Below are 61,644 nucleotides of genomic sequence, written 5' to 3' on the forward strand. Positions count from 1 at the left end.
CCCCCAAGGACACATTAGTCCAGTGACTGTCTCAATCGATAGCTTTACTATCCTGGATTTCACAGACAGAAAAACTTTAACAAAACAAAACCTAACAACAGCAACGTAAAACATTTTTGAAAACCCAAATGTGTGTGTGGGGGGGTGAGAAACAGGCAATATATACAAATTTAAAATGGGTCAAAAGGAAGAAAAGGACACTTTCCAAGGCAGATCGAAAGGTGTGAAATTTTAACCTAACTGCATCTGCAGTAGCCCACTTTCCCCATGCTAAAATCCACGCATTTTTTCCAGCTGTCCAGGGGACGGCCAGCCCTGTAGAGAGGAGCTGTGCGATCTGAGCTCCTTCAGCCGTGGCCCCGAGACCCCCCTGGGAAGTAAGTGAACCAGAGCCTGGAAGACAGGTGCTCCCGTTTCCTCGGCGGGAGGGCAGGTTGGTACTTCTTATCTAGCTGGTCAGCTGGCAGCATGGGCATTTTGCTGTTCAGCCCCAGCAGTCTCCTCCTAGTGGTGTAGCCAATGCAACTGCCCCTAGAAGTGGGCAAGGGCACAAGGGCTTTACACAAGCTGTTAGTGACAGTGGTCATTGTCATGAGCAGCCACACCAGCGCGCTAAGCAAGCTGTGGCAACCGCTTATCAGAAGTCAGCATGGCGGTCACCAGATAGCCAGCAACAGGATGCACAGCTAGCGTGCCGTCCAGACACACAGCAGCCTGGCCTCAAGCCGGCAGAGTGTGCCGCTGCACGCCCTCCCTCTGACCTCTGCTTCCCACGTGGGAGCCCGGACAGCAGCAGCCCCCGTCCCACTCGGCATCCCCTCAGTCCGCGTTAGAGGGGCACCGGAGGAGGTGCCGGGACCCATGCTCAGCTACTAACTGAGAGGCTGTAAGTTCAAGTCCACCCACAGGCACTGGGAAGAAAGGCCTGGCAGGCTAGTAATGAAAAATCTGCCATCGACAGCCCAGTGGAGTCCTGTCCTGCTGTGGCACACGAGGGGTGCACTGAGCCAGCGCTGACTTGGCGGCAGCTGGACCGGGCAGTCGGACGGACGTGGCCTGGCCTTCAGTGAGTTTACAGTCCAAACGGTGGCAAGCTTCAAAGCAGAGCAGCCTCCACACCCCACCTCCCCACACCCACTCATTCGTTAGAGGTGCACAGGAGGGAGGGTTACGGTCGGCCACCCCTGACCCTGTGACTCTGAGCCTCTCTCGGTGCCTTCAACCATAAACGCAGGGGAATGGGAGAGGATTAAGTGAAGCCAGTGCTGTAAGGTGCACAGAACAGGATCTAGCACACGAGGAGCACTTTACCATGTTTCCCAAGCGCACAGTAAGTCAGTAGCATGGCGCTGTGGGGTTAGACGTTGGCCTGCTAACCATGGAGTTGGCTGTTCAAACCCACCCTCCCCTCCGGCTGTTCTGTGAAGAGTTACGGTCTTAGATAGCTTCTCTGAGGTTCCTGTGAGTTGTGCTTAGCGGGGTGGCAGTAGCGGGTTTTGATTATAAGCAAGGAAAATGAAAGCCAGTCCATGCTGTTTCTGAGTTTGATGGACTCCAAGGAATTTAAAGGTGTGCGATCAGCATGCCCTGGGAGTGGGGCTGCAACCAGAGAGAGTTGACAGGGAAGGGCACATGCTAAGTGTGGTGCCCCCTCAGCTGAGGACGGTCCCTGGTGTTTGAGGCCTTGGCCACTACCAGGCTTCCTGGCCCTGGGAGTGGGGCTGCAACCAGAGAGAGTTGACAGGGAAGGGCACATGCTAAGTGTGGTGCCCTCTCAGCTGAGGACGGTCCCTGGTGTTTGAGGCCTTGGCCACTACCAGGCTTCCTGGCCCTGGGCCCAGCTGTCCCTCTTCAGAGAAGGGGCTAGAGTTTATCGCTGAGGCTCAGCCTGTCTGCCCCCACCCCCACCCTGCCTTCTCTGACATGGCTGCCCCGTTTGTGTGTCCCAGGTGTCTAAGTAGCTAGGGAACGAGTGGGTGGGGAAGCTTGGGATTAATAGCTTGCTTTCTGGAGCCTTGATAGCCTAAGCAGCGGCTCTCAACCTGTGGGTGATGACGCCTTTGGGGGTCGAACGACCCTTTCACAGGGGTCGCCGGATCCATAACATTAAAAAAAGGACAGTGACGAACTTTTCATAACATGAGGAACTGTATGAAAGGGTCGTGGCATTAGGAAGGTTGAGAACCAGTGGGTTACGAGTTGGGTTGGGAGCCACAAGTTCAAAACCACCAGCTGCTCCTCAAGAGACAGACGAGGCTGTCGCCTGGAAAGATTAGCAGCCTTGGAGACCCACAGGGGCACCTGACAGCAGTTCAGCTTTTGGTTCTGGACACTGTTCTACTAACGCGGCACTCTGTGATGCCCACCTTCCCGACACGATCGCTGACGACAAAATGGGTGCATAAGCAAATGTGGTGAAGAAAGCTGATGGTGATCAGCTTCAAATGATAGAGCATCTGGGGTCTTAAAGGACTGAAGATAAATAAGCGGCCACCTGGCTGAGAAGAAACAAAGCCCACAGGGAAGAAACACACCAGCCTGTGTGATCACGGGGTATCAATGGGGTCAGGTATCAGGCATCAAAGACCCAAAACACAGCAAAACAAAAATCATATCAATGGGAATGAGGGTGAGAGCAGAGTGGAGACCCAAAGTCCATCCGTAGTCAAGTGGACAGCCCCTGTCAGAAGGGTCACAAGGAAGAGATGAGCCATTCAGGGTGCAGTACAGCACCAACAAAACACACTACCTTCCTCCAGTTCTTTAATGCTTCCTCTCGCCCCCACTATCAGGACCCCAATTCTATCTTATAAATCTGACAAACCAGAACATGTACACGGGTACAGATAAGAGCTCGCAACACAGCATGTAGGACAGATAAACCCTCAGGACCAATAAGGGGAGCAACGATACTAGGAGGGTAAGGGAAGGTGGGGGGAATAAGGGAAAACTGATCACAGTAATCGTGTGGCCCCTCTCTCCCAGGGGGATGGAGGGCAGAAAAGTGGGTGAAGGGAGACAGTGGTTGGTGTAAGACATGGAAAAAAAAAAAAAGAAGAATTTACAAATTATCAAGGGGACTTGGGGGAGGGAAGAGGGAAATGAGCTGATACCAAGGGCTCAAGTAGAAAGAAAATGTTTTGGAAAAGATGGTGGCAACATATGTATAGATGTGTTTGACGCAATGTATGGATTGTGATAAGAGCTGTAAGAGCCCAAGAAAATAAAATTTGAAAAAAAGAAAGCGTGGGGTTCTGGAGCAGCGTTCCCAGGCTAGACCACACAAACTACCGTTGCTCATCCCCGTCCCAGCTCCTTCACCCCGTCCTTCCCCTCCCTGCCTGCACTTCCACCCCGTGCTGCCGGGAGCCATGCGGGGGCGGTGAGTGGGTGGGAGCATCCACGTCCACCGGAGTTGCCCTTGGGTAGAGAAGGGCACACTGGACATGGTGCCATGCATCTCTTCAGCTGTGTGATCTTGGGATAGTCGCTTAGCCTCTCTGGGCTTACCATCCGTCTGTGAAGTGAGTCTGCCTGCCTCACCAGCCCTGATGGCCTTACTGAGATCATGAATGTGAAGATGTTTTATACTCTGAAATGGTGGCCACCAACAAAGGCTGCAGGTCATTGGGACTTACTGTGACTGACATGTCCCGTAACCCAGACATGACACCATCATATCAGTGTATTTATTTAAACATATATTAAATATCTAATGTAACACATACATGTAGTAAACATATATATATATCGATGTCTGTTTACTGCAACATCAAATAAAATTAGTCGAAACCAGTGTTTCTCCTGACTTTAATTCTCGTGGAATCATTCCACTGAACTGTCACCTCTAGTTCCAACAACGTCTCACTCACTGACGTGGCGGCGACTCTGACTCACGGCAGCCCCTACAGGACCGGGTGGAACTGCCCCTGTGGGTTTCGGAGACTGTAACTCTTGATGGGAGTAGAAAGCCTCCTCTTTCTCCTGGGGAGGGGCTGGTGTTTTCGAACTGCTGACCTTGTGGTTAGCAGCCCAATAAGTAACCTGTTACACCACCGAAGCACCTGTCCAACAACTGAGAACATTATTTAAAATTTAAAAAACATGTTTTTTTAAACCAGCAAGCATTCTGGCTTCTAACGCATCTGACTTTGTGTCTCACCTATAAGGATGACTGTTACAGTTATGCTCTGTAACAAACACCCCCCCCCCCCTAAACTCTGGTTTAAAACAGCCAGTGCTTGCAGGTTCACCAGGGGCGGTAGACCTACACTGGGCTCGGCTTCAGGCTGTAGGTGACTGGCGCTTGCCTCACTTGTCTCGGGTCCAAACAGAAGGGGCAGCTATCTGGGGTATGACAATAAGTGGGGCACCAAAGCCTCAGGCGTGGCCACTCACATGCCACGGACCCCAGCAAGTCATGTGAGTACACCCAGCGTCCGTGGAAGCGAGGTGGCCCACTCCACCCACCCTCTGCAGTGGGTGGGAAAAGTTCCTTGTCAGGCCCTGGAAGTCCGATTCTTTTAGAGAAGAACAGGAATCGAATCCACCATGATGTTCCAGCGCTGCCAACTGCCACCTCCCGTGCCATCCTCACGATGGGTACCTTTGAGCGCATTGTCTCGGCCGCTGTGTCGGGCCATCTCAGTGAGCATCTGCCTCCTTTTGTTTTGCTACCTTCTCCTCTGCCCTGCATGGTGTCTGCCTTTACAGCAGCAGTTCTCAACCTGTGGGTCTCGACTCCTTGAGGGGTTGAACGACCCTTTCACAGGGTCACCCAATTCATAACAGTAGCAACATGACAGTGATGCAATACCAAGGACAATAATGTTAGGGTTGGGGGTCACCACCCCATGAGGAACTGTATGAAAGGGTCTCAGCATCAGGAAGGTTGAGAACCACCACTTTAGAGATCTGAACACAGAAGACCCTTGGGTGCAGGGGCCCAGGTTGCTTGAGAAGGACTAACCCTGTGTGGGTTTGTTGGTTTTTTAATCTCAGGACTTTGTCAACGTTTGTGTTCCCTGTCATAATGTAGTCTGTAGAGACGTTACGATGCTGGTATCCCCATCACGGAACACGGACCCACCACAGCTGATGAGGTCGTGCTGTACATAGTGAGCGGGAACCCCAAACATCCATCGGACTCACAGCCACCCCACAGGGCAGAGCGGAACTGCTCCTGAAGTCTTACAAAACCCTAACTCCTTCTGCAAGCAGACAGCTTCATCTGCCGCCCAAAGAGCAGCCCATCGCCGAATCCACCACGCTACCAGTGCTGCTTGATGACATCGTCAGATGCTTGCTGAGTTGGTTCCGACCCCTAGCACCCGATGGACGTGAACCTCACCCTGCCTGGTCCTTGGCCAACCTCACAGTGGTTGTTGGAGGCCATGGTTGCAGCGACCCTGGCAGTCCATCTCCTGGAGGGTGTCCCTCCTGTTTCCTGACCCTCTGTGGGATCAAGCGGTGATGTCCTTCTCCAGGGACGGGTCTCTGCTGATAACACAACCAACACGTGAGGGCTCTCGCCATCGCTGCTTCTCAGGAGCATCTTCCACGACAGATCTGTGTGTTCTTCTGCCAGACGGGGCCCTTTCAATAGTCCTCTCTAGACCCACCATGCAAATGCTCCTTCGTGAGCAGGAAGGAGCCAGGAATCCACATGCTTTAGTCAGACCCAGGAAATTGCCAAGAATACCCAGGCAATTCAGAGGCCTGGTTGTCATTGAAGCTTCTAGAGACCCAGGCGTCCAGACTATGTCAAGATATCCCCGCTCCCCAAGTGAGAGACAAGTGGCTGATCCTTCCTTACAAAGAAGGCATAACACTAGCTGAACCTCTGGCCTCAGGAGGCATCTTGTTTCCATCGGCATGGGCTGCGCCCACTCGTTGACCGAGTCACTCATAAGGATGCCGGTTTTCAGTGCCTCCCAAAGTGGACTCAGGCTGCGGTGCAAGATACTTACTTGTAGGCAAACCTAGGACCCAGGAGCGTTTACAATGCGCATGAGCTAAGGATGCTATAAGGAGCCTCTAACAACTTTGAGGACTTGAAACAAAGTCATGTCCTCTCCCACAAATAACAGTTGTCCTTCTGAGAATCAGCTCCTGGCTTGCTACCAGGTCTGATAGAGACCGGATGTCTGACCATGCGACACTAAGCCACGAGGCAACCTGAGCTGCCCATCGTGGACTGGATGTCCTCTGATCTTTTAAGCCACAAAGATAGTCACGCACAACAGTATTCGATCATTACGTGACATTTTCTATTGTCTATTCCTGCTGCAGGGCTGCCTCTTCTCCAACCAACACCGAAGACCTCAGGGCGAGTACCCTGGGATCTGCTGTGCAGGAACAGAAGACACAGACCTGGCACCCACTGGAAGCAGAGGGTTGCAAAGGATAGGAATAGCCCGGAAAGACCTTGGGAAAGAGGAGGGATGCTTTCAGGGAGCAGAATTTCAAGCACTACATAGGGTTTTCCACTGCATCTGGGGTCGGCACACTGTTGGGGGGTAGCCAGCCCCCCGCAACTAATCACGGGTTCGGTAGGCGCAATTGTATGGTTAAGATATCAAGATTATGGTAAAGTCGAAGAAAAATAGGAGAGATGGAGAGTGTCCTATAGAGGTGTGAGACAGTTTTTTTTGTCGTGTTCTCCTCTGCTCTTCTTTTTGTTGTACGTGTGGGTGTGGGAGACGAGGGCAGGAGAGAGCTCTCGTGAGGTTTTATTTCTATCCAAAGCTTGTATACCCTTGCGGGCATGCAAGCCTCCTGATTACAGATGACCAATATCATAGGAAGGGGTTGTAACAGGCAATACAAGCAATAGGAGGGGGATGACCTAGGGGTGTATGCGCAACAGTAAAGGGAGGGAATGGGGGTACATATATGGCAAGATGGGCGGATCCTAGACCCTATAGTAGCCTACACTTAGTCATCCTTGAGTGGTCCCCAGCTTGCCTTCGGGCTCTCCTTCAAGGGAACTTATCAGAAGGGAGTGGGCCCTCCTAAGGGCGAGTCAGACTCTACAGTCGGGTTGCTCTAGAGGGCTGACCTCTAGAATAACCTCTGACCTACTTTCCTTGACCTAGTGTACAGTCATTTACCAGGTGTAGCAAGCAGCATCTTGGGTGTGGCATCTATCTGGGGGAGACAACTTGGGAGAGATCTTACTGTATCCCACACACTGTGGCTCTCGGACCATGTGTGTTTCTTTCGATATGTAAATGTGGCTCTGAAGTAAAACTGGGGAAAAGTGAATGGCTGGTATTCAGATCATGGTGTTTTCATTGTTTGTAAAAATATATTCATGGCTCTTGAATCATTTTTAAATTTTGTGAGGGGCAGGATTGGCTCTTCTGTCTCCAAAGTTTGCTGACCCCAGCTCTAGAGCTGTTTAAGTTTCCAGACTTATTTGGCCTTCTGTCCCAGTTCCCTTATTTGGCCTTTGCTCCCTGAGAAAAAATTACTCAGCACCCCTGGCAATGAAAAACGTTTGTACTATAATCCAGGATAAAGTAACTGTTTATAGGCCACCCTGACCGCAAAGTCAGAAACAACCAGATGGCAGAGTTAGGGTTGGCTGGTTTGGATCGTTCCAGCAGCAGCACCACCCCCCACCCACCACCCACCCCCTGGGGATGGGAAACACGGAGGCTGAAGTCTGGAACTGGAGGCTGAAGTCCGGAACTGGAGGCTGAAGTCCGGAACTGGAGGCTGAAGTCCGGAACTATGAAACTATGTGTACTCCTGGGTGGACGGTTTGCCCGGATGATGGGGAACATGGAAAGAACAAGACTGGAAGGCGAGTCATGAGGTGTGAAGGAGCAGGTCCACCATGGATGGACCCTTAATAGGCACAGGATGAGAACATTCGTGTTCTGCATGAATGTTTCCCCCAAGGGGCACTGCAGGGAGGACGGCTCTCAACAACCCGATGGCCAAGATGACCTCTTCTGCAGATGTCAGCCTTTCCCTGCCACCTTCATCCTAGCTCACTAAGCTCGTGCTCAAAATGGCCATGATCATTGGGAGGGTGGTTGTAATCCACTTAGCAACATGGACTTCCAGGCTTGAAGAGGGATCTAGCCGATGTCACTGTTGGGTGTCTAACCTGTGCAGAGTTCCTGAGATGGCACGGTTGCCCATGGGGGCTAGTCACTGAGTAGCAGGATGATGAGGCCAAACCCCCTTTCCATCATGGGTACCTTTCACCTTCTCTGACCACCACACCTCCATGGACTTGTGAACACCATGGTGCCTGTGGGGTGCTCCATCCAGCATGGCTTCTGAGCTGATAGTGCAGCGAGGCAAATGCGGGGGTGTGATTATGCCCGTGGAAATGTCCTGGCTTCACCATGGGCTCTACGGCTTAGAAGCAGTGGGACTTTTGGGACCTTGAGATAGCCCATTTCAGAATGCTCACAGTACCAGCTGGAGGACACTGCAGTGGGAGCGTCCGGTCCTCCAGCACGCACTGCATGCTTGGCACGCATCACTGACAAGCAGTGTGGTTTCTTCTACAGCCAGAAAGTGGGTCCAGTGACACAAGCTCACTGTGACACCCAACACTACCCCAGTTGTGAAAATGTTGCTCCCCGCCCTTGAGACCTTGTACTTTGATGGTTTAAAAGCTGTTCCCGAGGGAGGGAGGTTTCTATCAGGGAGTGCATCAACAGTTCCGTTGCATTAAACATGGAGGCTGTCCACCCCACCATGGCCAGCTCCTCCTATCACTGGCCACCCAAAGAACTGGATTACTGGACAGACGAGTGGTTGACCCTGGTCACTGAGGAAGGTGGAGTTCCTGCCACACAATGGCCATGTGGACGACTCTGTGAGGAAGCCAGGGTACTTCGTGAGGTGCCTCCCAGTACTTCCTCGTCCAAGTTCAACAGAAGAGCACAACAGCCCAAGGACCATCCCTGTTTAAGTCCCGTCCACGACTAACCCATCCCAACCACCTGAGATGCCGACGGAGGGCAAAGAGCAAGACTCATTAGTCGGGGGTGGGGGGAAAGAAAAGAAACTGAAACTATCAACCACAGATTTGCAATCAACTACAGACATGGAGACGGTAGCAGCGGTGACCATCTTCCTCCTTGCCCACGCCCACACGGACATTCACATTATGGAATGCTGGTGACGGCTAAGGGTACGGTGTGATCTGTACTTCACGTACACTCGGGTCTGCGGGTGACTTCCAGAACTAGGAACCCAGGTCATCCAGCATGATGGCACTACCGGGTGGAGATCTGTGGGGATTCCTGAGGGCAGATCCATCTTCTTGAATGGGAAGCTAATGATGAGTGGAAGGGCGTTACGGGTGTTTGTGTAGCCAAAGAGGTGGACAGTGCCTGATGGTCTGTGGTCTCCAAAGCCTGCTCTTGGCCTGTTTTCTTGTCATCTTGATGGGAAACACACACACACACACACACACCACACGTGAATTCTTACACCTTTTTAATCCCCCTGAAAAATATAACTTTACCTTACATTTCACTAATCATACTTCGAAGGATTTCATGTCCTTTGGGTATTTGTAACCCATGTCCCCTTTGAGAAACTTCTGTGGGCACGAGCCCTTGCAGGTCTGTGTGCGCGTGAGTGAATGATTGAGGATGTCCTCTGTAGACTGTGAGGCAGGGCGCCAAGAGAGGTGGGTTTATGTCAAGGTCAGGGCTCTGAGAAACCAATCCGGAGCCATCCTCAGACCCAGCCCTGAACTCAACTCTGTGTACTCCTGTGGAAGAACTCGGGCCGAAGCCTCCTGTCTTCTTCTGTGGGTTCCACCCTTTGGAAAAGAGAGCTCGATGGACAACAGAGGTTTAGAAATGAAAAGCGACTGCTCCCCCCGGATGCTTTATTGGGGCGTTCAGTGGTTTGTTTCTAAGCAGTGAGCGGCAGTGCCTACCCCCTAGACCCTTTCTCAACATGCAAAAGGCACAGGAAAGTGAGACATGACCCAGGTGGGCAAGGTGAATACCGAGACCCCCTCCTAACGTGGTCTGGTGGGGCTCGGGGGGGAGCCCCGTGAGTGGTGAGAAAGGTGGGTTTTGAAAGGAGATGGCTTTGGCCGAGGTTGGGACAGGGGTCTGAGGCTCTTCTACCTCTGGGCCCATGCCTGCACTTGGGCCGGGGCTGACCTTCTGGGAAAAGGCCAACATACATGGCTTTAAGTGGAAGTCCCATCTCCCGAGGTGGGAACACTAAGCCCCGGGTAGGCGATGATGGGTACTGCCTTCGGGATCGGTCTGTGTCAAACCACCCCCCACCCCACCCCAGGAAACAAGAGCGGGGTGAGAAGGGCTAATGGTGTCAGCCCCAACCACGGCCCAGTTTGGGGGTGCCACTTCCTTGGCTCGCTACAGTGCTGTCTCAGTCCAGGTCCAAGGGAGAAGTGACGCTCCTTCTGGTCTTCAGGGGGTGCCCACAGGGTCTCTAGGTTTGCAGCCCCAGCCGGAGGTGCTGGTTAGAAGAGTGGAGTCTTGTTGGCTTTGTCCTGTGGAAGAGTGCCCGGGCAAGAGGGCAGGGGAGGCGTAGGGTCAGGCCTTCTCAGCCCCCAGCCCCTCCCAGAGTCTAGGGCCTGGGCGGGTGAGACAGCCGGGGGCTCACCTCAGACCCTAACCAGTCCCCACCGTTCCATCTGGACACCTTGAATCAAAAGGAAAGGCATCGAGCTCTGTGTGTCTCCTCTTCTTTAGCAGCGCCGTGGCCTCCACGCACGGCACTGGCAACGTCTACTTCTAAACTATGGAATGTGTTCACGCTGACGCTAAAATTACTCAGAACAAGGGGCGGGGGGAGTGGGGGGCTGTCCACGTGTGGGCAAAACGTTGTTACTGAGAACTCGGGGATCACACAGCACAGACACCGGCAGTCACACACCAGGCCCCAGGCCCGGCTCTAGATGTATTTTTTCTTGAGGTACCAGTAGGCAAAGTAGCCCATCCCACCCAGGGAGCCCATGAGGAAGGACGCCCCGAAGAAAGAGGGGGGTTTCCGTTTGACCAGCCGGAAAGCGTTGGGGATGACGGCGGAGAGCAGGGTGGTGTGGATGTCGCCCAGCACTTTCCGGAAGGCAAAGCGTCTCTGGACCTTCTCAAAGAAGGACTGCAGGTTGGGCCGGCTGCCGTCTTCCCAGTATTTCTTGGATAGTCCCAGGAACTTGAGGCGGTGCAGGGTGGCCCCCAGGAGGACGTCCGCGAGGGTGAAGGCACAGCCGCAGAGCCACAGCTCGCATTTCTGCCCTGGAGCGGAAGAGAGAGGGATGCCAGGAGGGCAAAGGAGGACACGAGGCGCGCGCGCGCATCTCTGCCCTCCATGGCATAGCGATGCTGGTCTCAGTCCCCTCAAGATCATCCATTCATTCTTGACCCATAGAGATGGTTGGCCATGTCCAATGCTATCTCTCCTCCCGCTTGGTGACGTAGAGGGTCGGTGACAAAGAGAAAGACCCCCAACAAGATGGGCTGACACAGTGGCTGGGTCAATGGACGCAGGTATAACCACTGGGAGGATGGCCAGGGCTGGGCAGCGCTTGATTCTGCTGCATGTAGGGCGCTCTGAGCCAGGATCAGCTTGATGGCACCTAACAACAATACTGTCGGGGTACCAGTCCCCCAACAGTCGATCAGGGCCTTAGGAGCGGCTTTGCAATGACAGAAAATAATATAGTCAAAGGGAGGCACAGGGGCTCCTGTCCCCATGTCAGGACCAAGAGAGCAAATGTAGTTTTCACTGGGCATATGTATTCATGGGGTACACAGATCTTTCAACAGGCATGCACGCGATATGGTGAACATGTGAGAGAGCAAATGGGTCGTAGAATATGTGCGAAATCAAATGAGTCAGCAGCCTAACCTTAAGTGCCCTTGCGGCCTCCCCAGGGTAGCAATCTATGACTCGTGTCGGGCGGGAGGAGACCTCCGAAGGGAGGTGGCTGCTCTTTAGTGGGGGCGGGCAGTAGAGCCTGATTGCTCTTAACTGCAGATAACCTCCAGGCGTACAGCAAACAGCCAGGCACATCTTGTATAACAGCTCCTGTATGGAGGGCAATGGTGGGGCTCTTTGCGGCCGGAGAATGTGTATTTGAGGACGACGCCTATATCTTGGAACAATGGAGGTTTTCCTTGAAGTAAGCTGGTCTTCAGGGCCCGTGGTTGTGAGCCCAGGAGTAAGGCCAGATACACTCTTCCACATCCTCAGTTTTCCATAGCCTCCTCTAGGGGACCTGGTGCCACTGTCAGGTAAGTGATGACAGCTAACCAGGAGGTCGGGGGTTCAAACCCACCAGCCACTCGATGGGAGAAAGCAGAGACTGTGTGCTCCCCTCAGGAGCCCCACCTAGATCATAGGGTTGTTGTGAGTCAGAATTGATTCAGTGGCAATGCGAATACTATGTCTCCTTGTCTTGACTTTTTTCCTTCTTTACATCAACTGACTTTTAAAAGGGAAAGGCATGTATTTAAACTTTAGACTCAATGGCCCATTTGGCTGTTTCCCTTGGGTGTCCGCTGTCCATTTCAAACTCAACACATCCAAGCTGGATGTGTGATGGGCCTGCCCAAGCTGGACACTTGGGTGTCACTCCCACCCCACCCCCACCCCCCTACTCATTTCAGTGACGTCACCCCCATCCTTCCAGCTCCTTAGACCAGAAGTCTTCAACCAGCCCTCTCTGATTGACCTTCATGTCATCCTCTCTCACACCCGACATACAGCCTGTCAGCAATCCCCATCAGCTCTTCCTTCAAAACATCCAGAATCTGATGTCTTTTATTGCCCCCCCCCCTCCACCACCACCTGGGAGAAACCACAGCTACCCCCTCCCTGGTTTAACGCAGAGCAAACAGACAAAACCAGCAGCTGTCTGTGGGTCCCGACACCTGGTGGCCCCATGTGCGTCAATGTAGAGCTGGGCTCTGCGGGGCTCTCAGTGTTGGATCTCCTCCAGGCAGGCTGCCAGGTCTCTCTTACAAGGCACCTCTTGTGGACCTGAACCTCCAACCTTCCTGTTAGCAGCCTAGTGTGTTAACAGTCTGCCTATGCAGGGACCCCAAATTAGCAGGGACCCCGTAAACAGTCCCCCTGCTTCTGCCCTTGCCCCCTCGAGTAAAGCAGCCAGAGGGTTACCATTAACATTTAAATCACTTCTCTATGCTCAAAACCCTCTCCTGCTCATTAGTGAAAGCTGAGGCTAAGAGGCCTTGCATGATGACCCCTGGGTGCCTTTCAGACTTGGACTCCCACTCCTCTCCCCTGGTCGATTTTCCTCCAGCACACTGGCCTCCTTGTCCTTCAACCTCGGGCCCTTTGCACACGATGCTCCCTCGGTCTGAAACACTCTTGCCTTCAGGCCTCACTCCCTGCCTTTCCTCCTCCGGTCTTGGCTCAAATTGCCAGCCTCTCGACTGGGTTTCCTTGAGCACCTACCAAAGGGTTTCAGGACGTTCCTGGAGAAATGCCACGGTCAGTCAAGTCCCCTCGTCCGTGGACTTTTTGAAGCCTTCCTCATGTTGACAACAGAAAGCCACAGCACAGCAATCACCACCCTCTCTCCTGCTTCAATGCCCCCTAGAAGGTCCCGCCATCACGGCATCGCGTGCGCCTGCTCTCTGTCTGCTGTCTTCCTCCTACTAGGATGGAAGCCCCATCTTCCTCTTGCTCAGTGGCTGGTGGTTTCGAACTGCTTACCTTGTGGTTAGCGGCCTAATGCATAACCACTATGCTAGCAAGGCTCCTCTAAGGGGTTAAATCCCGGCATCACACCGAGTTTTTTTCTTGGTATAATTGAGATCATTGGAGAAAACTAAACTTCCGTGATTTTGTATTGTTTCTTGTCACACTCACACGCCACCCAAAATTAGTCTACATAGTTGGGAACATACATGTTTCTCCCAATCATCTTGAATTGAAACACTGAAGTTCTTTTGCCTCCGATATCAAGCACTTTCGGGGGGGCCCCCCATCAAAATCCCTGATTCCCTCCCACTTACCCCAGGTGACCATCCAAATCCCTTTGCCCAGTGTTCAAGATCTCCCAGTAGCCTAGCACCAACAGACTCCTCGAATCCAGTCTTCTCCTGAATCCCCCATCTGCCCACTGTCTCCCCACAAGCGAGCCAGGCCCCTTCTAACCTCTGCGTCTTCACCCCCTGCTGCTGGCTCCCACGCCTGGGACACGCTTTCCTCCTGCGTTTGCATCTTGCACCAGCCACTCCTTTCAGCCGGGCAATCCTGTGACTCTCACACCCTAGCCGGCTCTCCCTCCACCATCAGCGGAGGGAGCCCTGGTGGCGGTGCCCTGTGAAGCCCTCAGCTGGTAACCCCGCATCTCTGCGGGGAGGAAGGTGGGGGTGGGATAGAGCCAGGCAATCTGCTGCCCTGAAGGTTACCGCCGAGAAGCCCAGGGGGACAGTGCCACCTGCCTGCGGGGCCGCTCTGAGTCGGAACCAGGTCAACGGCCACCCTTTCACTCTGTCCCTCCTTATTCATTCAGTAAAGGTGTACACCTTCCTTGGGCATCGAGACACAAGACACAATGTCTTCCTTGTCCGGGTCGGGGGGTGGGGTGCGGAGTAGGGGGAGTAAACGTAAGGAAGGCTTTGGTCAGAAGTTTGTAACCTTCCCGTAATGGTTAGGCACACCCAAGGGCGGTCAGGAGCCCTAAGTTAGAGATACAGGGCCCGACCTAGCTCAGGGGAGCATTTCTCCAGGTTCTTGTTGCTCGGGGCCGCCGCATAGCAACCCCATGTACAACAGGACCAAGCACCACCTGGTCCTGCGTCATCCTCACACCTGGCCTTAGGGTCGAGCCCATCGCTGCAGCCACTGTGTCCACCCATCTTCCCACGGAGGCCCCGGGGCCGGATGGCGTCAGTGAGGAAGCTTGGAGCAGGCTCAGGGCTAGGCCTGGGGCCCTCGGAGATTTAGCGATTGGCCAACGACGACGAGAAAGGAGTGCAGGAGCGTGAGAAGGGGCAGCCTGCGGGGCAAGAGGCGAACAGGGAAGAGTGTAGGGTCCTGGAGTCATTCCCAAGATGGGAATGCGTCTCCAAGAGGAGGGAGTGCTCAACTGGGCTTAAAGGCTGCTGAGAAGTCGCTGAAGCCGAGGCCTGAGACTCCATGGCTGCGTTAGACTCCCAGGGGCCCCGTCAAGAGCGGCTGCTGATGGCCGTCCACCTGGAGCGAGGGCAAAGAGGGTGTGAGAGGAACGGGAGCCGATCAGCCAAGACCTCTTTTCAAAGAGTGTTGTTCAGACAGGAAGCGGGGCCGCCGTGGGAGGCGAGTAGGAAGCGATTTTCAGTTGGGATGGACAGGAGCCTGCTGACGGGCAGGGTCCCCCAGAGAGGAGGGGACTCATCTGGCAGCGAAGAGCAGAGAGGATCGCTGCTGAGATGTGCGGGAGGGGATGAGCGTGGTTCGGATCCATGGATCCAGCACTTGGGGAGGCGATTGGTCCAGGCTACGGCAGAGACCGTTCATCCACAGTCATCAGGGGAAGCGCCCGGTGCCATCCGCCCTCAAATCTCAGTTGCCACCCTAAGGTAAGACACACACCCTCTGCCCCCCCTCCCCCCCCGCCCCCCAAGAGAACAAGGGATTCAACCAAACTCTCAAGTGCAAGAAACGTCACCATGTCAGATGACAGGGCGAGATTTGCCAAGGATGCAGGGTCGGGGCTGAGGACAAGACGCAGGGCCGGGGGTGAGGCTGGAAAGTGGGTCGTTGTGGTCGGGTGGGAGCCCTGAGGATGGCTCCTCGGTGACTAAGAAAGGTTTCAGCAGGGAGCAAGACAGGGAGAGGAGGGAGGGAGGGTCTTGAAGAAAGAAGAAGGTGTGAAGTAGTCATCGCGGGAGGGGTCGGAGCCCTCGGCAGCAGAAAGGGCCACCTGAGGTCGGTGTCCATGGGTTGGGGAGGCTGGCCAGCACCACGGAGCGGGCCCTGAGTAGGAAGACAGAAAGTGAGACAGAGAGTGGCCCTGAACCACTTCCGAGGTTTGCCAAGCGAGATGCTGAAGCCAGGGAAGGGCGGGCAAGTTGAAGGTGGAGGCCCCCCGGGAGGTGCTCAGCGAGCTGGGTCGAGGGGGGCACCTGGGTGCAGAGGGCAGGGAGCTCAGGATGGGAGTGAAGCCCAGGGGAGGGACGAAGGACCAAGGCGGTGGTCCCAGCAGGCAGGAGGACTATGGGCGCTGTGTCTCTAGAGGGAGTAAGCTGAAAAATAGCAGGTGGTGCGATAAGAAGTTGAGATTCTGGAGTGTTCTCAGTTCGTGGGGATGTGTTGGTGTCAAGTATGAGTTGCAGAAGGTGCCACAGACAGAGGTCAGAGAACTGAGGGAGCAAGCTCTACGAATGACCGCCAACCATTATGACAGGAGTGGTGCTGGGTGAGCAGAGGGCCACAGGGGACTGCCGGTGGTGGGAGGGGACAGAGTGGTGTGGTTCATAACCAGATTAAAATTTGGAGGTCGTGGGGGACATTTAGGGAGGAGAGAGTGGGGTGGGGAGAGAGTTGGGAAATGGCAATGAGGATTCAGGAGGACCACCTACTCCCCACCCCATGGGTGAGAAAGGATTGCAGGGGAGGCTGGCTGGTGAGGGGAGCTCAGGGCTTAGCTCAGAAGATCTGGAGAATTAGGGTGGGGACTCTGGGGAGCTTATGGGCGGGGCGGGGGGGGGGCGGCAGGGGAGAAAACCACATGGCGTAGAAAAACACAAGAAAGGGCTTGAACTTGATCCAGGGATGAATAAGGAGGCTGGTCCAGCAGTCAAGGGAGAGCTGAGGGAACAGAAGCAGACGAGGTTGAGATGTTTAGGGGCCTTTGTGCCCACGTGGAGAGGAGGCCGTGCAGTGCCTCAGACGATGGCCCAGGAAGAAAAGTAGATTGAGGAGAGAGGTGAGGTTTGGCTTCCAGACACGGAGAGCTGGAGGAGTCCCCTGGAGTGACTCATCCCAGCATCCCCCGGGCGTGACCAGTCCCCAGCTTAACCCTTGCCACACTCTTGGGAAGGTCATTTCGAGGGTGAACGTCGCTGCTCTTCACTGGACGCCCCGTCCTTATGCACACGGTCTGTTGTGTTCGCTGCACGGAGTCGGCCCCTGCTCCTGACAGCCTCACGCCCAAGGCAACAGCACACTGCCCGGTCCTGCACCAGCCGCACGATGGGTTGTAGATCTGCCCGTTGGGACCATGAGGTTTGCTGGGGCTGGTCTTCGACTGTGGGATATTGGGCCATTCTTCGCCCATCTTTGTCTGGAAGCACTGCGGAAGCCTGTTCAGGACCGCAGCCACAACCTACATCATGATGACGATGACGAGATGCTTAAGCTCGTATTGGACTTACTCGGTGCCAGTTGGCTTAGAGCACTGGACACAATGACCTCCTTTCATCTTCACAACTACTCTACAAACCAGAAACCAAACCCGCAGTCACCAAGCTCGCCGACACACAGCATTTCCAAGACTGCACATCTGGACGGGAGGCAACAGCCTCATCTTTCTCCCTTGGAGAAGCTGGTGGGTTTTGAACAGCCAGCCTTACTGTTAGTAGTCCAACGTTTACCCCGCAGCACCGCCAGGGCTTCTTAATCCTCTGAAGTGGATGCGATTATTTTCCCAATTTGGCAGATGATAGTATCAAGGGACAGAGAGGTAACTGTGAGGTGATGTCGAGAGGCAAGAATGAGTCACTGTGCCAAAGCTACGCAGCAGGTGGCAACGTCTGGATTCGAACCCCGGTCATCTAGTCCCAACGTCTTCTCATAACTACTCCCTTCCCCTGTGTCTTTCCAGCCTCAGTGAGCACGTGCACCCGGGCGCCTTCCCACAGGCACGGCCTGCCCTGCGTCTGTGTCCAGGCTGTCCGCTTCTTCGACACACACAGTCAGTGTGTTCACTGTAGTGTGCCTGCACAACCCCCTGCGGCCAACGGTGTGTGTGTACGCGCACATCCCCGTGCTTATAGCAACCCTACATGTCCTGGTGTATCCACCTGTGTCCACGGAGGTGTGTGCGGGAGGGGAGGGCATGCCCACCACTACCTAGCTGTCTGCCTGCTGAAGTACGTCCATGGCTGAGTACTTGGGACATGTGGTCAGGGGAGCCCAGTGCCTGGAGGAGGACATCATGCTTGGTAAGGTGGATTGGCACCGAGGCTGTGTCCATGGGCTCAGGCATGGGAACAATGGTGAGCAGGGCAAGGGTGGGACTGGGCAGTGTTTCTTTTCCCTGGCCACGGCAGCACTGGGGGTGGGACTGACCCGAGGACACCAACCAGCAGCAACCACGACAACAGCCGCAACATGTCTGGGTTCGTCTTGGGCAAATTCAGACACGTGACATCTCGGGGTGCAGGCGGCCAGCAGGGCTCACCACTCGCGCCACAAAGCCCAGGGGGGGCACTCAGCACACCTGGGGCCCGGTTCTGGTGCATGCTCATGCTCTCATCCCCTGGCCCAGAGGAGGAGTCAATGTCTCAGCGGTTCTCAACCTGTGGGTCGAGACCCCTTTGGGGGTCGAATAACCCTTTCACAGGGGTTGCTTAAGACCATCAGAAAACACATAAATATTTAATGATATATAATTACATGTTACTTGGTGATTAATCACTATACTTTAATTATGTTGAGGTAGTTAGTTTATTGTGCCAACCTGGCCGATAAACGCATGTGGGGTTAATTGAAGGGCGGAGGGATAAATGGCTGAGTGAGCCTCACCTTTCGAGTTCTTGGGTCTCTTGCTTTGTGATAGTGGTACCAGGGTGCAGCTGCCTTAGCAGTTCCCTGCTTCAGCTTGCAAGGCTGACTTCCTGCAAGACATCCCCAAGGAGAAGCCACATGGACCTACCCCGATGCAGCCCTGGGTGCTGGAGCAGCCGTTTGGAGATCCCTGCCAGCGCTGAGATGCTTACCCGTTTACTGATTTGACTTTCCTCCTGAAGTCGGCATCACTGCGCGTGTTTTGTGAGATGGAGGAGGACTTTCTGGATTGGTGTCGAATATATGGGTTAATGGGTTAATATTGGACTTGTGGGTTTGGACAGCACTGGGTTGGGATGTTTTCTTGATGCACACTTAATCATTATATAAAACTCTCTCTTATACATGAGTTTCTGTGGATTTGTTTCTCTAAAGTACCCAGACTAACACATATGTTCAATTTGTAACCATGAAAATACATCCTGCATTATCAGATATTTACATGACGATTCATAACATTAGCAAAATGACAGTTATGAAGTAGAGACAAAAATAATGTTACGGTTGGGGGGTCATCACCACAGGAGGAACTGTATGAAAGGGTCGCAGCATGAGGAATGTTGAGAAGCACTGCAATATCTGATCTCTTCCACCTGGCTCCTCTCCCTCTCACCTCTCACAGCCCTTCCCCCAGGCCTGCATCAGCTGATGACCTTGCCTCATACTTCATTCAGAAAACAGAAGCCTTCTCCCAGGAAGGGTCACTTCCCACGGGTGCCCCCACTCACCTTCTGCCACCCTGGGCTGGGCAGGCAGCATCCTGCTCCTCCCTAGACTAGCCCAGGGATGCACCCTGACCCTTCCTCCTCTGTCGGCCTCTCCAGGACTGCCCTCCTCCCTCCTGCAGCTGTTCGGTGCCCTGGGAGCCTGACCGCAGCTACCTCCCACCCCCCAGGGCTCCAGGCCCTCTGGCAGCCAGCAGGGCCCAGCTAGTGGGAACAGAGGCAGCAGATGTGGGGGGTAGGGGGATGAAGGGAGGACTGAGTGAGTATTCCCCACTCTCTGGGGGTAACTATTGTCTCTTTACTGAAAGGCACAGCTCCTGCCAAGTCTCTTCTCCACAGCCTCTCTGTCCAGCTTCCTGAGACCCCTCCCCCCACCTCACCCCCTGCCCCATGCCCGGTTCAGCCCGGGCACTACCCCTTTCCTGGTGGCTCCCTGTATCCTGCCTACACCTCTGTAAACCATCCCTCAGCTGCACCGCTTCTGTTTACCCAGGGAGCCCTGGTGGGGCCACGGTGGGGCCCTCAGCCGCTGGTTCAAGCTCTCCCGGGGCCTGTGGGCGAAAGGCCTGGTCACCTGCCCCCCAGGATGACTGCTCTGAAAGCTCGAGGGGCAGTCTTACTCCATCACGGGGGTCGGCAGCGGCCCCCACCACCAACACTCCGCCCAGGTTCAGCGTGCCACCTGTCCGTAACGGAGACCCTGTCCACACGACGCTCCTTCCCACAGCTCCAGAACGTGGCAAAGGCCTGCAGCATTCATTCCCCTCTCCACGGGGCCACTTCTGTCCGCGTGAAACATACTCTCATGCCTACTGTCTGTCTTACACACACACACACACACACACACACACACACACACACACAAATGCGCCTCCCTTGACTTCACACGCCCACCTTGAACCACCGCCCCATTTCCTCATTGCTTTTTACAGCTAGACTTCCCCGAAGGCTTGTCAGTTGTCATTGTCATTGCTCACCTGGGACACACTCACAAGCCCTCTGCAGCCCAGGCCAGGCTGGCGTTTGCCTCGCACGTTAATGGAACGGCTCTGTCAAGGTCACCCACAGCATCCAGGGGACAGCACCCAGGGACTTCTTCTTATCCTTGGTTTACTCAGTCTCCTAGCAGCATGGGACACCATCCGCCCTGACGTCCTGTGACACAGGCTCCTCCTCCCCCCCTCCTTCCCTGCCAGCTGTGCCAGCTCCTCTGCCTCACCTGCCTCTCGATGTGGGTGAACCTCAGGACGAGTGTGGTAGTTTGAAAACACACCCACGACGTGTGTGACATCCCTCCCTTTAGGGAATCCCAATTCTACTCCCCTTGGATGTGGGTTGTATAGTTCCTTACTCCTGTCTCACGACTGTAAATGTGGTAGAAATGACAGCGTGACTCTCAATAGTCAGGCATTAGAGACATCGTGGAGTCTGCCTTTTCCTCTCTTTCTTTCTGGGATCACTTGTTTTGGGGGGAGCCAGCTGCCCTGTCGGCAAGAGAAGACATACATGTCGCCCCACGGAGAGGCCTGCGTAGGGAGGAGCTCTAGTCAATGGCCATGAGAAATGAACCACCGTGCGTGGAAGTGGAGTCTCCAATTCTAGTGAGGCCAAACAGCCCAGCCATGGCCAGTGGAAACAAGGTCAGGGCACAGGGTGCATAGCAACCAAATATCCTGGGTGTCAGGTTTTTACCCCAGTGGGAAACGGGCAACAGAGCCCCATTAAAAAATGGTGGCCAAGGACATTACTTTGAAAGTGCACCAGCCACCATCTTTGAGCAGGGCTCTGCTGCCTGTGTCCTACTTGGTTCGGGAGATCTGGTTGCTGTGAAGTATGTACACTGCCCTTGTTTCCGTCGGCCACGAGAGAACTGTTCTGAACCGGTTCAAAGTGCTGGCTGACAGCTTGATTACAACCTCATGATAACCCTACATTACCAGTGGCGCTGCTCCAGAATTCCTGATCCACAGAAAATGCATGACACGATCAATGCTTTAAATAACGGAAGACATACATAGCAGATGACAAACTAGACCTACAGCCTAACTTCCTAAAAATTAAACACGGAGGGGCGTCAACTATTTCACCAGAAGAGTAAAGAGAGAATCCACAGATCAGGAAAAACAAACAAACAGAAAACCCCTTTGGTACGACATATTGGACAAGGGGCTAGCCTGGAACATTTAAAGAAAGCTCGAATACCTCAGCAAGAGGTAGATGACCCAATGGGGAGAAATGGGCAGCAGACTTAAAACAGACACTTCACCCAAGAAGACATCCAGGCGGCCAGCAAGCACTGGGCGAGGGGCTAACAACCATGAGTCGTTCGGGAAGCACCAATCCAAATAACAATGGGCTGTCACCACACGCAGCATTGACAGCAACGTTCAAAACAACACAACACAGAAAAGAACAAATGCTGTCGAAAGTGTGGAGAGACTGGGACCCTCATACTCTGCTGAGGGACCACTGAAATAGTGCCGTGACTCTGGGAAACGGTATGGTGCTTTTTGAAAGGCTGGATGTAGAAATACTACATGGTCCAGAGACCCCGCTCCTGGTGGATAAGCTAGAAAAACAAGAGCTGTATGCGCACCACCTTCATCGCAGCACTGGTCCACAGCACAGGGCGGAAACCACCTAAATGCCCGCCCACGGACGAATGGGTAAGCAAACTGTGGTCCAGACACACAGTGGAGCACGACCCAACCTTCAAGAACAGCGAAGAGTCTGCGAAACACCTCTTAGCATGGATAGACCTGAAGGTCAGGGCAGGCTGAGTGAAATCTGTCAATCAAGAAGAGCAAATACTGCAGGAGGCACTATTATAAAGAGTGGAGAAGCGATTTCCACACCAAGAGAGACATTCTTTTCCCTTCCAGGGATGGGAGGGAGGCGGGCGGCAAAGGACCAGGTAGAGGGCAGACTCGGCTAAAAGGGTAGGCGATGGCAACGGGAGGGAGGTAAGTAACAGAACGATGGAGACAGAAGACAGCAGGAAGAACGCGAGGGCTAAAGGCCGCCAAGTGAAATCCTCTTGTAGGCACAATCCTGCAACACAAGTAGATGCGAGGATAGACATGCTCCTTCAATGGGTGTGGGAGGAAGCGTGGGAGTCAAACTTGGAATGTCTATAGGTTGGACAGGGATATTTGCACATGGGTATTTACCTTGGCTGCAAATATATCCATGGAGGTGGTAGAGCACACAGGGGAGAAAGTTATGAAAACGTCTTAGGTAGAACCAAATGCTCTGAGGAAATGAGTTGCTGGGTCTAGGGGTTCAGGACCATAGTCTAAGGGAACCCCAGGTCAATCAGCATCACCTAGTTCACAAGTACAATGTTCTTCATCTTATGTTGCTGAGTAGCGACTGGGGTTTTAAAAGCCCCCTGAGTGGCATGGAAGGCAATACTGTGGTTTCCCTCTGCTTGGAGGAAAGAAGAGTACAGAAAATTGAGGACACATGGACACCACTAGTCCAGTGGATCCGTCCACACAGCCTCTGTCTCCACGACCCTGACTGAGACCAGAAGGTCCCACTGCCAACCACTCTGAAAGGGATCCTACAGCGGTTCTCAACCTGTGGGTCGCACCCCCTTTGGGGGTCAAACGACCCTTTCACAGGGGTCACCCAATTCATAACAGTAGCAAAATAACAGTTATGAAGTTAGCAACGAAAATAATGTCATGGTTGGGGGGTCACCACAACATGAGGAACTGTATTAAAGGGTGGCAGCATTAGGAAGGTTGGGAACCACTGTGCTAGTAGGTCTTGGATACAGTAGTGGTGGGAATGTAGAACACAACTCTAAATCAAAAAAGACCAGGATTACTGATCAGATGAAGACTGGTGAACCCCCAAGACTATGGTCCTTAGTCACACTTTAGGTCTGGCAGTGAACTCCCCGCAACTCAATTTTCAGCTGAAGAATAGCCAGTTCTGGGCGGGGAACAATGACACGAGTCAGACACACCTTAGAGAAATCAACCATCTGAAAATGTTAAGGACAGACTTGGCGTGGACCCAAGGACAAGGTTCAAAACAGTAAGGTGGAGAAATGTGAATGGGAAGCACAGGGAGGATGAAATTGGATGAGTGGGGATTGCAACCAATGACAGGAAACAAAATGTGCCTGAATGATTGAGTGGGAAACAGATCTGCTCTGTATACCTTCACCAAAATCCACAAGGAACAGTTTACACACACACACACACACACACACACACACACACACGCTTTATGTTTGGGGGTAATTTGTTACATGGTAATAGAACACTAATAGAAGAGATCTTGACTTATATTTTTGGATTTCCCTCTACTTGATCCTTAAATTGTCCAATTTCATGGCCTTTAGCACCATAAATATGCTGGGGATCCCTAAATCGGTATCTCCAAATTCTGATCTCTTCTTTGAGTTAGACATGTCTCACAGGCACCTCAAACTCACTGTGTCTTACACGAAACATGGTTCCATTTTCTTGTATCAAGCATCATTTTCTTAATCGAGTAAATGGTACCATGCAGTAGCTTTAGGTCCAAACCCGAGTCACCATTGACTTCTCCTTCCCATGCCCAACCCTGGACAAGCACTCAGTACGTTCCATCCATTTGTCTGCCTCAAATCCACTGACATGCCCACTGCCTCTCACCTTGAAGCCTACGCTGACACAGCCACCAGAGTGCTTTGAAATGCAACATCAGAACACCTCACTCCTGTGTTGATAGGAAACGTGTCTACATCTCGAACCTATCCTTGTACACACACCCCTGGGCAAGAGACAGAACCTAAATCCTCTGCCTCTGTGGTGTGGGCTTGGCAGAAGAATGGGACGGTGTGCAGCCATCGTCTTTGTCAGCGTCAGCATCAGCATCGGCCTTCGTTAAACACCCACTATTTGCTGAGCACTCCGTTGAATGAGCCCATGCAGTCTCACAACAACTCTCTGAGCAAAGCCCTAGTATTATGGACACTTTATAAGTAAAACACTGAAATGCAGATGTGAACTGTTTGACTGAAGGCCACTCAGCCAGCAAGTGGCCATGTTGAAACATGAGCCCAGGCTCGCGTAACGCCACGAGCCATGATTCTCACCACGGAGAACATCCTTGGAGATCTTTGCGGGGAAAGGAAGCTGGGTTGGGGCAGAAGCAGGGAGGGCAGGTGCAATTCGTCACCTACCTACCCCGGGGTGGCACTCACCCTCATTCTCCAGCTTTCGCTTCTCCAGCTCAGCCTCGATCTGGTCCAGCACCATGGCCAGCTCCCCGAGGATCTTTTTCAGGTAGTTCACATCGTCATGCTCTAGGATCTTGGCCTGGTTGGAGGGCAAGCAGGAGAGGGCTGGTTGGCCTCACGAGAGCCCGAGATGGCTTGGGAAGGTAGGAGTTGGCCTAACTGCCTTTCTGCAAATCCAGTATCCAAATATCTCCTCAAGTCCAGAGGATGCCCCATCCTTTTTATCCCTAGTTGCAGGGAATGTTGGTGACTACTGGTTCAGAGCTGCCATCATGTCCAGGGCACTACTCTTGGCCAAGGAAGAGCCGCTCTGCCTAGAAGTGCTCAGGAGCTTCTGTCCTTCCTCACCCCCAGGCCATCTGTAGCCAATGGCACATCGATATAGGCTGAAACGGCTAGTCTGGTGCTTCCTTATGATGAACCTCGTGGTCATTTATGCTCCAGAGGTCCCTGTGGGAGCAGGTCAGCTTGGGTTCCTTCCTTCCCCTGCCACTCCCCTTCCTTACAGGGTTCTCCTAAGAGCACTCCCTGGAGTATCAAGTACCCCTGTTCAGTGCTCTGCTTTTAGGGGTCCAACCAGGATATGAAGAAACCGAAACTGGGGGTGGGTGGGGGTGGGATGGGTAGCAGTGACTTGCCAGTGATCATAAAGCCAATACATTACAGAGACAGTGTATGAAAATCAAGCCAGTGCTGTTCCCACTCCACATCATCAGCTGACCCACTACTTAAAGTCCATGTCCTTTTCTAGGGGAAAGATGGTGGGAGGAGGAGTCCGAAGGCCCAGAGGAACTCACCATGAGCTTCTTCTGTTTTGAAAGGTAGGGCTCAGAGAGCTGCGGCTCCTCTTCATGGTCTAATTTCATGAGGTCCGTGGTGGCGTTAGCTAAATGTCCTGGGAAAAGAACAGGAGGGACCCTGTCCTTCTGAATACCAGTGCCTCCCCACCCCTTCCCCCATGCAACATGAAGGTTCCATCCATACAATGCTCAGGAAAGTAGCAAATGTCAAAAGCCAATGATTTTGAAGCAGTTAGATATGAATTATAGGCTGTAACACAGGGATGAATGGAACCCTATCCTGCCCTATGGGGCCTACAAGGTGACCTGCCTAGGGGACGAGGGGCCAAGAAGCCTCCGCCAAAGAGGAAACCCAGTCCTGGAGGAGGAGGAGGAGTTCACCACGTGGACAGAACACAGCACCTGGACAAACTCATAGTTCAGCAAGTATCTTCCGTCCACCCCTCTACACGGATGCAGTAGGTTCAGAGAAGCTGTGTAACCATTCCACACCAGCGACAAGCAGGCTTCGAACTTAGGTCTGTCCGACTTTCAGTCAAACGCTCATCCACTAGCCCTCACAGAGAAAGAGGTGTTCAGTGTAAGAAGGAAAGCACAAGAACAGTTGTCTGGAATCCTCTATTTTGGGGAAGGCTACTTCCTGATGATGTAGGGATGAGGTGGCCCACTCTGCCTGGTAAAACTGGCCCTGCACACCTGCGCAAAGAGAAAGGGTAATGGACAGTAGGTTAATGGTGGAACTCAAAGTAGCATCTTGGGAATTTATCTTAGTGGGTGTTATGCACTGAATTGGGTTGAAAGTTCTAACTCTCAAAACAAAAAAGCAAATGTGAGTCAAGGCGATGCCGACTCACAGCCACCCTATAGGATAGGGTAGAACTGCCCCTGTGAGATTCTGAGACTGTCGCTGTTTACAGGCGTAGAAAGCCTCGTCTTTCTCCTGAGGAGGGGCTGGTGATTTGAACTGCTGATGCTGCAGTTGGTAACCCAGTGCATAACCTGCGGCACATGCCACCAGGCTCCTGTGACTGTGACCTTGCTTAGAAAGGTCTTTGAAGATGTTATCAGTTAACAGGGAGTCATATTAGAGTAAGGGCGTCCTAATACACTATGAGTAGTATCCTCACAAATGAGATGAGACACAGACACGCTGGGGTGGCATTGGGGGGACAATCCTGTGAACACGGAGGCAGAGATCGGAATGATCTACAAGTCAAGAAATGCCAAGGATCACTGGCCAACACCAGAAGCTAAGAGAGGAGAGGCGTGGAATGGAATCTTCCTAAAAGCCCTCAGAAGGATTCCACAGAGGCAATAACCAGACTCCAGACTCCCAGCCTTCACAACGCTGAGACAACTCCTTCTTGTCTAAGTCACCCCGTGTGGGGTATTTGGTTTCAGCAGCCCTAAGAAATGAGTGGAGTGGGAGAAAGATGGGCTCCCATCATCTCACTTTGAACGTCTACTATAACAGGAGGGGGTCTTCGGGGAGCAGCAGGTCCTGGGGCCTGTTCCGAGAAGGGCAGCATTTCTCTGAGATTTCTGGCCAGTCAGCTGGGCCCAGTGGATCGAGTCTTTGGTGAGGCCAGTCCTTCCCTGTCCTCTCCCCTGGGCTCCAGCCCCATCTGGACAGTCCACCCCCCACCCCCAGGTTCCTGGTCCAGCTGGCCTCATCCTCTTCCTTGCTCCTCCCCCTCTTGCATCTCCCCCCTAAGGTGCTGCACCTCCTACCCCCACACTGAAGCAAGGCACCTGCCTGCACGTTGTCCTCCAGTCCCCCCACACACATCAAATCAGCCCCAGGGTCCACTGTCCTTTCCTCCCTAACCTTTCTCTTGAAACTCTCGGGGCTACAAAGGGTTAAGTGCTTCACTGTTCAAACCCATCCAGAAGCCCCGCTGGTGGGCTGCTTCCAATAGGCCACAGCCTCAAGGACCCCTCAGAGCAAATCCAGCCTCCACACACACGGTCTCCTTCTGCGCCCCGGGGGTTTCACCACCCATCACTCCATCTTCTGGCCTGATAGAACTCCCAGCAAACACACGCCCGGCTCTCTCCGCCACAGGGCTATATTAAGTTGCATGGGTGTTTTAGGAATGTGAAGGTCAAAGGTAGCACTTTCTCCCTTGCCGGTCACATGTGGCTCTGTTCGGATTCCAGGGGGCAGGCTAGGCCAAGGAAAGACCTTGAGCTGCTTGTGTGGGGGGCTGGGCAGCGGGTTACTTCAGGCGACGTGGGCTCGTGGGCTCCTTCTGTTCACGTGAGGATTCTCCATGGACCCCTTCTCACTGCCTTCTAGGCACCTCTGATTGGGAGAGTAGAGGAGCACTCCAGAATTTAGGAATTGCCCAGGCCAGGCCACCAGCACTGGCACCCAGAGCCTTCTCACTCACTGCCCCGTTCGTTCTTTGCTGAGTTGGAACAACGGCCCTTGGAGAATGCAGACCCCATCTCGGGGTCTCCACGGCTCCTCCCACTCACATCCCCACCCTTACAGCCCCATGCCCCACCAGGCCTCTCCCACCCTGCAGCAGAGAGGGAGGGAGGGAGACGGAGATGGAAGGTTAGCCAGAAAGGGGAGGGGCACATCAGACTTGGTGAGATGAAGGGAGGGAGACGGAGATGGAGGGGCACAGGGGATCCCCCCACCCCACCCAGGCACTCACTGCGGATCTCTGCAGTGGCGTACTTGGGGATCATGGAGTCCGTGGTGAGCTCGGGGTGCAGGATGCAGCCGTGGGTGTAGGCGTCCATGGGCAGTGCGTCCAGCAGCTCCCGGTACTGCAGCACCCGTGCGTGCTGGGGGCTGCCCACCTCGGGCACCAAGGCCACCACGTGCTCTGCGGGGCACCGCCAGGGGCTGGGCTAGGGCGGGCGGGGCACCCTGCCTCGCCCCATCCAGGCCTCTGAGGAGAAGTCCCCACACTCCCTGTGTGACTGACAGAGGGTCCTGCGAGGCCCCTGCCCCACGTCCCCTCCCCCCAGCTCTGCCCGCTGTCCCTCTCCAGGGCTACTCTCCTCCCTGCGGCCTGGAGTTGCCAGGTCTCAAGAGAAGCTGGAGACCTGAATGCTCTTCGAGTTTTCACAGCTGGCAGCTAATTCTCCCTGAGGAGCTGAGGTGGGGTGGGGGGCGTGGGAACAACCAGCTCCCAGAGGGAGGGCAAAGCCATGCAGGGCCCTGATGGCGGGACTAGAGTGACTAGAGGGACGAGGGAGGAACAAGGAAGAGCCTGGGGCAACCCCTGTTGCCACTGTCCTCAGGCTGCAGCCAGGGCTTTGTCTCTGGACCACTGGCTCCTTCTGAGCCCATGGAGCACTTGGGGGCATGAGCTCTGTGTACAAGGATTCTGCCATCTCTGAGGCATTCTGGGTATGTGGAGCCTGTTCATGTCCGAGAGGTTCTGGGGCCTACCCATGTCTGCTGCTGTCCAGGGTTTCTGGGCCCTTGTTGCCCAAGGTCTGTGGAGTTCTGAGGTGTCTGGTCTATGCTTGGGGTTTGTGGGGCTCCAGGGTGTCTAGGCCCTTGCTGACAAAGGTCTGTGGGGTCTTAGGATATCTGGGCTCATTCCAGGGTCTGTGGGGTTCTGGAGTGTCTAGACCCTTGCTGCTTGGGATCTGTGGAGCTCTGGGGTGTCTGAACCTCAGTCAAAGTCTGTGTCTAGGCCCTGCCGGATATCTATGAGATTCCAAGGTGTAGTGACGCCTTGCTGCACCGGGTCTGTGGGGTCCTGGGATATCTGAGCCCTGCCTGTGTGCGTGGGCTTCTCGAGGTCCTGTGGCCCTGTCGGAGCCCTTGCTGCTGGGCGGGGGCGGGGCCGGGGCCGGGGTACCTCCGGTGAAGGTGCGTTCCAGGTAGTCGATGATCTGGCCGTAGTCGCTGACGATGCTGTCTCGATGGATGATGACAGGCACCTCCTCGCCCAGGTTAAGCCGCATGAACCAGGGCTCCTGGTGCTCACTCTGTGGCAGGCTCACGTCGCGCTCCTCACAGGCCAGGCCCTTCTCCGCGATCACCAGCCGGACCTGCACGCACCCGAGTCAGCGCGGATGCATGGGGTCAGACACACAGGGACACTCTGTCCAGGCCACATGCCGGAGGGGACACTTGTGTGCCTGGTGTGTAGGGAACACAGCCCTGCTCTGGGGGTGGGGCCGGTGCTGCCTGCTGGGAAGGGCCCGGCTGCCATGGTGGCACACGCTTGGCTCCCAGTTCCTGGTGCTGCTGTGTGAGCTTGGGTAAATGTCTTTACCTCTCTGCGCCTCATCTTCCTTAACACCCGGCTGCCCCTCAGCTCATGACCAGGACCAGGATAGGCCGCTCAGTGCAGCTCCCTGAGGCAGACCTGACTAGGAAATCCAGACATTTCTATCGTCACCATCATCGATAGTTCAGGGTCTCAAATGACTCGTATTGGGGGGAAGCAAGATGCACAAAGATATTAGTCAACATCCATCCATGTCTTGACGGCCCCAAAGCCCTGTCCCGTCCAGTTGCCTTGCCAACTGCTGGACGCAGCTGATGACCGCTGGGGTGCCGACCTGAAGTGAGTCAGCTAAGCACCCCTGGGCAGGAGGCTTCCCAGAAGAATGGGGTGCCTCTGGGTCCTTAGCAGTGGAGCTAAGCTAAGAGCTATGTATGCCTTGCCCAGCAGGACAGAGGCCAGCTCTAAGGGGCCCAGGGACTAAGGGAGGGGCCTGCCTGCAGGCACAGCTTCCTAGCTGTCCTGTCAAAGAGGGAGCTCCTGGATTCTGACTTGTAACTCCCCATGCTCAAATGGGAGTTCCGTGTGGTCCCTGAAGGAGCTATCGAGCCGGCAGGGAAGCGGAGAGTGCTGCCCGCTGTGGGAGCCGGGTGGGTGTGAGGCTGATGAGAAGGTTGGAGAGTGGAGGGAAGTCTGTCTGGCCTTTGCCTCATAGGCGGCAGCCTGGGGCTGTTGAACTTGGTTCTCTCTCTTTCCCCTGGTGAAGGAAGGAGAGGCCACAAGTCCTGCCCTAGTCCATTGTTAGAAAGCCCAGCAATCGTTTGGGCTCTACCCCCAGCTTTAGCGTGGACGAAGCTAGCTTCCCTTTCCCTTTGGAGGAGGTGACAGCCGATTGCCTCCTGAACTCCCAGGCTGCATTCACAATCTTCTGCTCCATTTCCCAAAGCAGGGGCTGCAGGGGGTGCTCCGGGACCTAAGGTCCTCACCCTGCCTCAACTACCCCAGGGCTGTGGGGCATTGGAGCCATCTCGGCTTCTTTCTGGGCCCGTGTTTTCCCACCAGTAAAGTGAGGGGGCAGGACTCTGTGTCCAGAGTGCCCGCTGCAGCTCCCCCTGACTGGTGTTCCACTCCCACCCCAACACTCCCACCCGACTCCGGGGGAGTGGGAAGGACCCGCTGGCAGTCTGGGAGAGGAGCAACTCCTGCTGGGGGAATCGCTGGGGGCAGCCTGTCTGGGTCTGGCTGTGTGCACATGTGTTGTCCAGTCCACGTGGGCCACCAGGGTGAGTGGCGACCCTGTGAGAGCAGGTGTGTCTGTGGGTTCATGCAAGTGCATGGGCGTAAGGTAGGTGTGCCTGGGTGAATGTGGACATAATTGTGAGTATTCAAGTATCAGGTGGGGCTGTGCATGAGTGCATGTGTATGCACTAGTGTGTGCATCAGTGTGAGTGTGAGTATGCGTGTGTATGAGCTCATGGGTGCTGCCTATAGCTAGAGCAGCGGTTCTCAACCTGTGGGTCACGACTCTTTGGGGGTAGAATGACCCTTTCACAGGGGTCGCCCAATTCATAACAGTAGCAAAATGACAATGATGAAGTAGCAACGAATATAATTTTATGGTTGGGGGGGTCACCACAACATGAGGAACTGTATGAAAGGGTCAAGACATTAGGAAGGTTGAGAACCACTGATCTAGAGAGACCTGGGAGCAGGGGAGCACCTGTTCCTGTCCCAGGACTCTGCCCCCTCAGCCCTCTGTTCTTGGGACCCCTAGCCGTCCAGCCCCTAGCACAAGCTGGGGCCTCTGCGTGGCGGGCTAAGATGAGAGACTGAGCCAGGCCTGTCGCCTGGCCGGACACTTGCCTGTAGGTTCTAGCACGGGTGGTTGGAGGGATGCCTCCAGGGAGTGGGGCTATCTGGGGTCAGCTGCCGGTGGGCAAAGCCCTGTGTCAACTGGGCGAGGGGGCTGGGGAGAGGAAGGCAGGGGAGGAAGCCAGGTCCTGGGGCAGGGCATGCAGCCACGGAGGCCCTCTGCCATCTCTGCCACCTGGAGCTGGGCAGTGACCAGACATCGGCCATCTCTGGTGAACGACCTTCCCTGTGGGGCTGGAACCCCCCTGAAGTGCTGCCTTCCTTTCCCCTGGCTGAGGTGTCGGCTTCCCCGCCGCCGCCACCCCCCCTCCCCGTAAAGATAAGGAGCTGGGGAATCCTGGGGGGCTGTCTACTCCATGCTAAGGGCCCGTTGTGAGATTCCACAACAATGGGGTTGGGCCCTATTTACAAACACATCACTCTCAGCACCCATTCACCGAGCGCTACTGTGTGCAGGCTGGGCTGTACGCACTGCGGACCCAGCCATGAACAAGACCAAGCTCCTTGTCCTCAAGACGCTGACATTCCAGTAGGGGCAGCTGGGGCTCGACGTTATAATGACGTGGCATGTGGGAAAAGGGGGGTAGAGCTGGGTGAGGGGCGTGGGTGCCGGGTGTCAGGAGGAGGGGTGACGGTTGTGATTTTGAATAGGATGATCTACCAGGGCAGTCCTTTCTGGGAAGGTGCTGTTTGAATGAAGGCCTGGGTCAGCTGAAGAAGGGCTCACACAGGTGTCTGGGGGAAGGGTGCTCCTAGCAGAAAGCATAGCCTGGGGAGGACCCGAACACAGGAGCATGTCCAACCCGTCGGGCCACGAGCAAAGAGGCCTTCATGGCTGGGGCAGAGTAGACAGGGGTGTCAGGCCTGGGAGAGGTGAGGAGGGCAGATAGGATCATGGAAGGAGCTTTTACTCAAGATCCCTCAGGCCCAGGAGTCTAAGAATACCTCCAGGGAGTGCTTAAACTTGGATGGGGCTTTACAAAAAAAGTGACATGTTTATTTCCAGGCATCTGAAACTGTCATGTAGCGGTTTCTTCAATTAGACACGTAGGAGTATGCGACAAAGGGAGGTAGTGTTAGCAGTGCCTGCAACAATGTCATGGCTCGAAGTCACGGATCTTTCCACCACGTAGCAGTTGTAGCCACAGACTTGAAATACCACGGACGCGCCTCACAACAGCCACTTGTACACACGCTGTGGAACGGGTTCATGCAGAGGCATGCATGGCTCTATCACTGCCTTGTTTCAAAGATGCGCTCTTATAATCCATTGCCTCCCTCAGACAGGAGCCTGACATGTTTGTTTTCAGTCCATGAAATATAGGATTCTGAGACGGGCCTAGGTCCAGCAGCTGACAAGGGGTCTGTGCCCCAAGCAAGGCTAGAATCCTGCCTTGTGCCTGGAGGGACCTGGGGAACCACTGGGGTCTTCTGAGTGCAGGAGTGGGCCCATCGACAGGCTCCTTGCCTCCCCAGCTCTCACCTGTGGGTCTCTCAGGAGAGGGGGTGGGGGGTGGAAATAGTTTAGCCCAGGCAGGGCTGGGTCGGCGTCCAGGAGCTTAAAGGCAAGACCAGGGCAGGGCTGAAAGGGACCCTCGCCTCTTGCTTCCTCCTGCCATGCCTGATGGGGCTCCAGAGACCTGCTCAGTTCTTGGGGTCAGAAGTCAGGGGCAGGGGCTCCCCAGGGATCCATTCAGGAGACGAGGGTAGGTCTGGAGAGGATAGAGGAAGGGGATCGTGAACCAGCCTTGCCGCAGGAGTCAGGGGTGGCCTTCCAGATGCCCCCCCAGGTAGAAATGACAACAGTATTAGTAATAACAGCTCGCCCACATAGCACGTCTGCAGTTCCAGTGCTGCTCTAAGAACTTCGCATGCGTGGACCCACTTAACCCGGGCCGCAGCCCCACTAGGTAAGGGCTAGGATTGTGCAAAAGAGGAAACAGAGGCCCAGCTGGGACACATGAAAAAGGGGTAGTTCTTTTTGCCTGAGATGGGAGAGGGGCAGGTGGGACCCACCAGCTAGTCTGTTTTCCTGTTGAGAAAACTGAGACCAGAGAGGGTCAGGACTCATGGGAGGTTACCCGGCCGGTCAGTGAGCCACTCTCTCACTTTTGCCTCACTGCATCCTCAACAACCACCTTCCAAAGGACGGGGGAGTTGGAGGCTGGGCACAGGAACTGCTTCAGAGTCCAGTTGATGGCCCCCCACCCCCACCCCAGGCCCACATGGTCACCTCTGAGGGTGCTTGCAGGGCCACAGTGAAGGGGCGTTTTTAAAGACATTGTGCTAAGTGTATGCCAGCCCTTGACGTCATGGGATCTTCACAGCCCTCTCGGGCAGGACCTGTTATTACCCCAAAACACACAAGGAGGTAGTGGCACAGAAAGTCAAGGACTTTTGTCAAAATCACCCAGCTGGGAAGTGGCTGTGTTGGGATTTGACCGCATCCCCCAAGTCCATGAGTTCGATCCCCATCCAGAGCAGTTGCTGAGTGCCTTCCAGGAGCAGACAGGGTGCGTGCAAGGTGGGGCACGGGGATGCGTGTGTGCAACATCAGCAGGCCTGTCGGGAGGCTTAGAGAGGTACAAGCCAAGGCCCTGGACTTGAAGCAGTTTGCCCAGGAAGGCCACCCACTGGGACCAGAGCCTGGACATGCTGGCCCAGTCTGGGCTGCTCTTTCCTGCTGCCCTCTGGCTCTGGAGGGGTCTCCTGAGCTGTCGTCCCTCCTGGAGGTGGGCTACTTTCAGGATGAATGACACAGGAGACTGTGCCATCAAGGACAGACATCCTGAATGCTCCACAGTGGGGACAGGCCCTGGAAAGCAAGCAAGACCCTCCAGGACTGGAGAAAACACAGAGAACTCACCGGCTGAGTGCTTACTGTGTGCCAGCCTCTTAGTATATGCCCAAGTCCTCTACCAAAAATACCCTCCCCCAAAAAACACCCAACCCCCACACAACAAACTCACTGCCATCAAGTTGATGCTCATAACAACCCCATAGGACAGGGTAGAACTGCTCCTGTGAGTTTCTGAGACTGTAACTGCTTATGGGAGCTGAAAGCCTGTTCTTTCTCCTGGGGAGTGGCTGGTGGTTTCAAACTGCCGACCTTGCAGATCGAAGCTCATCATGTAATCCCTATGCCACCATGCTCCTTCCGTGTCCTGTGAGTGCTCCCAGGCAGTCTGGGGGGTACTCTGTAAAAGTCTCCTTTCTTTAGAAGAAGATGGCTGAGGCTTAGAGAGGTGTGCAGGAACCTGTCCAGGGCCACACAACCAAAGTGCCAAGCTGAAAGTATTACCAGGAGCACCTGACTGCAGTGCCCAGGCTACACTGGGCCCATAAGAGGCCTCTGGGCCGGGGAAGGCCCTGGCAGGAGAGGCAGTTAGATGCCACGGTAGCTGGTCAGGGCTTGGTCACAGTTACATATCCCTGACCAAGGAGCTGCCTTAGCCCTGAGCTCAGGATGACTAGAGAATGTTTCCTGGGCAGAAGAGCAGGAGGGGCCCAGAGGGCTGCTGAGGGATGGTGCTGCCTCCCTGCCTGTCTGCCTGCTGGTCCCCGAGGCCTGGGTCCTGAGGTTCTGCATGGGGAAAGGGTCTTCAATCTCAAAATCGGTCTGATTCATCCAGACCCCCAGCTTCAGGTACCAGCATCTGGCACACGGGTGCCAGATTCAGGGATGTACCCGGTGTGACCTTGGCTAACCCTGACCCCTAGCACTTGGAACTCGCATCATTAAGAGGGCTTTGACCCCTCGCCAGGCACCGCCATCAGCATTTTCTGGGCCTCCTCTCACTTCGCATTTACGATGTGCCCCCAAGAAAGGTATTGTTCGTAGCCCCATTGTACAGATAAGGAAATAGAGGCTTCAGAGAGGCAAAGGGACTCATAGTTAAGTGTTCAAGACCCCATAGTGAGTGAGTGGGGGGAGACACCTCTTCCACTGGGGACTGCCTGCCTTCAGTCTAGTCTCGAAGCTCGGGTTACTAGCAGGGGGTCTGTGGGCCAGCTGCCTTGGAGCTTGTTAGAAACCCAGCACCTCAGACCTACAGAACTGGAACCTCTGGGTGAGGCCCGGCAGGATCAAGTTTGAACACTACCTTACTCTGCCTCTATAACGACACCCCAGCAACCCTGGAGTTCGAGGAGGTAGCTACGGCTCTGCTTATTCCCATTTTCCAGGTGAAGCTGCAGATCTAAGCAGGTTGCACGACTGGGGGCCTGGACCACGACTGAAACTCGTCTTTGATTCTAGTTTCCTCCTCTTTGGAGAACCGGTTTCTGCTTCGGGAAAATGCGCAAATGAGGAAGGACCCTCCGCTGGACCCTGGCCGTGGTGCTGAATTCGTGCCCCGGAGACGGGACAGGCTCCCAAGGTGGGAGATGGCGCCCCTAGAGGCGCCCCAGTCTCACAGGCCCTCGCCCCGGGAAGCGGGAACCAAGAATTCAGTCCCGGGCTAGGTTCCTAAATGCCCCCACCTCCCCTGGCTCTGGGCAGGGGAAAAGGAGCCAAGCCCACCCTGTGCCTTTAAGAACCAAACCCAGACATAGGGGCCGAGCGGAGCTGGTCTGAGGGGGTGGATTAACCTGTTCGCTCCCAGCTCAAGATAAGGGGGAGGAGAGAAGCTGGAGGTAGGTCCCCCAAACCCAACTCTGAAGAAGGTCCAGCTCAGCAAGGGGTAGAGGGGCTGTCACGGGGGTCGGCAGCGACGAAAACAGCGGCTGCAGGCGCTCCCTGCTGGAGCGCGGGGCTGGAGGCTGGACCCCGAGGGGCGCTCCAGCCCCCTCCCCGCCTCAGCTCCCTGCACACAGGCCAGCTCAGATACCCTAGTCTTTGTCTCTGTTCAGTCACCCTCTCCCCACAAGAGGTCAGGTCCTTCTGGAAGAGAAGGAGGCAGGTGGAAGCTCCTAGAATTGGGGACGGTGACTCCAGGGCCCAGGCAGGGCCAGCACCTCTGGCCTGCATCCCAGTCCTTGGGGTCCCGAGAGCCCCATTCTCCACCTTCCAGGCGCGGCCCGCCAGGCCTACCCAGCCGTCCCCCTCTCCCGCGCCAGCAGGCGCTCCCGGGCCCGGGTCCACCCGACCTACCTTCTGCGAGCTGAAGGACTGGGTCCAGTGGTACAGAACCAGGCTCTCCTTGGGCCAATGGGCGGGGCTGGCCGCCTCGGGCGCGTCGGGGGCCTCGGCCGACTTGGCTGCATCGCTCTCCAGCGCTGAGATGGGCCACCAGCTGCAGTTGGTGGGGGTCGCCATGACAGCCGGGGCTCCGAGAGAGGACGGAAGGAGGCTCCCTCGGCGGCGGCGGCTCGCTCGCCCAGCATCACGTGGCCTCGCCGAGCCGGCCCCTCTCCTTCCCCCTCCTCCCCTCTCCACGAATGTCATTACTCACCGGCAGTGGGGGAGGGGCGAGGGGATCCCGGGAGCACCTACCCTTCTCCCCACACCCTCTGGCTGCCCCGGGCCACGCCGGACAGCCAGCCGGCCTCTCGCGATGGGCTCCAGGGGAGGGTGCCTAGAGCCCCCGGAAAGTGGGCCTTGCCCCCTCACTGGCTCCTGTCTGTGCCACCATTGTAAATGCACTCCGTGCCTCTGAACCCTGGTGTCACAGAGACCCGCCCCTGTGAGAAGCCAGGGTCTTGAAAAGAGGCGATGTTTTAACTCTGCCCCTCTCTGGTCTCCATGGTTTAACCAGCCCTGCCCGGCAGTTACTCATTTAACCTTGTTAGAATCCCCGTGACCTCGTTTGACAGAGGTGGGAACTGAGGCACGGGTGTTTATGCAACCTTGTCCAAGGTCACTTAGCGAGTAAGTGCTGGAGCTGGGATTCAAACCCTGGGCAGTCGGTCGCCATGGTGTTTGCTCTTGGCACTAAGTTCACAGTACCATCATGGCTAACAGCACAGCAGGCATGTACCCACGCAGACGCTGCACCTACATCATCTCAATTCACCTGTGCAGTCATCACTGTTTCCTGACAGGAAGGTGAGGCTCAGAGCCCTAAAGTACAAGGTCACGCCTCCACCCCAGAGACAGGCTGGGTGTGGGGTATACAAAATAAAAGAAAAACCTCACTGCCATCTAGTCCCTGCCGACTCATCAACCCTATGCGACAGACAGGATAGAACTGCCCATGTGGGTTTCTGAGACTGTAACTCTGCACGGAAGTAGAAAACACCATCTTTCTCCCGAGGAGAGGCTGGTGGTTTTGAACTGCTGAACTTGCAGTTGGCAGCCCAAAGTATAACCACTAGGAGAGGAGCCCCAGAAAAGCCGGGCATGCCTTTGTTGCCCCATAGCGTCCCTGAAAGGACCATGGAGCCTTTACATAAAGTTCCTGAATCCACTTCATAGAAGGATCTGTTTTCTTTACTATAAAATTCTCATTTTTGTTTTACCTTTGTGCAAAATGGATGTGCCAAGAAGATCCGATTCTCCATCGCACTCCAGGTCAGGCTACAAGGACTCCAGACTGGCAGGCAAGGCCCTTGAGGGATCCCTGTGTTTCCTTCTACCAGATAACAAAAGCTTGGTAGCAGGGACATCCCCTCTTTGCCTTGACTGCCAGGAAGCTGAAGGCTACATTGTATAATAAATCCAAGTCACCGCATTAGCCGCCCTTGTTTGTCACTCTTCTGAAATCTCTTCCTCTTCTTCCGCTCATGGCGGTCTGTTGTTCACTGTGTGATTTTGCGAGGAAGAACACGTGTGTCTCCAGGGGAAGCTTGAATGTCTGCGCACTAGGGGAGTGAGACGGGAGGGGGAGCATCTGGTCCCTGGCTGTGTCTAGAACTGACTGCATCCAGGGAGCCTGACTCCCAGCAGTCACCCCCAAATGTGTGCCTGTTCACTCAACAGCTATTAATGGTGCACCTCGCTTGTTTCTTATCTGAATGATAGATTCCCAGCAATGAAAATTGTTGGGTCAAAGGATTATGTTTTGGGACCAGTTTATGAACCTTACTTATAATCTATGAACTGACATTTCCCTACATTGGGCTGCTTACCAAGAGGTCAGCAGTTCAAAACCATCTTCCTCTGCAGGAAGATGAAGCTTTCTACCCAGGTGAAGAGTAGCAGTCTCAGAAACTCACAAGGGCTGTTCTACTCAGTCCCATCCGGTCATGTGGAGTTGGAATGGAGTCAATGGCTGTGGGTTTGTTTTTCGTTTTGTTTTGTTTTTGTTAACAGCATATATTTCAAAAACATTTTTGTAAATCTATGAATGAAAAATAGTATTGCATTATAGTTGTAATTGGCATATATTTTAAATTTTACTTTGTGTTAGAAAAAGTTCAACTATGAGACCACAAAGAAGGCAGTTGAATAAATGCCCATCTATCCATCACCCAGACGTGACTGTGTGCATCAAACCGATTCTGACTCGTGACAACCCGAGAGGACACAGCCAAGCTGCCCTATCGGGTTTCCTAGGCTGCCACCTCATGGGAGAAGCTCGTCCGGCTTTTTCTTCCTTAGAGACTCTTACAGCTCTTACAACATCCCATACATCAATTGTATCGAGCAGATTTGTACATATGTTGCCATCATCATATCCAAAACATTTTCTACTTGAGCCCTTGGTATAAGCTCCTCTTTTTCTCCTTCCTCCCCCACCCTTCTACCTCGTGAATCCTTGATATATTGCTATTATTATTTCGTATTTTACACTGTCCGTTGTCTCCCTTCACCCATATTTCTGTTATTCATCCCCTTCGGGGGTTGGGGAGCCTATATATCCAACCTTGTGATGGGTTCCCCCTTTCTCTCCCTTCCCCTTCCCCTCCTGCTATCACTATTCCCAATACTGTTCCTAAGGGGTTCCCTTACTCTTTTTTAAAGTTCATCTGCAACAGCATATTCTAAGCACCTGTAGTAAAGTTCATTCCATCCACGGGTATAAAGGATTCGATGGAACTGTACTCGCAATATTTATTTATTCATTTCATAAAACCTGTTATACTTTTGATGAAACATTCCATTTCTATTTCCTGTCATGTGTTAGTTACTTCAGTAAACAAACAATAAGGAGATAAGGTCCAACAAGAGAATGACACACTGCCATTTGTTTCAGCTTTGTGTTACACTCCAAATTCCCGCGAGATATCATGAGTGAATTATGAAATTCCTTAAGTGTTCAAAGAGCTAAAACTATTGTCAGAACAATTGCCATAAGTTAGACAAAAGCAGAAAAGAGTTTTTCAAAGATGAATATAACATGTTCAGAGATGGAAGTCACCTGTTTCTAATCTACCAAACACAATGACTATTATCTAACTGGCCTGCCTCAAAAGGAATGAGATCCCGTCCTATGGTGAAAAGAGGATGAAGGATTAATCAAACAGCCTATAATGCTCAGATAAAGGGGAAGAAAACTGCAAGTGAGGGTGCCAATCAAGAAGCATTATGGAAATATCGTTAATAACAATTTTATTGGGTTTTGGGGGGTCAGGTATTATTTAATATCTTTTCATTAATATTTTAAAATTTTCTCTTACCATCTAATTTTGTGTACCTCTTTTGTTGTTCTTTTTTAAATATGTGGGAGATAATTAACTGCTTTTGCTATACTTTTTTTAATAATTCACATGGTCATTGGGGGCAGTGAGCCAGTCGGGAAATGATTTGAATCCCGCTACTGGTTGGAACACCTTAGTCCTCAAAGTAACATCCTTGCTTTTGTAGACTTTAGAGAGGTTTTGTGCAACTGATTTACGTAAAACACTGCGTCTTTTGATTTCCGGACAGCTGCCTCTATGAGTATTCATTGCGGATCTAAGCAAGAAGAAGTTCTTGATAACTTCAACCTTTCACCACTTTATCATGATGTTTCCCAGTGGTGGGATTCAGCCAGTTCCCACCAGTTTGGCAGAAATGACTCCTCCTTTTGTGTTGAGTTCTGCGAACCCAGTGGTTAACACGGCACTTGTAGTCAGGGTCCTCTCGAAGGTGCGTGACTGGGCAGCTGCCCAATGTAGAAATATCAAATTTACATTCCTTACTCTTTTTAAAATGTGTACCTCTTTTATTGTTCTTAAAGTATTAACTGCATGGGAAAGAAACTGCCTTTTGAACTGTCTTTTTGAAAATACTTAAAGTGGTCAATCATTAGGGCAGCGGACCAGTTGCTGAATTATTTGAATCCCACCACTGAGGTTCCTATTGGTCCAGTTGTGATTTGGGTCTTCTTCACATTGAATCATGATCCGTATTGAAGGCTGCACTCCCTGCTCTTCTTCAGCAAGTACTTCAAGTCCTCCTCACTTTCAGCAAGGAAGGTCGTGTCATCTGCACACCGCAGGTTGTTAAGCCTCCCTGAATTCTGATGCCACACTCTTCTTCGTAGAATCCCACGTCTCTGAAGATTTGCTCAGGGGACAGATTGAATTAAGTATGGTGAGAGGATACACCCCTGATGCATACACCTTTCCTGATTTTAAAGCATGCAGTAGTTCCTTGCTCTGATCGCACAACTCCCTCGTGATCCATGTACAAACACCACGCACACACATTGAAGTGTCTGGAATTCCCATTCATCTCAAGGTTATCCGTAGTTCGTTATGATCCACGCAAATACCCTGGTACAGTCCATAACACACAAAACTTTCTCACTGCCATCGAGTCGAGTCTGACTCGTAGTAACCCTATAGGAAGGGTAGAACTGCCTCTGTGGGTTTCCAAGACTGTAATTCTTTATGAAGGTAAACAGCCTGGTCTTTCTCCCTCAGACCCACTGGTGGTTTTGAACTGTGGACTTTGTGGTTAGCAGGCCAACATGTAACTACTACACCACCAAGGCTTTGCCATAAAGCACAACACTCTTAATATGGTCATAGCCCTGATCTGATGTAAGAGGAGTTCCCAGGGGGTGTGACCTGCATCACCTTTTATCTCCCAAGAGGTTAAAGAAGAGAGGGGTCTCCCACCACCAAGAAGAAAGAGCTAGGAGTGGAATGCCTCCCTTCAAGCCTGGGGTTCCTGCACTGGGAAGCTCTTAGGCCCAGGGGAAGACTGATACCAAGACACCTGTGGATCTCCAAGGAATGCCAGACCCACAGATATTGAGACCAGAACCTTCTTCATAAACTGTGGTCCATCCGGCAGAGGGAGGGAGGGAGGGAGAGAGAGAGAGAGAGAGAGAGAGAGAGAGAGAGAGAGAGAGCCTTCCCCTAGAGCTGGCACCCTGAATTCAGACTTCTAGCCTCCTAAGCTGTGAGAGTAAATTTGTTTGTTAATTATGGTACTTTTGTTATAACAGCACTAAAGACCTGTGATAGTTAGGTTTATTGTGCCAATCTGGCCAATAGGAACATATGGGATTAGTCAGGTCGCAGTTTGATTGGAGGGCAAAGAGATAAATGGTTCTGCAAGGCAGCCCCTCTCTCTTGCTCTCTGGTGATTGGAGCTTCCTTGGGAGTGCTAATTTAGCTAGCTCTCTGCCTCAACCGGTGAGCTACACTACCTGTGGGCCAGGCCAACCCATGGATGGTGCAGCTAGAGCTGAGGGTCTCTCAAGAACTGCTTCCCCACGTTGCTGGTGCGTACATCGCTTGAGCCTGAGGCTGGTGGATTCTGTCCCTTTGCATTGCTTGCATTCGCTATCCCATCTGGAACTGCTTCACTATGCTCCCAAGCTAGTGCTTGCCTTGCCCAAGGGAGGACTCTGCTGTCTGCTTCCTTAACCTTAGACCTGGCAGCCCACGAGTTGAAGAATTCCCAGTATATTAACAGTTCCATGGAAGTGAGTTGAACTGAACCCTCTGTACTGCTGTGTGGACTAATTAGCTGTTATATTCCTTCTTGCTGTATAAACCTATCCATATATATATAATATGCTAAGTGTCCTGGTTTCATTTCTCTAGAGAACCCTGCCTGACACAGGACTGAAGACAGTCTCACAGTAAACACCAAGTTTGATTCTTCTCCATGGTAAATGTCCATGATGCCTCTTTCACCCAGCACTGGTGTGGATCCAGTTCTCCACCCACTGAGGGTCCTTGATTGAACCAATTATCAGAGGCTGTAAAATGACTAATTTTGCCTGCATTCATTGGTTGGCATTTTTTTTATTTGAGTTTTCCTTAAGTAGCGTGAAGTCGAACATCTTTTCAAATGTTTAAAAGCCATTTTAATTAAATGTTTTTTTTAGGTAGTTTATTTCAGCTCCATTTTAGTTTCTTTACCAGCAACTTGCCCATGTTTCTGTGGGAGCCTCGGTGGTGATAGCACAGTGTGGTAAGTTCTGTGGCTGGGGGAAGGTAGGGGGTTGTCGAAGAGCCCGGAAGGGACATTTGACCAATCCTGTGTAAGCGACAGGTCATGCCGGTTGATTTTAGATGCCTTTATGTCAACTGGAAGATGTGTGAAAGTGTAGGTGTGGAGTTCAACCTGTCCTGATATCAGGTCACAGCCTGATAATGCCACCTTGAGGGTGTGGCCTTCTTATAAGCAAGGCACCTGGGAACGTCCCTCTCTCTCTGCCCCTTCACCTTTCTGCTTGCTGGGATTCTGCCACTGCCCTGAGCTGTCGGTGCCCTGCCAGGTTTCCACTGATTTTGGATTCACGCTATCGGCCCCCCCTGGCCTGTGATCTTCCTGCTTCGGGTTCACCTTTCTGTGTCACCAGCATGAGGCTAGGTGAGGTGAGAAGGGACTTATAGACTTGAGACGGACTGGGCTGGGGTGCCTTCTTGACACAGAATTACGTCTTGATACAAAACTTTGTCTTATACATAGATGAGTGGCACGGGGTTTATTTCTCTAGACAACCCGGCCTAGCACATGCATAAAGGCTTCTCAGAGGTGGGAGCTATGGGCAGGGGCTCCTTGGAAGCAGACCCTCAGACAAGAATTCAAGGACAAGGAGCTACTCTGAGCGAGGAAGGACATCCTGGCCGGCACGTGGACAGCCAGTAAAAGTCATGGTGTCCAGGAAGCTACTCCTGTGAAAGACCGGAGACCACTGGGAAACCTCTCGAAGGAGGGAGGCGGTCAGTCAGGGTTTGAGGGCAGGGTGCTCCTTGGGCAGGGTGGCAGATTGAAAAAACATAACCAAACCGGTAGAGTCCATTCAGCTCACAGGGACCCCAGGTGCGTCAGCGCAGGGCTGTGCTCCTCGGGGGTTCCGAGGGCTGTGATCCTTGGGAGCAGATTGCCAGGACTTTCTTCCAAGGTGGCTCTGGGTGAATTCCAACCGCCCATGTTTCGGTTAGCAGCTGCCTGTCTAGTCGTTTGCACCCTGGCAGGTGGTGGGAAAGGGTGCTGATTTTCCCGGTACATAGGCTTGCCCTGTGGGTGGCCAAGAGGGCTCTGAGGGCCACAGAAGTCCCCAGGCTGTGCATGTGGGCCTGCCACCTGGAGTTGGCTGGTGTGCACTGCAAGGGAACAAGTCTGCCATCTCTAGGCAGAACCTTGAAGGATGAGGGACACTTCACCAGGTGAAGACACAAGGAGGGACTGACTCCATAGGACACTGACATCCAACGGGCCAATGGCGAGGCGGGAGCAGAGGGCCAGGTGGGAGGGTTCTAGAATAGTAACAGCTCTGTCTGTGGATGGGTGTGGGGATGCCCAGGTCTAGTCCTGCCCAAATACTAGGTGCCGAGCCTGAAGAACCGAGCTGGAGTCACTCTGGGGGACGTGGGCTTTATTATTTATGGATGGGTACTGATGGAGGTGCAGAAGCCTGCCACCCTGTGTTGGCGGCACAGTCAGGGCTTGGTTTGCACAGCTTGTCCCCACCCCCTGCCAGCAAGCAATGACTTTCATACTGTGTAGTAAGGTCGATGAGGTAGGTTGGTTTGGGGTTTTAGGTCGGGAAGGCGGGAGGGATCCAGGCCTGGAGCAGCTGCGCTGACCGCTGGCTCCCTGGGAACCTCGCCTCCAAGGCCATCCCCAGTCATCACTGTCGCCAATAGCCTTGGTGGTAACATCTTCTCAGCTCTGGCGCTGTGCCTTTAATGGGAGGGCAGCCTGGGGGCGGAGCAGGTTGGGGTGCTCGCAGACTCTGCACCTGGGGATGTGACTCTGGGTGTGGGAGTGAGGCAGAGGGAAGCACCACCTCCATCAGTCCCTGTCATTGTCATGCTCAAGAGGAAAGAACGCTTCTCCAAGAAGCCAAGTGCCTGCGAGAAGCCATTACAGCAAGGAGCGGCCTTTCTGACCCACCCTGGAGTTTTCCCCTACCCCTGTTTCCCACCCTGCACCTCGTCAGGATCACTACCCTGGTCAGGTCAGTCCTAGTTACCTGGACAGGTTCCTGGGCGGCATTCCACACCCTGCGCCTGCCTCTCTGGGAGGGAGGTGGGAATCTGGTTCGCTCCAAAACCTCAGGAGATCTCCCCAGGATCTCCCCAGGGACTCCGCCCTCCAGCCCCTGGGAGGCTTTGTACAATGCCAATTTCTTGGGAGTTTCAGAAAGACTGACCCAGTTGGCCTGGGGGGAGAAAGAGAGGAGCTGGGCTCCCTATTTTGGAAGGCTCCCAGGTGAAAGCTGGCTGCTTGTCAGAGCACCCAAGGCTTTTTGGTCTAAAGCTTCGGAAAGAGAGGGGAAGCAACAGGAGGGAGGAAAGTGTATGTGTAGGGGGAGGGGGGTGGCAGAGGGGAGAGAAGGATAAAGAAACCAATCAACACAAACAGTCCTTCTCTACCGTGGATGCACCTGAGGCCATTTATGACAGGACATTGCCAGGGGTCCACCCCCCTGCCATTCTCACTTCATGGGTGATGCCACAGCCAAGGAATCAGAATTTTTTAAACCCTTTTTTAAAGCTGCCCACTCTGGATGACTCTAGGTTGGTGACTGAAGATGTGGACTCCCAGGCAATGGCATCAGTACACTGAGGCAAAGCCACAGTGAGTACTTATACAGTTGTCCAGGGGGCCTAGAGGGCTGCCACTGTTCCAGGGCCTTGCTACTCAGAGGGTGGTTTGATGCCCAGCAGCATCAGGGCCTCCTGGAAGCTTGTAAGAGATGCATTCGAAGCCTGAGAAGCATTCTGGAGGGCACACCGACTCTCAGAGGAAGGGCAGCCAACGAGGCCCTCCAATTAGGAGCTAGCCCACCATCTAAGGCTGCCCCACCTACCCCTTGAAGCTGCAGAACCTTCTCCAGTATCCCCAGCAGAGTCTGTCTTCAAAGACCTGGGCTTCAATGCACCATGCTGGCGCCATCTGTTCACGGGTTCTTTGTTGGAAGGTCTGGCCATGTGCAAGTCTTGATGGAGCAGCAGGGGGCTTCCAGTCCTTCCTGCCAGAAGGACATCACAGGCCCTTGGTATGCATTCCGAGACCCCGCCACAGGGCTAAGACCATGGAAACAGGTTTCTCTTTAGATCATGGGACAAAGGACAGACTGGTTCTGAGAGGTTCTGGGGCAATCAGAAGACAGTATAGGAAGGGAGGTTTCAGTTCAATATAAGAGACGGGTTCAAACAGGCAGGTAGAGGCCGAGTCAGAAGGCAGTGAGCTCCTTGTACCTGGAAAAGAACAAGCCGAAGCTGAATGGCCTTCCTCCGGAGATACCCCAACGGCCATGGAGATTGGACCAGGCTCAAGCTCCCAAGGCTGGAAAAATGCAGCTTCAAAGACAAAGAGGCAGGACTATGGCATGAGAAAAGGGTAGGGAGCCAGCTAATTTAGGGTATTGAGATTTGAACCACAAGGGCAGCAGTTCAAATCCACCAGCTGCTCTTTAGGAAGAAGATGAGGCTGTTGTCTGTTCCCATAGAGACTGATAGTCTGAGAGACCTTTTTGGGTCGCTATGAGTCTGACTTGACTCGATGGCCATGGGCTTTTGTTTGTTTTCCCTGTGTCAGAGATCTTTGGGTAGTGCAAACAATGAATGGACTAGGTTGTCAACCAAGAGGTTGGAAGTTCAAATCCACCTGGAAAAGCGCCCTAAGGTACATAGTTCTGTTCTGACACACATGGGGTTAGACTCTACTGGATGGCACTGGTTACTGTGTGAGAAGCAGTCGGTCATAAAGCAGTTTAGTTGGATGAACTATTGTTCACGTGTGCAGTCATTTTGTGTTGGGCTCCACTAGTCTAGAAGCTCGGTGAGGGCTGTGACTGGACTCCCTGTTGAGTTCCCAGCCTCTGGCACAGGCTCCAGCATGTAAGCTGTTGATGGAAAATATAATTGGCTGAAGAGGAAGGAGTCTTACTGTATATGGAAGTTACATAGTCTGGCAACTTGAGCAAAGGGGTGGAGTCTAGTCTGTCAATCAGGTCATAGCTAATGAAGCCTCTGTGTGGGCATGGCCTTCTCCTGAGGATTCTGGAAACTCCTGTCTTCTTCCCTGGAGACAGGAAACACTCTCTGCTTCATTCTGTTGACAAGCCACATGAAACTATGCTGATGGCAGCCAGAGCCCCGGAGCTGGAGGAGCCACACGGAGAGCCACGCCAGCACAGAGATGCTTCCACAAGACTTTTCACCCACTGGCCTGTGACCTTCCTGCTTTTAGCATTGCATGTGCTGCGTGGGTCTGTAGAAGAATTTATGGGCTAGTATTGGACATATGGGCTAATATTAAACTTATGGGCGTGATCTGGTCTGGGCCGGAATGTTTTCTTAATGTACAATTACTCTTGGATATAAACCGCTCTCTTACATACATATGAGTATCTCTGGATGTGTTTCTCTAGTCAACCCAGACTAACACTCTGTAGTTCCTTGTTTGCCTCGTAGTGGTCAATTCTATGCTCTGTAACTGTTTGACATCCTTTGGCAGATGCTCAAATTGTCTGTTTCTCTCCTTGTTTTGTCAGTAAGCTCTAATGCTTTTTCATCTAGCTTCTACCTGCCGTGCATGCTTGGTAACCGCAAAACAATGGAGATGTGTTAACTGTCCCACAAAAGGGCATTGTGAAACAGCGTGCATGGCTCAGCGAGGAAACAGAGGGTGTCAACTAATGTTTCATTTGGAACAAGGTCAGTCTATCAATACGTGAAAATAGCAAGCTGCGAAACAGCCTGTCTGGTCAAATCTCATTTTACAAAAGTCTTTTAAGGTAAATGCTTAGAAAATACCTGGGACAAAGATTCTTGTTTTTATTGTGGGGGAGGGGAGAGGCTCAAGAACCTTAGTATTTACTGAGAGCAGCAATCCAAACCCACAGCTCCTTTTAGTGGGCCTGGGGAGCTTGCTCCACGCATCCCAAGGGCCCACCCTCAGATTCTGGTGAGAGCCTCTCAGCTGGAAGAGTCCCAACAAGGTGCCAGCTCCATGGCCTCTGGGTGGGTGGTGTTGGTGGCCTCTTGTCTTCTAGGCAGTATCTTCTGGTTGTCTAGTGCCTGTTCTGAACGTCTGTTACGTTTCAGTACGAACAACAAGCAAAGAGAAACGGGGCTATTTGGAAACTTGGCTTTAAAAGGCGTAGTTCATTGTCAGTGCTTTCAGTAACTCGTCTGTCATCAAGGAAGCTGAGGCCCAAAGAGGTCAAGTGCTGTGTCTACCCAAGGTCCTAAAGCAAGGCAGGACCAGCGCTGGGGCTCCAGTGTGCAGACAGGGGTCTTTTCTGTGTATCACATTTCCTTCTCCCTGCGCCCCTCAGGGTGAATCAGAAACTCCTGCCTGGAGGCTCTGCCCACCAAGGGGACCTGCAGAGAGAATGGAGACAGCCAGTAGTAGACCAGGCCGCCTCCTTTCCTTTACCCCAAACCCTCCCTGGGCTGCAGCTCAGCAGCACAGAAATGCTGGCCCCAGTCCAGTCTGGCTCCAGGGCCAGGAGCTACCTGCCTGTTTCCAAGTCTCCAAGTCGGCCACAGGGGGCCTCACACCCCTTGGACCCGAAAAGGCTGCAGGTAGGGCGATGCTGTTTCTGCCATGTGGGGCATCTTCTTCAGAGTAACCAGGTGAGACTGGCAAGGCCTCCTTGAACACCTGCTCCTGGCTGGGCTGCCTCTGATCCCAGGGAAGGGAGTGGGCCCTTTTCTAGGTCCTCTTGCCATGCTGCCGGCAGGCAGCTCTGCAGAGGCCCAGAGTCTGTGCCTGGTGGCCACAGCCTCAGGCACTCATGGGGTACATGGGCCTGGGGCTGCAAAGCTGAGGATGGTGCCTGGGGGTTGTTTCCTGGTGTCTGGGCAGAGGCTGCTTTCTGTTCAGGTGGTCTGCAAGGAGCATCTCTGGGTTAAGCTGGTTCTGGGATCCCCGTGTGCCTCCTGGGTTGGGCTTCCAGTGGGAGAAGGTGCTTTGGAAGAGCAGGAGAGGCTCCTGAAAGCCAAAGGATGGGGCCACACGGAGCCCTTCTTTCTCTCCCGCACTCAGGGCAATCAGGCAGCTGCAGGTCCGTTACAAGTGTGTTAGGCCGGGCTGTCTGCAGAAAACAGTCAGTGGCTCTCATCTATGCATAAGGCAGAACTTTGTATCAAGAAGTAATGTCATATCAGCCCAGTTCAGTCCAAGCCCCCAAGTCTGAGGTTAGTCTGTAAGTCACGCTTCAGATGCACATAGCTGCAGGGTGGTACCGCAGGAAGGTGAAGCAGGAAACAGGAGGGCACAGGCCAGTGGGTGCAAAGTTGCGTGGACCTGAGGTCAGTGGGAGCACGGCAGGGTGCCAACAGCTCTCAGGGTTGGGTGGCCCACATGGGGCCACCTCTGGAGGCAGAGTCCCAGCAGGCAGGAATGTCAAGTGGCAGAGAGAGAGAAAGAGAGAGAGAGAGATTGCCAGTTTCCCCACTTATAACAAGGCCACACCCCTGTGACCTGATTAACAGGTTGGATTCCACCCCTACACTTGCATTCAAATTTATGTTGATGTGAAATCATCCAACTGCCACAATAACCAATTCAAATAAGGTGCTGAGAAGGAAGTTACTCCATTCCCTTAAAGAGGAGTAAAATAAATAAAATCCGGTCTCATTTTTCAACCTACACGTCAGCAAGATGATTTAAAAAAAAACTGTAGCTGGCCCTGGCCAGGGTGTGAACCTGGGTTTTCCCCCAATGTCGCTGTGGACACAACACGCCCCTGTGGGGTGGGGGCTGTCCTGTACCCCCACACCTCTGGCCTGGACCCATTCCATCGTGAGAATAACCAACCAGGACATTTCCAGCTAGTGGCAGATGCTCCCTGAGAGCAGAGTCCGTCCTGGCTGAGAACTGCAGGCACACACAGGCATGTGGCATACTGGGGGGGTAGGGAGGGGGGAGACTGGAACTCAGCAAGGTGGCCCAGCCATCAGCCATCAGGATGTGTGTCCCCAGGGGTTGCGCTCTGAATGCACCTGCGAGAGGGTTTGATGTGCTGTCTAAGGCCACAGAGTGCCGTATTTCACCATCTGGGAATGGGTCACCCTGACTCAGTGCATCAACACCTGCAAGATGCGGAGGGAGGGAAGAGCTCAGGGGCTCTGGATATATGTCTTGTGGATGACACTCTGGAAGCAGGTAAGCAAGGAGCACAACAGCACAAGGGGAGGGTTTCTGGAAACCTTAGACCAGCGGTTCTCAGCCTGTGGGTCACGACCCCTTTGGGGGTCAAACTACCCTTTCACAGGGTCACCTGATTCATAACAAAATGACAGTAGCAAAATGACACTGATAAAGTAGTGATGAAAATAATTTTATGGTTGGGGGGGTCAGCACAACATGAGGAACTGTATTAAAGGGCGGTGACATTAGGAAGGTTGAGAACCATTGCCTTAGACAGTGCAGATATATGTGTACTGAAAAATGACAAACACAGAAACACTTCCCTGCTTCCTCCTGTTTGTTGAGCCTGGAAGGAGGTACAATCAATCCAAATATCAGTTCAGGGAAACAGCAGTCAAGAAATCAAAGGACACATTGCACTGGGTAAATCTGCTACACCTCTTTAAAGTGATGAAAAGCAAGGAGGTTACCTTGAGAATGAAGGTGTGCAAGGTAACCTTGGGTCAGGTGGCAGGTGGCCTGACCCAAGCCAGTGGTATTTTCCATCGCCTCCTATGTGTGTGAAAGTTGGACACAATAAGGAAGACCAGAGAAAAATGGGTGCACCTGAAGCATGCCGCTGGCGAGGGACGTCGAAAGTACGGTGGGCTGCCAAGAGAATGAACAGATCTGTCCTGGAGGAAGTACAAACAGAAGGGGCCTGAAAGGCAAGAAGGGTGAGGCTTCATTTCAAGGACGTTGGACATGTTGTCAGGGGAGAGCAGTCCTGGGAGAAGGACGTCATGCTTGGTACGGTGAAGGGGCAGGGAGAAAGAGGAGGGCCTTCGACGAGATGGATGGGCACAGGGGTTGCACCGATGGCTCAAACAGAACAACCGTGAGGATGGCGCCGGACCGGGCAGTGTTTCTTCCTGTTGTGCATAGGACTACTATGAGTCGGAACCAGCTCGTCGGCACGTAACAACATGGACAAGGTGGATTGACGGGGAGGGTGGGATACATGGAATTTTCCATGTTTGCTTTCAATATTTCAGCAACACACACATCTTTTTATACGGACACTTTTTATAAGGTAAGAAGCAGGCGAGGGTAATGGAGAAAGCGAGAGGACACTTTTTATAAGGTAAGAAGCAGGCGAGGGTAATGGAGAAAGCGAGAGGAGCCCTCAGGGGTGTCCTGCCAGTCTTCCTTCCAAACTGATCAGGAGTGATTCTAATGCCAATGCCGGAGTAAGCACATGGGGCCTCCTGGGACCCTTGGGGAGGCCACACCTGAAAGTGCCAAGGCAGCATCCGGGTACTACCCTAGCAGGTTCTCAGAGCAACTCTTGCCACGTGGCAGAGAAGGCAGATGCTTGCAAAGAGGAAACTGAGGTTTGCAGAGTGCAGGGACCAGCCCAAGGGCCCACCATCAGAAAGTAGTAGCCAGAGAATGCCCGTGGGGTCTGAGACTGTAAACCTTTCTGGGAGCAGAAAGCCTCATCTGTCTCCCATGGAGCGGCTGGCAGGTTATGAACTGCTGGCCTGTAGCTAGTAGCCAATGCTCATCCCACAGCACCAACCAGGGCTCCTTTTCCCCATATACCAAACAACACACCAACCCACTGCCTGCATGTTGACTCCTGGCGGCCCTCCGTGAGGTTTGTGAGTGGGGTGGGGGCTCTAAAATATCCCAGGAGCTGGACAGATGGGAGGTGGTGGTGTCATTTAACTCAGCTAATTTAAACGAGGTGGGTGGGGGGTGGGGGGAGAAGAGGCACAGTGGGAAAGAGAACATGTCCAGTATTGCTACTGATGCATGCACAGGTTGCTTTTGGAGAAAGCATTTAATCATGTCTGTGGTGATCAGTGGGTGGCTGCAGGCATGTTCTCTCAGTAATACGCCACCTTCGTCTCACTACCTACTACCTACCCACTGGCATCAAATCAAGCCCAACCTATAGCATCGAGTAGAACAGCGCCTAAGGGCCTCTGGGGATAGAAACATTTATGAAGGCAGACTGCCTTATCTTTCCCCTTCCCAGTGGCTGGTGGTTTCATACTGCTGATTTTTTGGGATACAGCCCAGTGCTTAACCCATTCCACCACCAAGACTCCCTTAGTCTCTGTAGGGGGCTTTCAGAAAGATCCAGCCAACACGGTGGCAGGCCAGTTAAATTCACAGATAGAGGTCTTTTCAGAAGGCTACGACAACTATTTTGGGGAGATTGCAAAGGGGGTAATCTTGAGAGATTTTTTCTGGGGTTACCGGATGATTGTGGGCCTTATTATAAACTTTTAAAATTAAAATATCATTTTATTGGTGGCTCTTACAGCTCTTATAACAATCCATACATCAATTGTATCAAGCATATTTGTACATATGTTGTCATCATTATTTTCTAAACATTTAATTTCTATTTGAGCCCTTGGTATCAGCTCCTCTTTTTCCCCCCTCCCTCCTCCCTATGAAGAAGTTTTAAGGAAATGGAAAACTGCATTCATGAGAAAAAAACCAGCAACCTTTTGCTGAGGACTATTGTGCTACCACTACAATGTAACTGCTCATTCTGTGCGGGTAGCAGGAGCTGTCTTGTAAGGAGTTTGTTGGAAAACCTTACATCGTCTACCTTACAGTCCTGATGGTGTCCCTTCAGACTGACCCCTCCCCACCATCCAACTCAAAGAACATGCATTTAAAAGGAAGATCACGTGAGCTTCTCATGGATGCCAAATTTGTTCTGACACAGTGTTAAATCTGAGTGAAGAATTCTTCGGGGATGGGCTGGAGAGATGGACCCCCCTTCGGAAGTGCCGAGACTTGGGTTGGGGGTTCTTGGGAACCTTCGCTTCACATCTTGTTATTTTTGTTTAATAAACATTTCTGTGACTTACCTTCCTATGCGGGACATCCACAGAGAGATGGCCTGGGACAACTGGACAGAGTTGTGGAGGTGACGAGGCAGGTGGGCTAGATGTGGTGTCAGCAGGCAGACATGACCTGAAGCGGCGGGACACGTGCAGCCCAGAGCCTTGTCCCTCTTGGGATCACGGCAACCACTCTGTCCACTGGGGGAGTGCCCCACCAGCTGAGGCAGTCCGCTCCAGAGGTGGGCACATCGTGCCAAGCCAGGTGTAGTGGAGAACCCGTGCTGAGATGGAAAGCACTGTGTTTTCACTCCATGGTCATCTAGTCCTGGCCTGGGCTGCTCACGAATTGCTGCTCAGTGCTGAGTTTCGAATTTGATGTTCTTGAGTCCGTGGTGAAATAATGGTTTTTAAATTGGGATTTCTTTTTTTTTTTTTTTTAACCTTAAAGACAAGTTTTCCTAATTTCCAACATCCTCCCTTTGCAGCTCAGGAGCACAACTTGGGAGTGAAAGAATAGATGCTCTATAAGCCACAGTGTGAAGGTGGCACAAGGAGCCCTGGTGGCATAGTGATTAAGTGCTCCCTTGCTAAGTGACAGGCTGGCAGTTTTAACCTAGCAGCTGTTCCGAGGAATAGAGAGGAGCAATCTGCTTCTGTAAAGATTACAGCGTTGGAAACCCTATGGGCAATTCTACTTTATCCTACAGGGTCACGATGAGTTAGAATAAACTTTAAGGTGATGCATATATGTAATGCACACTGAGTACACAGAAAAAGTGTACCAACTCAGCTGATGGATGACCCAGAATCAATGGAGTCACGGGTTTGCTTCAATAGTATCTTAATGTTCTGTGGACGCTATGGTGGTGCAGTGGTTAAGCATTTGGCTGCCAACTGAAAGGTCAAGGTTTGAGATGTGGCAGAAGCGACGTGGCAGCCTGCTTCTGTAAGGCCTTGGAAACTGCATGGGCCGTTCCACTCTGGTCTGCAGTGTTGCTGTGCGGTGGGCTGACTCAGTGGCAAAGGGTCCAGATGGCTTGGTATCAGATTAGAGAGGTTCCCAGACAGCAGGAGGAGGCATAGCCAAGCGTGCTGATCTAACACACAAAAAGTCGACAGTGTTTCAGAAGAACTATATAGACCTAGATGGAGGAAATGCTGAGAAACAATAGCTTTCCAGTTTGATATTGTTGTTTAATAAAGGTTTCTCTATGCTTGTAGCCATAAAAAAAAATCAGCTGTTAATGAGCAATGAGCCATATGAAAATGAAATTAAGGACACAATTTCATTTTCCATAACATTTAAAAGAATACTTAGGGATGAATTGAATCAGGTAGATTGAAGACATGTACACGGAACACTGTAAAAACATTTCTGAAAGAGAACCTAAGTAAATGGAAAGATGTAGTGGGTTGTGTTTGTCCACTAACCAGGAAGTCTGCAGTTTGAAGACACCAGCCACTCCACTCTGTGAGCGAACCAGGCCTGTTGCCACTGTCAACTGTCACCTGTCAGTGTAGAACTGTCTGTGAGTTTCTGGGACTCTTTATGGGAGTAGAAAGCCCCGTTTTTCTCTGTGAGTTGTGGGTTTGAACTGCTGACCTTGCAGCTGGAAGCCACCAGGGCTCCTTCTACCAGAAGACAAGGTTTTTTTACTCCCATCTAGAGCTTACAGTGTAGAAACCCGCAGGGGCATCTAGTGACTTTGAGAATCCTAGGTCAAGATCCAAAGCCCAATCATAAGGACCCTATATACAGAAATATGTCCATATGGTTTCCAAGTCAACTGTCTTACCTTCCTCCTATGGAGCAGCTGGTGAGTTTGAACTGCTGACCTTGTCATTAGCAACACTTGACTCACTATGCTACCAAAGCTCCTTTCCAAGGGCAGCTGGGGAGGGTTGCGCCATCTGGAAAGCACTCTGCAGTGCACGGGCTCCCTCTGCTGGGCATAGGGAGCAGCCCTGCGAGCTGGGAAAGCTGGCAGTGGGAGAGGCTCCCCACTTACTTGCCCGGAAAGACAGAAAACGAACACAGAAACCACCCAGATGCCCAGGGAAACCAACGGCCGACCAAGAGGAGTCTCGAGGAGAAGAACAGCCAGGAGGGGCTCCCTAGGTTCGTGGGCCGAGGATCTCTATCATGGTACGGAGAGCTGATCGCCTCAAGGGGTGAACTCAGAAAATGTTGATGGGCACCCTAGAAACCAGATGCCAGTATATTACTGAACTGAAGGGATATCTGCGCCCCCTCCCACCCCCAACACCAACAGTGGGATGAATGCTCGTGTTTGCCTTTCAGCGTTCCACTCACCCTTTCCATCACTCCCCACCCTCTCCTGGGACTCAGGAGTTCTGGTGGCATAAGTGGTTATGACTTGGGCTGCTAGCCTCAAGGTCAGCAGTTCGAAACCACTAGTCGCTCTATGGGACAAAGAGTAGACTTTCTACTCCTGTACAGAGTTACAGTCTGGGAAGCCCGCGGGAGCAGTTCTACCCTGCCTCGTAGGGTCACCATGAGTCAGCATCCACTCGATGGCAGTGGGTTTGGTTAGGTTTAGGCTTTGCTGGGACTTCAGGGGCCACCTGCTCACTGACTCCACAATCTCCAATTGCAGTCCAACCCTGGCTCGAGTTTCAGACTCACGGGCACCTCCCCCTGGACAAGGCTGCCCCACACGTCCCTCCCTTTCTCCATGCCCAAACAGGGCACATCACTTAGAGAGGCACCCACCCACACCCCATGGGGGGAAGAAAGGCCACGCCCTCTACCTGGGTTCCAGCTCCCGCTCCAGCTCCACCGCATACCCACCAAGTTACCTCAGGCAAGTTCGTCACCTTCTCTTTGCCTCAGTTTCCTCACCCGGAAAATGCAGAGGAAATTGGGAACCTCAGAGGATTGTTCTGTCTGAGGCTGGGCGTTTTCTGGAGCAAGGCGGTGGCGGTGTGATGCTGGTGAGGGGGCGCGAGTACAGGCTAGGAAAGGACTTGTTGGGGCTGAGGTCTACTGTTTAACCATTCTTCCTGGAGTCCCCGTCACCTGCATTACCTCGAGCTAGAAACCGGCAACACTAGCACCCATTTAGTTGCTTATACCAGAAAGGTTACCAGGGAATTTGTTCCTCATGGGCCTTCTGCTCACATCCAATCTCTTGCCACAGTCTGTTCAACACACCATGACTCTGTTCCTGTGCTTGCTGCTCTAGAACCACCTGCTCTTTGCAGGGCCGCCCCGGCCACTGGACCTGCGCATGCGGGAGCCACGGCAGTGGTTCTAAGACCAGCCTGGTCCTTCCTCTTCTCCCCCTTCCTCTTCGCGTGATTCTTAGGACAGAATCCAAACTTGTCACCGTGGCCTTTGAAACCCTTCACGATCTGCTCCCACTTTCCCCTGCACGTCAAAGTCCTTCTATCCCTGAGCTCTCTCCCCACCCACCCCCAAACCTCTCACACCCAACGCAGACAGGACTGCAGAGCCCAACCCCTCTCCCCTCCCCGACAAGCCGGTGGTCCTGGAGTGGGTTCCAACTCCTCAGGACCCTGTATGACAGGGTGGAACTGGCCCGGAGGCTTGTGAGACTGTCGTCTTTGCAGAAGCACACTGCTCCGTCTTTCTCCTGCGGACAGGCTGGGGAGCACAGGAAGGTGTAACCATGGTGCCACCAGGATCCCTGCTCCGACCAGTCAAAAACTCAAACCTCACTGCCATCAACTCAGAGCGACTCAGAGCGACTCTCTAGTCTCTGACCAAGAGGAACCCTGGTGTTGTAGTGGTTATGCATTGGGCTGACCTTCAGCAGTTCGAAACCACCAGCCACCCTGCGGGGGAAAGACACAACTGTCTACTCCTGTGAAGAGCAGGTCTCGGAAACCCCCAGGGGCAGTTCTACCCTGTCCTATAGGGTCGCCATGAGTCAGAATGGGCTCAATGGCAGTGAGAGTCAGCGTGTCTCTGACCAGTAGTTCCTGTCACTTCTCTCTAATCACTTTAGAACGCACCGCTTCCTCGCCATCCTTCGGCCATTGTTCATTCAGTTCTACTCAGGTCTTTTAATTTGCCTCTCTTCTGTTGCTCCCCCCACCGACCCACAATCTTAAAAACAGCTGCCAGGATAGAAAACTGCCAACTGGTGTGTTATTATTTTGCTTTAAAGAATTCCTGGCTGTTGAGACACAATCCACGTTCGTCAACATGCTTCTGGAGAAATAACCTGCTCAAGGAGGCTTTTCTCTGAGACGCCTCAGCCCAGCCCAGGCCACGAGGGATCCCGGGCCTCTGCTCCGTCTCTGGCTCTCCACCATGCCCGGGAGCGTCATCGGGACTTCTCTGCCAGGCAGCTCAGTGCAAGTGAGGGCAGGCAACCTGAGCCCGCAGCTCCACGTGGAGCTGACGGTGCCACGGTTCTCTGCAGGCACCCTGGCCTCAGGGAGGACCCAGACACTTTGGATGCCTCCCCCTGTAAAGTGACAGTCTCAGAAACCCCAGGGGCAGGTTGACCCAGTCCGAGGGCCATACTGGTTGGAATCCACTCGATGGTGGTGAGTGTGGTTTTGGACACCATCCTGCCCAGGAGTCCCTGGTGGGCTACATGCTCAACTCCTGACGGGAAAGTTGACAGCTCCGACCCACTCAGCGGCAGCTTGGGAAAAAGGTCTGTCGAGCACTTCCGCAAGGTCACTGCCTTGAAAAACCTGACGGAGCAGATCCAGTCTGCACACACCTGGGTCAGAATCAACTGTCGGCTGGGACTGGACCCACACTGCCCGAGAAACAGAGCATTTGCTAACATATCAAAAGAAGCATCTGGATAGTTTCTGGCACCCGATGTACACTTAAGTCATTCATCCAACAAGAACTATGGAGTGCCACTTGGGTTACCACATGTTGGGAGACTAACCAAAAGGTCAGTGGTTCAAAGCCACCAGCAGATCTAAGAGAAATATGAGGCTTTCTTCTCCCGTAAAGAGCTACAGTCTTGAAAAGGCACAGGAGCAGCTCTACCCTGTCCTACGGGGGGGCTAGGAGTTGGGATCATCTTAATGACAGTGAGAACTGTGTACCACACGGGTTTTAGTCTGTGGGATGTACTGTGTTATTATCAATGTTAAAATAGTGTCGTTTTTTTAACTTGCCATTTATTTTAGGTATGACCAAGAAAGAATAAATGCTACCACATAACTCAGCCACGGAATCATTTCTTTTTTCTAAGGCTCAGCATAAAGCTGATTCTTTTATAGCATAGTCATACTTTATTTTTGCACTACACTGCAGTGAAAGTATAGATATTAAAACAAAAGCCTCCTGTCATCGAGTCGATCTTGGGCAGAACAGAGCTGCCCCTGGAACTGCTTTCGATGAGGTGGAGGCTAAAGACGTCCCACAGGCTCAACTGCCCCGACCTGCTGCACTCTGACCTGCCCTCCCCACAGTATTCTCCCTCCTGCCTTTGTCTCAGTAATTCTCAGTAATGTCTCAAAGGATGCACAGATCAGCGGCATAGTTCAGTAGTATATTGGGGAAGTAACGGGGTACAACACAGGATCGGGATCAGTTTGCAGTAATGGGGACAACTCAGGATGCAGCTCTTCCACTGGGATGGCTGCTCCCCAGATGGCTCTTGCTAGTGCTGCGCTGCCATCTGTCTTCTTGCTACAGCTCCTCCCTTAAACCAAGTGGAAGGAAGAACTCACCAATCCCCTTGTTAGGGCTCCATACACCACTTTCGCATGTCCCCCCTCAAGGGTCCTGTGCACCTCATTTGCATTAGCAGCAAGCTGTCCAACTCTCTTGGTGAGCCACAAGCTCTTTATTTGCATAGTCTCACCCAACTGTTGTGCGTGAGTCACAGAGACTACTGCACCGCATGAGGACACAGTCAATTATTAGACACATCCAGAAACTCAAGAGTGCTAACTGGTGGGAGAATGTGCATCTTAGGCTCAATGAAATAAAAGAGTAGTGATACACAGAAGGGATACAGTCTCAGTTATCAAGTAACGTCTATCCTTGTGAGGGGAACTGATAACACATATGCATTGACAGACAGTGTTGAGAGCTGTAACAACACATGAAGCATGATACGGGGCACCAAGTGCAAGGGGTTGCTGTCTTAGCTGGGTGGCCAGGGTAGTCCCCTTTGCAGAACTGATAACTGAGAGACCTGAAGGGCGAGAGAAAGCGTGGATAAGCAATGCTCCAAATGGAGACACCGTTGAATACAAGTGCAAGGAAATACAAGGCAGGCCTGGCTTGGGCTTCATCTCATGCCCGTTTCCGCAAGGCCATTGGTGGGAAGAGGTATCCATGATGTAGCTTGGGAGGGGAGCTGGGAAAATGCTGTGTGACTCTGTTACCAGGTGGGTGGGAGGAGAGTCAGGCTTCCCAGGCTACCACAGCTCTGCTGTGGATAAGTTATTTCACTGTTTGGAGCCTTGGCTGCCCTGGCCATAAAGTGCGGAAAATATAAGTACCTGTTTCACCATTGAAAAAGTATATGGATTCCTAGTGACCAAAAAGTTAAGCACTCTGCCATTAGCCAGAGGGCTGGCAGTTTGAACCTGCTCAGTGGCTCAGAGGGAGAAAGGCCTGGCTATATCTGCTTCTGTAGAGATTAGCCCCAAGAAAACCCGAGGGGACAGTTCTCCTCTGTCATATGAGGTTGCTGAGTGAGGCTGGCTCGACAGCACCAAACAGTTACAACCAGGAATCCATTCATCGGGTTTCATCTTGAAACATAAGACAATACTGCTTCCCCAGGGTACTAACTGATGGCGTGGCAGTCATCTCATTAGGCAAAGGAAGTTCTCTCTTGTAGGCTTTGGATTTGTCTTCTCCAAAGTCACTCAAAACTAAGAGTGAACCACCAGGACTTAGACTCTGTTCTTTTGAGACACTTACCATCCTTCATAAGCCACACCAAAAGACTCGATGTGGAAGCCCCACTACATGAATGGGCTTTACTTCCAACTCACCTGTAGCCCTTGGACTGAAGGCTGAAACTCCCTAGTGAGAAACAGGTGACCGCCATCCCAAGGATATGGAACTGGTGGTCGCTGGCCTTTGGTTTGTATCTGTTGCTTTGAAGGTGCCCAATGCATGGTGGCCCTGGATACCATCTACTTACTATTTTAATGCACTCCGTGCTTTATCATGACATGTATTAATATGGTAGGCGTGGTTCTGCCACGGGCATTGAATACTATTGAAAGTTTGCCCTATCACCCTCCCAACCCCTAAAAAGGACAGTGGTTACCTTTGTATATAAATGATGTTGCACTCTAACTAACAGGAGTCCAGTTTCTCCTACTCCATCGCCTTTAAGGCACATGGTGACAAGAAGGAAACCCCCCACCTTTTTATAGCCTTCTGATTCTGAGGCATTGCTACGTGCACTAAGCTAATGCCAAGCTAATCTAGTGTGTGTAAGTGGGGGTGTCTCCATGGCTGGAAAGATCCTGTGTTGTAGGACACAGGAAGCAGGTGTGACTTTTTGTTCACTTGGGTCATGTGGTCTGTAGCGGCTCTATCACATTCAAGTCTTCATGTATGAGTACGCTGAGGCAGGTCTATCTACAAAACCCACCGCTGAGGCAGGTCTATCTACAAAACCCACCGCTGTAGTCGATTCTCTCAGCCACCTTGGGCTTTCCAAGGCTGGGGATCTTTAAGGGAGCAGATTGCCACCTCTCTGTTCTGTGGAGTGGCTGGTCCAGGCCAGTGCTGATGGTGTGAGAGAACAGACTTCAGTCTGTCTAGAGGGTCTCACCATGCCTGCATCCCCAAGTAAGGAGCAAGAAAGCATCCAACTTTGTGGCGGGAACCGGCTTTGATGAAATGAGTCTTATCCTTTCCTGCTTCCACTTTTGAGTTTTTAGCATTTTAGTACCATAAAAGGCTGCAAGAAGGTAAAATGAGAATTCACCTTAAATACCTGAGCATCTTCGGTGATCAGGCTTTGGAAATTCCCAGTGTCCTGAGCATCTGATGCTGTCAGGCTTTGGGAATTCATTAGTGATCTAGACATCGTCCTGGTCAAGCACTTGGATTGTACCTGAAGCTCTATTTCGGAAGAACAGCTTAAAAACAAATACTTGGTTCTCATGAATTCTCTTGGCAACTAGTGAGAGAGAGAAAAGAAAGAGTACTGTATTGTATTCTCCTTTCTTAATCTTTTCTAAGGGGTGTTGAGAGGCAGGGTAGCAAAGAAGGAGCTCTTGAGACCATTTAAATCCTGACTCAGCCACCAAACAATGGGAGCTGAGACAAGTTGCTAATCTGAGGCCAGCTGTTCTCATCAGAATGTATACAATGGCAGGAACATTAAGTGTGAGAGCATCTACAAGTCTGCCAATTAGTAAATCACAGAGATTAGCATTAGCATCATTAGATTTGGTGTTGGAACTTGTCACCTAACAATTCCCTCTCTTTCTTCTCAGTTACTGAGCTTCTGGAAAAATGGTGGCATGAACAAACCCAGGGACAAGGGAACAACAAGAGATCTAAAGTCGATGGTGAGGAGGGCAAACACTGGTGGGGTTTGATCAAGTGCAATGTAGCTGAGAGGAATTACTGAGAGCCAAATGAAGGTCAGACATGATAGTGGGACCGGAGGAAAGTAAAAGGAAATAGAGGAAAGAACTAGGAGGCAAAGACATTTATAGAGGTATAAGTATAGGCATGTATATATGTAAATATATTAAAATATAACAATAGGGATATAGGTCTATATATTTTTATGTTATGTATTATGGTAGCAGATGGACATTGGGCCTCATAAACTGGCATTCTGTGATGCTCACCTTACCCACAT

General features: G+C 52.7%; 1 protein-coding gene across 2 annotated transcripts; it reads right to left on the minus strand.

The window, feature by feature from the left end:
* Nucleotides 1-9,832: 9,832 nt before the first annotated feature.
* Nucleotides 9,833-37,777, minus strand: GDAP1L1 (ganglioside induced differentiation associated protein 1 like 1). 2 transcript variants are annotated; one of them, XM_004697997.3, is made up of 6 exons: nt 36,696-37,777; nt 29,360-29,552; nt 28,196-28,369; nt 25,527-25,624; nt 24,694-24,808; nt 9,833-11,255 (listed from the first exon to the last, which is right to left on the minus strand). In XM_004697997.3, exons 1-6 carry the CDS (start codon nt 36,987-36,989, stop codon nt 10,912-10,914), a joined length of 1,218 nt encoding a protein of 405 aa, XP_004698054.2. In that variant the 5' UTR covers nt 36,990-37,777; the 3' UTR covers nt 9,833-10,911. The 2 variants fall into 2 exon arrangements, with proteins under 2 accessions (XP_004698054.2, XP_045151226.1); XM_045295291.1 differs by lacking the exon at nt 36,696-37,777 and adding an exon at nt 29,780-31,292.
* Nucleotides 37,778-61,644: the final 23,867 nt, after the last annotated feature.

The sequence above is a fragment of the Echinops telfairi genome, unplaced genomic scaffold (genome assembly GCF_000313985.2).
Source record: "Echinops telfairi isolate 266 unplaced genomic scaffold, ASM31398v2 ScPeMD7_5592;HRSCAF=6446, whole genome shotgun sequence".
In the NCBI taxonomy this organism is placed as follows: Eukaryota; Metazoa; Chordata; class Mammalia; order Afrosoricida; family Tenrecidae; genus Echinops; species Echinops telfairi.

Excerpts from the sequence above, each read along its gene's own strand:
- GDAP1L1 (XM_004697997.3), bottom strand. The coding sequence starts at position 36,989 with ATGACATTCGTGGAGAGGGGAGGAGGGGGAAGGAGAGGGGCCGGCTCG. Across the intron at positions 28,370-29,359 it reads GGAACGCACCTTCACCGGAG|AGCACGTGGTGGCCTTGGTG; the intron begins GTACCCCGGCCC and ends GGTGCCCCGCAG. Across the intron at positions 25,625-28,195 it reads CGCCACTGCAGAGATCCGCA|GACATTTAGCTAACGCCACC; the intron begins GTGAGTGCCTGG and ends TTCTTTTCCCAG.